This window comes from Simochromis diagramma, unplaced genomic scaffold, assembly GCF_900408965.1.
Source record: "Simochromis diagramma unplaced genomic scaffold, fSimDia1.1 OVJJ01000798.1, whole genome shotgun sequence".
NCBI classification, from domain to species: domain Eukaryota; kingdom Metazoa; phylum Chordata; class Actinopteri; order Cichliformes; family Cichlidae; genus Simochromis; species Simochromis diagramma.
Window position 1 is genome coordinate 337449 of NW_024386736.1, and position 71213 is coordinate 408661.

Here is a 71213-nt window from a genome sequence, read left to right on the forward strand (position 1 = left end):
GCAAAACACTACCTGGGCTGTGCTCTATCAAGGTAAACAGAGCTAACGGGTGCAACCGGCCAATATTTTCAAAATAAGTTTCTTGTTTAAAGAAATGCGTTGCCCTTCGCTTGAAATCGAAGCGTAGTTTGCCAACTTATAACACATTATTTCATAAACTACCATTAAATTAAGATAAGCATCACGCGTCACGTTTACTATCGCCTGTCACGCGTTTACGTTTTTATTTTGAAGACGTCCTCATACAGTTCCGGCACCGCTCGGATTTTTTCTTGGTAAATTGACATCGCTGGTTAACGGCAGCCTGGTTGCTAGACGACTCAATCTGCGACGCCGATGAGAAATCAGCAACCTCTGTACCGAAAGACAGCAGCATTTTAACAGTTTTAAGGAAGCTATGCTCGACAGCCCACGTTACCGTATGAACTGCTTATTATTAAGGAAAGTTAGCTGTCCCAAAACACGTAAATTCCCAGTTGTAGCATAGCTAGCGTCTCTTTTGTTGCCCCCTCTGTGTATTTCTTAGCAAGAGAGGAGGCGACGTGAAGTAAGATTTGGGAGTTGGGAAAAGATGACCGAATTAGAAGTGGGAAAAGTCGAGTTTTCCAACCTAACATAACATTTATTTACTAGCGATGTTCAGTGCCAATGCTAAGACGTCTCTTCAGGCGAGTGATGTCCAAACAGATGAAGACTACGAGGAGCTGGTGAGTGTTCTGATCTGGCTGGGTTAAAGATACAGCTGTTTACTTAAAACTGACTTTACAGTGGTTCTTGTTGGAATTGCTTATTAAAAGCCTATAAGGTTCTATAATTTAAAGTCATGGTAGTTTATGGCAGTTGTTTTCAGCACTTTTGACTTCTCAATCAGAGGGGATTTCTGTCTTAGTATGGGTGTCTTACGCCTCCTAGGTTGAGGATGGCTTCTCGCTCCCAGCTGATGTTCCAGTAAAGGTAAACAAATGGACTCGTGAATCTAATCTGTGCCACATGAACACATTGTTATGTCTTTGTTTTTATGTCTGGGACATTTCCTTTGCTTTCGACGTGCTCTTCCGCATGAAACCAGTTTCATAAATACTCCTGTCATCTGCTTTGCCCCCTTCGTGTTTGTCCTCTATCAGAAAACGAAAAAGAAAGTCTCTTCTGGCAAGCCTCCTCCTTCTCCAGGTGAGTCCTGTTCGGCTGCACTGTAGGTAGTATTTTCAGACTCTGTAGGAAAACCCACCTTGAAAGTTATGTTTGCTTTTGTATTTGTAGGGTCTCCATACCTCACCAGTCTGAATGTGAATCACAGGAGAGCAGCAGTGGGTGCTTGGAGACTACCAAGGGCCTCTCTGGGGGACACCAGATTGGACACTCCCGGGGAGACTGGCCCAGCTCGCCTTACTTCCCTCAGCAACGGTCTTGGTAGGTGTCATGAAGGCACAACAAGCTCTGTGAATGGTGCCTACATAAATACATTCACAGTGAATGGGTTTGTCTGCTTGCTTGAAATGAAACAGTTTATAGAAGGCTGTACAGCAAAAACAAGGAGGTAAAGGGAAATATAGGTTTGCAGTGATTTCGTCACATATCTGAACTTAAATGCATTATTCATGCTCTGCAGCGTGTCCTCGATAAGTGTGAAAAGGCATGAGTCAGATGCAGTATTGACTCGTGTTGGAACAGTTTGTGTAAGCCAAACTTCTTTTTAATGTTTATTAGCACATCATCTAGGCTTAAAAACAAGCATGGCACAGACATCTAACACAGACATCGTTATTAAAAACAATAGAAATCTGCCAAATGAATCAGGAAACCGGAGCATGTTGACAAGTAGCCTCTGTCTGTTTCTCTTTTTCAGATGTGTCTCAAACTCTGAGATCAGAGTGTGACGCCACACCAGAGCTCCTCATGCAGACCTTGAGCACGAGGAAATCCAAACATCTCCGCTCTGCTTCCAACGGTGAGAGAACGCGTTTGTGTATCAGACTTAGAAATGGAGCGAAGAGGGAGACAGAGCTGAAGGTCAGGTTTTTGTGCTGAACAGGAGACGCTTAAAAAAAAGGAAAAATACTGGCTGTGAAGGGAGTATGATGTGATATTAGTGCAGTCAGTGTTGTTTTTCATGACTTACAAAGCCAAGCATGTGTTATCTTCTTTGTGAAATCATTTACCTTCTCCCATCATTTGCAGGTTTGACTTTAGTTACAAGTGATTTCATGAAGAAGGAGGACATGTACGATGAGATCATTCACCTCAAGAAGGTAAGGAGTAGCACAATCACACGTTAAAACAAGACATGCATGCCTGCACATCGGTGTAGTGACTTTTCCATCTCGTTTTTGTTCTTCTTCTCAAAAATTCTTCTTCTTTAATTTAGTCAGGCTTCTTTAAAATGTAAATCCTTATGCACTTATTATATGTTTGAGTAGTCACTGGTGCTGTTCTCTGCAGAGCCTTCATGAGCAGAAATCTGACAACCAGCAAATGAAAGCCAAAATACGACGCCTGGAGGAAGACAATGCCAAGAGAGAGAAACAGATAGAATCACTGTTGGATCCCACTAAGGTAAGAACAGAAAATTATTTGTTTTTTATTTTTTCGTGTGTAGTTTTTTTGTCAAAGAAACTAAAATGATGGAAAAAAAAAAACCCCAACTGTGCAATGTTTTTCCTGTAGGGATCTGAATATACGCGTAGTTTGGTAGATAGGAAAAGAGAAGGGAGCGTGGTGAGTATACCCAGTGGGTTAGTGAACATGCCGGGAATAAATGTAATTTTTAGGATGTGTTTATAACAAGAAAAGCTGATCCTCTTTGTCAAGGTTATCAATGGACTGAGGCAGAGGATCCTAAAGCTGGAGCAGCAGTGCAGAGAGAAAGAAAACGCCCTGAGGTAATGCCGTCCTCCAACTTTGTCTCTGTATGTTTGGTTTCTGTGTAAAACAGAATGATGCTCATGTGATTTATTTATTTTTTTGCTTGTTCAGTAAACTGCAAAGTGAGCTGAGGGCCACCAACCTGGAAGAACTAAAGATTCGAGTCAAATCATACTTTGAGGAGGTAAAATCAGTCCCACTTTGCCCACTGTGAGCTTGGTGGTGTGTAAAGGAGTTCAGTAAAGTGGGTCTGTCTGCCTTTCCTTTTAGATCCAGAGACTGAGGATGCTTCTAAAAGCAGCTGAGAAAAGGTGACTGACACACACGTGTCTGAGTGTAGCCGAGTTCAGGAGAATCCCGGATCTCCGTCGTCATCATTATAAAAGGTTAACGAATAAACGAGTACGTTTCTGGCATTGAGACTTCCTTTCCTGCTCTGTTGCAGCTGTCGAGCCGAGAGCAAATGCTCCCAGAGGCAGCAAAAAGCTTTGAGCTCCACAGTTCACCGTCTGACTGAGAACCTGGAGCAGCTTCAACAAGAGAACGTGGCACTCAGAGAAGAACTCAACACCGACAGTCCTGCTGGAGGAGCCAAAGGTCTTTTCTCACACGCCACAACGTAGTGCTGAAAAAACCAGCAAGAGTCAGATATCAGTGTAAAACGTCTACAACTCACTGTATATTTTACATACAGTATGTACATATGTATAAAACCAGGAGGAGTAAAAAACCAATGATACTGGAACCAGTGTGTTCTATATGTTGATTTAGGGTCCCGTTAAAGGAGCTTGTACTAGAAACATGCCTTCCTGTCTCCTAGTAAAGCTCGCTGCTATAAAACAATTGTATTGTTTTTAAATCCTAATTGGTTAATACAGTTTTTCTTTATGATCTATGTAGGCTGCCATTACTGATTACATTCCAGCTAACATTAAGTGCAATGCAAAGACAAAGGAAACAAAGGAATTGGTATTAGTCTTTACATCTGTGCTGTTGGGCGAAAGGGGCAAAAAGTCCTTGTGGTCATGGATGCAGGCAGCTTCCAGAAGACTCAAAAGTTGTAGTTTTTAAGCCACAACTAAAACCAAATGCTGTGCCTCCAATTAAACACACAAGGAGACTAAATGCACTTTGGTCACAAGTGAAAATCCTGGAGATCAAGAGGATGGTCATAAAGTGGTTACAGTTTTCTGCTGTGTGCTGTAATGTTCCTGAAAATAGTGTAATGATGTGTCCCAGATTACAGAGAGTGGAGTAAACAGAGACTGTTGAGACGGCTGTTGGAGGTGGAGAAGGTGAGAGGAAGCCGTAACCAGTTGTTCATGTAAACACGAGCAGTTGCCTGCCTCTGTTTCTAAGCTCACAGCTCACAGACTCTCTCCTCCTGTCAGAGGCTGGAAGACAGCAAAAGACACGCCCAGTCACCAAAGAGCACCATCCTATTGGATAAGGAAGTCCAGACCACACTCACTGAGAGTCTGGCGTTTACCATGGCAACAGAGGCAGTGGTCTCCGGGGGAACGCTCACTGATGAAAGGGAGGAGGTTTCGGAGTTGAGGGAACGCTTGAGCCAATTGGAGGAGGAGAAAATGGCACTTGAAGAGTTGCTGTCAAGTAGAGAGTGAGTGACGAGCAGCCTGAGACTGCTCAGTTAAAAAACAAAACACCACTTCTAAATGTAAAAGTCTAATAAATGAATGATGTGAACCTACCACATTATTACATCCGTAACAGCAGCTGTTGTTCTCTATACTTAATCTGTGTTGTCTGTGGTTCCAGTGATGAACTGAAACAGCTGAAGAATGAAAGAGAAAAACTTGAGAAAGCGACAAAACAGTGGAAAGCTGAACAGAAAAAACTACACGATGAAGAGAGACAGCAGCACAAGTACACTTTCACTCCTGCATTTGGTGTTTGACATGGATGTGATTCAGTGTGTCCACACTTTTCTTCAATTTGCATTGTTCATAAAATTGATCATTGTAGTTTTAAGTTAAAAGCCAAGTGTAATTCCATTTCAAGTCTTAAGTAATAGATAAATATGTAATAATAATACTAATACTAATAATTAAGATGATTTGCAGGTGGAGTTTGCTTTTCATGCAAAGTTGTGTTTATTTATTGCTTTGCACGCGTGTGTTTTGTGTTTCCCAGACAGGAGTCGAAACAGTTGCGAACTCGGATCCAAACTCTGGAGGAGGAAAACAGTAAACTTGCACAGGCTGAGCTTTCCTCTCTTCCTCCCACATTGGCAGAGGAGACTCAGGGCAGCACAGGTGTGAGAGAGGGAGAGGAGAGGGACACGGGGAGCAAAGAGGAGGCAGAGGGAGGTGAGGAATCAGTCACAGATGACGGAGAGAAAGAAGAAATGGAGAAAGCAGCATTAGACATTCAGATATGCTGGAGGGAGCACAGAAACAGGGTATGTAACACGCTTATGCAAAGGAAGTTATTAATATCTGATAGAAATGTTATGTAAAAAAAAAAAAAATGTCTAGACACTGGCCCAGATTTCTCTTTCTGTCCATATCCGTCCTCTGCATTCTCTTTTAAGGACACGGTGATGCTGCAGTCAGCTTTAAGAGGCCACCTCTTCAGAGACTCACAGCTGAAGGAGCTACCGGAAGATGCGCTGAATCAGGTTTTACCCACACGCTTCCATGCGATGCACTCATATCAAGCCGTACTTGTAAAGCATCGAGAACAGTGTACTAATAAAAACAATAAATGCTACTTTTCATGGATACTTGAAGACTCTTGTCTCATGTTAAGGTTAATTTTAGCATAACGAGTGCTGATTTTGTTTTTCTAATGCTGGGTAATGATCAGCAGGTGTGTGAAGTATTTTCAGCAATGAAGGACTTAAATGTAATTTTGTTTTTCTTTCTTTTTTTCCCTTCAAACCCAAACAAAAGGTGAAAAAATTGATTAAACCAGAAATTACTTGTGTGCTGATGTCTTTACTTCCAACAATCCTACTAGAGATCATGATGTCCTTAATGAGCCAGAGTCAGCGTTGCAGCTAACACAAATAACCACTAGGTGGCTCTAAAAAACATTTTTTGGTGGGTTGGCTGTAAGCTTTTGTCCCTGCTGAAGCTTTCTTATCTCTTCCCCCTTTTTTGCTGTTTCCAGGTTGAAAAATCCTCAAACTTCAGCGATGAAGTTTCCTCCGTTGGTGACACGCTGGATGATGACGCCTTGACGATGATACAGTCGGCGTGCAGGGGACATCTGGCTCGATGTAGTCTTGCACAAGAAAGGTGACTCATTTATGCACTGAATTAAAAACCAAAACAACAAACAAACAGTCAAACCAAAGAAAAAAATCCACAATTGCTTGTTTGCGTTTGTGTGTTAGGTCTGTACCTTCTTTAATGGAAAACAATTTTCCCACGCTGGCACCAAGAGGAAGTGCATTGCCACACCCACCCAGCAAAAAAGGTGAGGTTCTCGCCATGTTTTAAAAATTGTTTCTATGCAAACACATCCACAGCAAACTATCAAAATATTCATCAGAACACAGCAAAAAACCAAACAAAGTCACAGCTCTCCATCCATCTTCAGTTCAGGGATAGGGGTTGATGCACCCCAACACGCTGTACAAATGTATTCAGTGCCTTCGTGCTACACTGTAACTGCTCAGTGCTCAGACTTCATATTCACTGATGTATGCACCTCCCTGCTCTCAGGTTCCAAATCACTTATGATTCCTTCCCCCCGGCACTGCTTTGAGTATTGATGGATTTCGCTGGAGCAGTAATGTAATTCTATTGTCCCTGTCTGCTCAGCACCAGCGAGGGCACCGTCTGCCTCAAATAAAATAAAGACTTAAGAGGGCACTCAGCAGACCTTCACACCACTACTGCCTCTACTTTACTAGGAGTAAAAAAGACTGTTTAGGAGCTTAAGAACTGTTTAAACAGAGGCGCAAATGACAAGAAGAAAAAAAGAGTTTGGAAAAATATCCCCCAAACTCTCTGCAAGTAATTCAATGTTAATTAAACTTTACAGAATTATATTTAATGCGCTCACGTCAAGCGATCGTAACATCCGCGATGACTCAGGTCTGTCGCAGCTTCCCATCAGCAGAGCCATCACACAAACGATTGCAGGGATTTGACTGTGTCATGCTGTGATGCAGTTCATTTCAGCGCCGAAGTAGAACCATTTTTTCCTGTTAAATGCCAAAATAGGAAATCAGATGATGACAGTGATTAATTATGAACAGATCGAATGAGCGTGAACTTTCCATGTGACTGAACCGCTCTGTGAATTATCCTCAATCCTTCCTAAGCAAGAAAGTTAGGAGTTCTCTGAGAACATTGTGCGAAGCTGTTTCTGTTTCAGGAGTCCTGCCTTCACATCTGTCTGCCCTAACTGACTCCCCCATTACTTTCCCCGCCATGTCCCAGAGTATTGAGCATGTCACAGCATGCTTGTGCATAGAGCAAAGCAGTGATGGCAGCATTTTCCCCCCCTATAATCTTACAAGGATGCCTCTGCATTTGATACCTTGCGGGCTTCACTGAGAGAGTTTAACCTGCATCGTTCCAGCTTCTTTTCGATCTGAGAACACGTGCTTTCTTATGGATCTTTACAGTGTGTCGTATTGTGTCATGCTTCACTGGGTACATTGTAGTTATATTTTATAAGTTGTAAAGGACAGCCTCCAGTGAAGTTGATGTTTTTTACCATCTTCATTTGATGTTTTTAATAATGTGGTGAAAGGCCTATCATGAGCAACATGAACTCCCTCGCTGAGCTGTTCTAGATTCCTACAGACAGGGTTTTATTTGTTGAAAAGTTTAGTCAATGCCACGAGAGAAGAAATGGTCCATATTTAAATGCATGCTGTTAGCACTATAGCATCTGTACATGTGTCTCTGAGGGTGTGGCTGAATGGCATTAATTACTCTTTGCTGTTCTGTTAATAAGATGCTGCATCTCTCAGTGATGATGGTGAAGAGGAAGGTGTAAAGAAAAATACCCGGCCTGCGTCTAACATCTCTGCCTCCAGGAAGACACTCACAAAAGGTCAGACAGAGGTCACAGCAAGTGTTTATTTGTTTCATGGCCTTTGTTCTTAAATGTAAGTGTTAAAGGTAATTATAGAGGAGTGCGTCCACACACCTATAAACATGCGTGCTGTATGTCTCCTGCAGCCCAGAGCGAGTCTCGTGACATCGATGAAGACGCCGCTTTCTATTCTGATGATTCTGATGACATCATCGTGTCTCCGTCACGCCCATCGAGAAGCTGAGTAGTCACTAAGTATAGTTACTGAGTGTAGTTACTAAGAAGTTTAACTTCTTACTGAAGCTGCAAATAAAAGCTGGGCTGTTCCAATAATGTTTGTAATATCAATAACAATATTCACTGTGTAACACGAGCTGCTCCCATGCCAATGCCAATAACAGGAATATTCTCAGAATGTGTCTCAGTGTTGATGTAAGGTTATGAGATGGGTTTTTTTTCTTTAATCAGACAAGAACATAAAACGAACAGCCCATTTTTGTTGAGTGTGTTATTCTTGAGCCAAATATCTCTTTTTAATTAGTCAGATTTATTTTTGTTTCTTTTTGCCTGCTGCATGGGAATTCAAATTGAAATTACAGTAATAAATGCATTCATTTCTGCTAACCTAGCAGGCATCGCTTTAAATTCATCTGGCTTCATCAGGCTGTAATAATCCATAAAATCACATTTGCACATGCCTTATTTGGTAATACATGCCTTATTTGGTAATACATGAAAGTCAGCACACTAATATATTTTGCATTCTTAGTTCGTTATAGCTGAGTCTGCGGTGTGGTTGAGGGACAGCTCTTAACTGATGCACTATTGAGCCAAACTGTGAATAAGTTATAGATCAGGCTGCTGCAATACTGAAACGGTGAGAGCAGGGGAGGATACACAGGGACTGTGTCTAATGCCAATAATACTTGTGCTTTAAAACAGACAAATGAGTCAATAAAATCAACGATCGAGTGCATTTGTCTCCACATGATCAGTGTAACTTAATTTCTGATACAGTAAATAAAATGTTTTTCTAATAAAATCTCCAGTCTCATGTGGTCCTTCCCAGAAACTATTACCTGTACTTACATTTTGTGCTTATTTTCCCAAACACTTCGGAGAGAAGTAGCATGTACCCCCTATTTTTTTTGTTTTGTTGTTACACCCTTTGTGTCCATACACTTCTTAATGTTTGAAGTCAGCTAATATCAGTTCCACTGTGTATAAAATCAAGCACATAGCCATGCCGTCTGTCTTTACAAAACTTTGTGAATAATGTGTAGTTTTAAAGAGATGGCTGAGTGTTGTGCTGTAATAGGAACCACAACAAAAGCTGGTTGAGGTGTAGTGTGAAAAAATCACCAACACTCTGCTGACTTTATAACTGCACAGCTCCAGACCTGCTCTGGCACTGAGGATTGTACAAAAACCTCCAACAGTATCATGATCAAGAGTTTTAGCTGAAACAAAAGAGAAACTCTTTACTAAAACTCAGAATAGTGACAGAGTTAAGTGTCATTACTCCATAATGTTGTTTATGGATCTCTTCTCATGTAGAGAATAAGTCTGAGAACAAAATGGGTGCCTCTGGGGAAAACACAGAGAACAACCAGTGAAATATAGGATTTTATTTCAAAATGTATGTATTTGAAATTAGCCCAGTGTTAAAAGTACAAGTGAAAATATAATTTCTATGTATTTATTATAATGTAATAAAAAATCACCCTCAACACTGAAGATGTTGTGCATCCCCTGAGTCTGCAACCCTCAACCTCTGATATCATATTTATTTATATTTATTATTGGTAGGAGACATTAATATTGTTTGGGACTGTTTTTCTGATTTTTTTTTTTTTCAAATTTGGAAATATTCCAGGAAAACATTTAAAACAATTTCTAGTGAAAGACCCATTGTGTCGCTTTCCACCTGTGTCGTAGTCATATAGGCTTTCTAAAATAATCTTCACCATTGTGGAGGATAAAACGTCCTGCTGTCTAATGTGTACTTCCACCACTTCAACACCAGGGGGAGGCTTTTTTGCGCATTTGCCCTGTCACATACACATCTACAAACTCAGGCGCGCGCGTGCAGAAACACACGCGCTCACACGCGCACGGAGCTGCCGCAAAGCCCCGTCCTTCAGGGCTTTTAAAGCACCGTGTTTGCTTCACGCTCCAACAATACCATCCAATTGAAGAGCCACAACGGCCACTGTGGGAAGACCGCCGACGAGCACGAACCGTGAGCAGGGGAGGACAGCAACTGTATTATTATTAAAAAAATAGATAGTGGTTTGCTGGTCAGATAATTTAACCCCTAATCTGCCGTTACGCTTTTGCGGAGGGTGAAGGCAGTCGAAACGGGAGGACGTCTCGGTGAAATGTGAGCGGACCGGGTCGGTGACCGTTATTCCGTTCTTTTCAATGTGGATGGGACTACAAGCGACTCGCTCGTTGCAGCTAGCTCGGTCCGGCCGCGTTGATGCAGCAACAGCGCACGGCTGTCGTGCTCAAATCTACCGCCGGATTCGGGAAGACAATAGGTGAACTATACGCCGGTCTGGACCTCCAAGACTATACCAAACGAGGGTCTGCATCCGCTTGGGCTTCACTAGGTAGGTCATAACACGGTTCCTACCCACCCCAGCACACGGACTTGGATGTCCACAGGCACGCAGACCTCAAAATGAATTCTTCCTTTTCTCCCTTCTCGTTGCCTTGACGACTCTGTGGTACTGCGGTAGATTTAATGGACAAAGCGGGATAGAGCTAGCTAATCTGGGTTTGCTAACATTTTATTGAGCGCTGCGATAGATAAATAAGGCTTGAATGCTGAATGTGTGAGGGTACCCGCGAAGGGGCTGACCTACATGTACCCATACAGTAAATTCAGTACAACGGCCACCCCCCCCGTTCAAGACACATTTATTTCACGAAGCCTGTGTTTTTGCAGTATGGGCGTAAATTGGGTGACGCTGTCATGGATGCTCTTGTCATGCCATAATTCATGTACAGGTTTAACGTTTGGGCGAAATGTACACTTACTGAATGTCTTGTCGGGCTTTAATTACATTTAATAGGTTATTGGTGATAATTGTTGTGCGGTAGTAATATAGTATAATATAGTTATTATAATGCATTGTGATACTGGCAATAAGCCAAACATACATCACTGTAAAGGAAGGCAACCCCCCAAATAGTAAAGTCATATGTCATATTGCAGTCTTTTTGCCTTTGTAACAAAACACACAGAAACCTGTAACCCCTGTGTTTTACAGCAGGGGTGTTTTATATTGGTCCAATGGGAAATGATCACGAAAGATTCAGCAGCTATAATCTTATTGAAATTAATAAATTGTGAAAATATATGCATAACTAATGAATAAAGAGGGTATCCATTATATTGGCATTTTTGACCCGCCCTGTTAGTGGGTATTGATTACTGTTAGGTCATCACATTAGCCTTATGATAACATGCGAATGCTGCGTCTTACTCTTCATCTAATGCGTTTGGTGACATTAAAAGTTGCTTCGTGTCCTCCTCAGATGCAGTGATTGGCTGTTTCTTTTACAGTGTCCCTGTGAGGAATCGGGCTATAGAGTGAAGTGAGAGCCGGCAGGCAGCTGCATCAGGATGGCGGCCGTGGTGAATTATTCTCCGCCTTGGTGGGTGAATCTGCTCCACCGGTTGCCTCATTTCAACATCGAGTTTCAGACAGTGAGCAGCGACTTCAGGCCAGAGGACTCTGAGTACCAGAAGGTAAGACAAGTGCGGGAGAATAATTACCTCCCACTCAGAAATTCATCATCTCCTTCATCGTGCAGCATTGCCTCATCATCGTACCTCCTGCCACATGCCCACACTGTAATTTCACAGCAGAGTGGCCAAGTGGTGACTGAAGCCGTCCTGCAGCCAGAGTTGTGGGGTCTCTCCCTGCATCGATCAGTGCGCTGTGTGAATGTGTGTGTGTGACTGTGAGAGAGAAAAAAAGAGAGAATAAAATCTGTGAGCCTATTCTTGTTCCACAGTCATAGACCGATGAATCTATATAGATACTGCATATGAATAGCCTGACTCTGTAGAAAAGCGAGAAGGTAAAGGAATCGTTCTGTCTTCCATTTATTTTCTCCCAAATACGTTTGTAGTCCACGTAGAGAGTAAATAAGGGAATAGAAATGCAATCTCAAACCCACTCGTGCTTGTCTGACAGTGGTTTAGCTTTCTATTAGCCTTTTTTAAAGACGTATTTACATTTGTAAACAGTGACTGGTTCATTGAACTGAAGTCTTGCAACAGATATCCGGATATTTGAATTGCACTGTAAGTCCCAGACCATGGAGAACCTGTAAATCAATGAATTTAGTAATCAGTTAAGACTTACTTTATTTTCAAACTTTAGTTTGCTGTAGAACTCCAAATCTGACACATAACAAGTGGAGAACCTATAAATCAATGAATTTAGTAATTAGTTAAGAGTTACTTTTTTGCAAATTAAATTTAGTTTGCTGTAGAACTCCAATTCTGACACATAACATATCCAACATAACACAACGTAGTACTAAGCACCGAAGGTACTTATAATTTCAAAAAATAAAATCAAACGAAGTAAGTAAACACTGTTTTACACTCTGAAACTATAAACCTGTTAACAGTGCTCCTGGTGTTTTTGTTTTTTCACCTTGTAAAGCGCGTGGCATGATGCAGTATTGGTAGGCTGGAGCAGCTACACAGAGCTGTGCAGGACCCCGTCTACGTGCTGCAACTGTACTGTCACCTGATGGCAGTGCCAAAAACACATGGAGCAGTCAGTAATGTGGGCTGTTTGTCCCATTGTTTGTGCTTTAACCCCTGTCATGATCAAACAGGAAAAAACAATGAAAAAAGCCATTGTCTGAGGTCTTGTGATTTTTATTTTTTTATATTTACATTTTTTTGCCCTTCTTCTTGTTCATCGAGAACTCTGCTGTTGTTCCCCTCAATCTCCAAGCCAACTAGTCAGCCAATTAGCAGTCAACCTATGAATAGCATGATCGACGTTGGTTAAATTCCCATAATTCTTCCCTCTGTTTAGCAAAAAAGGTACCAGTTGGACACCAGCACAGGCCATGAATCCATGTTAAGTCTGTGTAATCATCTGTGGACAGATTGGGTTTTTTTTTTTTACCTTTCAATGATAAAATGTGGTGGTTTGTGAAAGTATCATCACTCTTGATGAACTGCTTGCAGCTCATACATATATGCAATCTGTAATATGAGGTAGTGAGTAGGAATTGATTTCTTGGCTCTCTAGACACCATTAGAAGTGTAGGAACCAATGGCCACAAATAAATCACAGACTATTTTGAAAACCTATTAATATGTAAAGTCATTTATCACTGGCAGAAATCCCAATGCGATTGTCCTACTTGTATATCATTATCAGTGTAATATCTGCTGATTTGCGAGGGTTGGTTGGACAAAATATGCAGTCAGCACTTTGTGCTCTCCGATGGTCCGTTTTTCCACAAATTTTCAGCATTTTATTGGATTAAAATGAACCTGATACTTGGAAAAAACTAATGAGGAAAAATCCCAAATTAGATTTCTTTGAAAGCATAAAACTAATTGATATCATTCTTGGATTAAACACTGACTGAGTCAGGAACGGTGCATTGGAAAGCAGCTTCATCTTGAAAGGGGGGGGGGATTTGCCCCAGTTTTGCTGCATTTCATTAGAATCCTCAAACAAGGTGACTCCCAGGTCTCTGCAGCAGTAAACCCAGCCTCGCTAGGCCATATAAAGCAAAGGCACATCACTCAGGATCTCACATTTCATGCACTGCAGTCATCCCTCAATGCATTTGCTGACACTACGGGGAGAGAAGGGAGGGCGTACAAGTTCATGCGCTGAGCGTGGGAAGGCACCCACAGCCACGAACAAGAGGAGGGAGATGAGAACCGGAGAGAGAAGAAGGGAGAGAGGAGGAGGAGGAAGAGGAGTGAGAAAGATAAAAAAGGGACTGATTGGAGCCGAGAGGAGAGAGAGAAGGCTCCATGAGCCATGGGAGGTGCTTCCAAATTGCCAAATAGCCACTTCCTGCGAGCTATTCAGTGTTTAACTAAGGGCCTTTGTAGATGTGTGTGCCAATGTGTTTGCCCACTGGAATTTTAAGGACCCCCCTTTTAGACTAATTACATCCTGACATATTTTAGCAAACGAGGCGGTTTCTATGTCAGTGAGGGTTTTGTGCTACGACCATACGTTTGTTTGTACAGCTGTAGACGTTGCGTGCACTGTATTTATATATATATATATATATATATATATATATATATATATATATATATATATATATACATACATAAATATATATATATATATATATATATATATATATATACACACACACATACATATATGTCACGTACAGTATGTTCGCTTTCTGTGTCAGCGCGTATTTAGAGCTTGCTCGTTGAGATGAGGTCACACAGCTCCCTTGGGGGGGTTTCGTGTGTGTTATTTCGCAAGTGTGTGTGTGAGTGAGTGAATGTAGGGGTTCCATTCAGGGTGAAATCGTTAATTCTGGCTAGACGCAGAGGAGGGAGAGATAGAGGTTGAGAAGGACAAGGAGAAGGAGGGTGAGTTGGACTGGGGGGAGGGTGAAGGGGAGGGCTGGAGTCTGTTGTGGAAGAATGCTCTCTTTCTTTCTTTCACTCTTTCACTGAAGCCCGTCTTTAGATTGGCTCAGTATATCTGTCTCAAAGGCTTTCATGCATCTACTCATCCAGCTGAGAAGCACATAAACACTCGGGCGCACACATAACAAACAAGGTCTTACACAGTGTCTTTCAGCACACGGTGTTCGTCACCGCACCACGACATTTCTCACACACACACACACACACACACACACACACACACACACACACACACACACACACACACACACACACACACACACACACACACACACAATAGAGAGAGATTCTTCTGTGCAGTGTTTTTCTTTCTGATGTGATTTGGCTCGGGTTCATTTGCATTCAGCTTTTGAAGCTGGTCACAAAAAAAAGAAAAAAAGCTCTCCTCTCACACCATGTCTCACTCACTCACTCACTGGTCTGTGATGACTTTGACTGTAGTGGGGATGCTGACTCTGTGGCTTTGTGAAGAAAACCGTTTGCGTTTTTTTTCCTGGATAGCTGAAATAGGAGCTCTTATCCTGAGGTTCTGCATTTGTGTTCATCTGTTTGCGTTATGGTGGAATCGCAAAGTCAGCTCGCAGTTAAGCAGCTGCAGAACATTACAGAGGAATCATGTGACCTGTAATAACACACACTTTCATATTGCCAGCTGTGGAAAGTAAGTCAGTAATTGGTATTTTGGATGGTTTGCTACAGTTTGCACTGAAGAAGGCATTTCCTCGTAGCAGTTTAGAAAGATGATGCTAGCGTTGAATGTTTTTTGTGTGCGCTGTCCATGCCTTTATGCTTTGGTAGCTCTTTGACCCAGTGGCACAGGTGAATATTAACAGAATGAACTTGAGGTCAGTGAATGCCTCAGGAAAGAAGTTGAGAGGATAGTAGGCCAAATTACAGAGTAACACACAGGCAGGGAGAGTGCAAGGACAACTCAGTGAAGTGGAAGTGATTGATCCTGTCATCTCAAACACACACACACATGCACGCACACTTGTGGGAGTGCACGTACACACACTTAAATGGGCAAATTGAAAGTAGATCAGTGTGCCGGGGTGTTTAACGTTTAGTCCCTCCTCCAGCCTGCAAGCTGATCTCTAGTGTGGAGATGTGCACGCACGCACACACTAATGTACACCCAGGCTCACCATGCTTATTAGGGGCTAATTGATCCACGCCTAATCTGCACTGATGGTTTGTTAGCCTGATAGTTAATCTAACAGCCATCAAGCACACCAGGAGGAGTTCTATGAGTACTAGGTCAGTTGTTGTTGCTTTGTAAACATAACAGTCATGACTCGCTGATTTGCACTTTTCATTGGCAGGTGATCATTCAAATCATATTTCCTGCAAACCGTGAGATATCTTTCATTTCTAGCTGCTTAAACATAAACTTTCACTTCATTACGTCTCTTAACCACACTAAGCACTGAGTAATTTTGGGGTTTGATAATCTCCAAGACCCAATTTGTGATGGGTTAGGGTTTTCACTTTTTTCTGAATTTTTACTTGAATTAGAGTACTGAGCCAGCCCTTATCTCTTTACAGTTTGCTTCCAAGGTGCCAGAATTTGTTGAAACTTTTTAGTGGTCTTTGACATACATAAAAAAGTAATGCACCAAAGAGATGATTTCCATATCTCAGCATTTCAGTGCAGTGTCTCCTTAAAAGATCTGAGTGAAGTGGACAAGTGGAGGACACAAAACAGATGTATTAAGCAGATGAACAGTATCTGAAAGTCATGTCCTTAAGAAACAAAAAAATAAACAACGACACGACACAGGACCTGTAAAATGCATCTGGCCTTTTAGTTGATCCATCTATTGTTCTCCAAAGCCTTATCGGAAATGGTGTCGGTGGAAGGGTGACTGTGAAGAAGTAATTCTTTAGGAGGGGAAACAGGGAGAGAAAGCTGAGGTATGCCAAATTACACAAGAACTGCACTGAAAATCAGTGGCAGTGGGACTTACGGGGTGACGAATCCAAATTTGAAAGCTTTTGTCCAAAGTGTTGCTAGTCTGCACAGAAGAGGTAGAACAGTGAGTGTCTACAGCCATCTGTAAAACAGGGTGGAGACTGTCATTGTTTTGGGAGAATTATGAACAGAGAAAAATATCATCAGATTTTGATCCACCGTGCAATACCATCTGGAAAGCATCTCATTGGCAAATCCTTTATTTTTCAGCATGACAATGATCCCAAACAGTGCTACAAAGGCATACCTGGATAGAAAAACACTATCGGGCATGAATACTATCAGTGATAGCATTGGCCTTAGAGGAGGATCATCTTTATGGAACAAAACGCGGCCAGCATCCAAAGAAGAGCTTTGAATGTCCTTCAAGAAGCCTGGAATAAGAAATTAGAAGAAAGTTTGCCTAAAACGGTTTCGTCTGTGCTGAAGAATAAAAGGGGTTTAATATTCCAAATATTGACTTTCAAGCTCACTAAAATTGTACAAACTCTGTTTATGCCTTATATGGCGTATCTTATTAATTTTCATTTACATGTGTTTAGGTAAATTTCAATGGTGTTTTAAGACTTTTGCATTGGATTGTATATGTAATTCTTTATATGAACAGACTTAATAGTCTGTAGTATAGTTTATCTATAGATAGCTTTATTGTATGTAGTTGATTTTAGTTGCATTTGTTGGAACTACTTGCTTTTTTGATGATCTGTTTACGAGTTGTTTTTCAGACGCTCAGGTTTTCTGTGAAAATTGCTTTTTTTAAATCAAGAATGCACACTCTGAAAATGTGAGTTTATTGATGAAAAAAAATGACATTTAATTCGTTTTTAAATACTGTTTTGACTAATGCCAATTTTTAAGCTCTGCAGTTTGATTTCATGGCCTAGCCTACGTTTGTCATGAGTTTAAGCTGTGTTTGGAGGCTTGGGTTTTCACCTTTCAGCCCATCATTTGGGAACAGGAGATTTTCTCTGTGTTCACAGTGAGTTTCTTTCCAATGTTGTAGCAAAGCATGTCGCAGCCTTGCTGTCTCACTCATGCTCTGTGTTTAATTGGGTTAACCAAACAATTGTATTAACCCTGAAAGACATGCTATAAACAGTCCAAAAATATTTCCCTGCCTAGCAACAGTAAGGCTGTAAATAAGACTTGCAAACACAAAAACAAATCTGCAGAAAGAATTACCTAGTCCCCTGATATCTGATGATCTTCTCATTCATTCAGGCCAGTACAGTATTCTTTTTTTCTTTTCCATTTTGGCTTAGTCATTGCATGAAACTGTTTCAGTGCCGTGCCGAAGGCTGTCTTCAGACTGCAGGCAGAAGTCTAGTTATTTTTTCTGGTTTCTGAACTGAAATTTACATTCACAATTCTATTATGTAGTTAAAATAGCCTGTGACAACCTGAAAATTGTCTCTGTGAAGCAATTCATGGTACAATGCCACCACTCATGGCTCCGACTCTGCACCCACACACGCCACAAGAAATGCCATAATTAAAAAGCTGGCTGTCGTCTTTGTGCTCTTTGTCATCTGCTCACAAATTTTCCCACACAAACTTATGAAGTAGAAAATGTAAACACTAACTGTGACCTCCATGTTTATTTCTGTATCACATGTGACGTCTTTGCCATTGTTCTTTTGGGCATGCGAGTCACCACAGCATCGTGAGCAGTTTGCTCTGAAATCCGATCTCGGCCACTTGAAAAAAACATAATCCAACCAAAATTGAACTCTTATGAAAGGGGAAACCGTGAATTCATGTAAAAAATATTACTTTCTCTCCATGAATGTGTCCTACTAGTGACATGTATCATAATGTATATGTGCAGTTTCATTGCCAGTCTGTTACGGTTAATCTGTATCTCCATTTAGTTTAAATCCCTTTGTTGATTTTACATATACACATACCTATACATAATACCATAGACTAAGAATCAGGAAACTCATGTCATTTCCTCTCTCATCATCTTTAATCTGTTGGGAGGAGACAGTCAGGGATAGCTGGGTAATAACCAGATTTCTTCTCCTTGTCCTCCTCCTTCTTTCTGATGAGCAGGGCTCAACATTGCTAATAGCACATTTGCTGAGATGGACCCTCACTAATGAGTATTTTTTCTTACAGTCAGAATTTGCACAATAAAATACTTAATTTTTTTAAAATAAAACTACTGGAGGGGATAATTTAAGACAGACCTGTTTGTTTTGTACAGCACAGCTATTTTAGGAATAAGCGTGTGGTAGTGTAATAAGACAACTTTTAAAACTACACAAATGGCAGACAATGGCCAAGGCACGTAGTGTGTAAACGTCGCCAACACTGTGGACTCCATAACTGCAGAGCTCCAAACCTCCTCTGGCATTAACATCAGCAAAAAACTGCACCAGGAGCTTCGTTGGCTAGATTTTCAATGCTAAGCAGCTCCTGTAGGTATAAAGTATAGCTAGCTCAGTACTTTTGTCCATATACTATAGTTGTAACTTATCTTGTAATGAGGTACATCACATTTAAACATTGCAGCAGGTCATAGCCACAACTGTAGGATCTCACACAGTAGACTGATGCGTTTAGTAAATAATGATGCCTGGCATGTTTCACTACACATATACTGTATGAAAAATTCTGCTGTAGTATTCTAATGAACCCATACCTGATTAGATTGGCTCTAGCCCCCTATGTGTTGGTATGGTGCTATAGTGCTGTTACATGTGCCTCAGCTCACACACCAAGAAGCACTGACATTATTAGGGTGCATAGTTTTTCTTAATGTGAAAAGAGATTTGTGCCTTCAAAGACAAGTTATCACTTATATGCTTTTGTGAGTAGCTAGCGTGAATTGTACTGCTTACTGAAAAAGTCCAATTTAAAGAGACAGTGAAAGTAGAAATAGAAGTGAGAACATTGCAGTTTTAGCTGGCCCCTCATGCTAACATTTTAGACTAAGATGCTGAACACGCAAACTTGGCACAGTCTCTTACTAACAGTTTAGCACTGTTTTTTGTGCTCATGCTAGCATGCTAACATTGGCGTCTAGCTCAGTTGGATTTCCAGCTCAGAAAGTCCTTTACTTCAAAAGTAGTGCCACGCCTAGTGGTTTTGACATCGTATTGAATATAGGTGCTTAGCAACTCGTTTAGACCCATATTTACACATAGCTGGTTCAATCCTTAGGAGGATGTTCATGTTTCTCCATTATTTTTTCATTGGAACCATTCTAAGAGGCTCAAGGAAGAAGACCTTTAAAACTGCAGTGATTGTCTGTTTTTCTTTGTGTGTGTGTTCTTTTTTTTGCTCTTCTAATCCTTGCACGAATCCTGTTGGGTTGAGAGACACAGTCCCAGAGATTGCTTTTCCTGATATATTTTAATAAGCTTAAAGATGTAAGGGCATTGCCGTCTGGAAATCAGCAAAAATATGAGGTCAGTAGCAAAAAAGCAGCAGTTTAAAATCTTGGGAAGTCAGGAAGTGTTTGTGGAGGTGGAGTCCCATTGTGTTTATCATCAAGGGTCCCCAGAGTTGCACTGTTGCAGTTTGTCACCATGTAGCTCCGTGGCAGGATTCCTTTGTCTGCCTTAAGTAGTCTAGCAGGTGGAGATTTTTGGTTTTCCAGAAACGTGTAATTGTCCCTCATGGTCCTCCAGTACAATGACTTTTCCAGACAGTCCCAGAGGGGAAAGAAAAATCAACATTTCAGCGTGTGTAAGATAAAAAAAGATTTCATCAGTCCCAGCCAAACTGCTGTAACAGCTCTCGTGTCTGTCTTTACCGGCTTCTTCCTTTTTTAGAGTTCACTTCAGTCATTTTTCACATCTGCTTCCTTGTACGTCTCTCCAGCGTGTCTTTTTTTGTTTCAAATTTACTCCCCCTACTTCTCCTTCTGTCTACCCCCATCACCCCCACCCTCTTTTACACTTCAAAGCTTTTAGAGGGTATGTGATCTGTGTGGTGGGTCTCTGGCGCATACAGCTCCCCAGCAGCAGCGCTTCCTCTCACTCGTGGAGGTGTGTGTGTGCATGTGCTTGATGGTGTGCAAATACAGTACAAGGTAAAAATTTTATGGTGTCTATCAAAAGCCCATTTAACAGTCACTATTTTGGGGGCCTCAAGTAGCAGGAGACAGGAACACAGTTTTGCAAATACATTCACATGTCTGGCAAATCATGTGGTCTGTCGGTGTGTCTGGTTTCTCTTCATATCAGCTAATTTGCTTCCTTAACCCACATCCTAAATGGCCCACTTCCTTGTGATAAAGGAAACCTCTCAAACACGATGCATCTGAATGAATCAAGACAAAGTTTAATGGAAAACGTGTAACACAAACTGTACAAAAATCACAAATGTCTTGTTTTTGCTAATTGGTTTTTTGTTTTTTCTCTCACTCTTTCCTCAGTCTGTTTTGCTCCTCGGTGCTGTGGCGTTGCTGTGTTTGGGCCTGGACCTTATTTTCCTCCTTTTCTACTCTTTCTGGCTTTGCTGCCGGCGGCGCAAGAGTGATGAGTCCTCACACTCCCATATGCACTCCCAGCAGCCTAGCGCTGACTGCTGCTGCACCGCTTGGTGCGTCATCATTGCCACACTCGTCTGCAGGTGAGACGTTATTCCTATGAGATCGACTCTTCTGTACAATGTGATGAAGCTGTTTGTGCTTGAGTGCGTTTAGCAACATCCACCTTTGCATCACAGTCTGTAAGATGAGTAAGGGAGGATTGTGTCTCACTGACTTTGAGTGAAGTAATGTCGTGTGTTGCTGAACTGAATTGTGGATCTGCTGCTTCACTTTACTTATGCTGAAAAGTTGATGAAAGTTCAGAATGTCGAGCACCATATCAGCCACGTTTATTCAAATGGTCCAGCACTAGCTAGCTCTCGTTAATGTAAAGGTATCCAAAGCAACTTGGTTGGCTTGCCTTAAGAGTGCCAGTGTTGCTAATACTTTATTTAAAGTTAGAAGTTGGAAATGTTGACTTCCAAGACTGAATTTATAACTGGAACGCCCCCTCAAGTTGGATTTCCAGCTCAGAAAGTCCTTTACTTCAAAATCCATGTTGGCGGAAGTGCACATAAAAACTGTAAAACCTCTCATCTGTGCTACTACTGTTTTGTATTTGTGACTTACTAAATAAGTCACACACAGAGACCCAACCAGGCTCCATCTTTGTGTTTAAGGGCAGAAAAACAGACATTATACTATATTGCTAGATGGATGATTCTACATTGCTAGTGGCAAAACAAATCCTCTTCCTTCCTTTCTTTTCCGGCTTGAACGCAGTCAAGTCGGGAGTGATGTCATTCCCTGCTTTGACATCTGACTTCGGAGGTAAATGAAGCGCAGCATTAGACCATCAATCCTGCAAAGAAACAAAACAAAACAAAAGTCAGGGATGCCTTTGTTTGGCAGTGCTTAAGTGTGAATGCTCCCATAGGGCTGAGCCAGCATAATTAGCTATTCACTTGGAAGAGTTGCCCTCTAGCCCTGGACTCAAATTTTCTCAGGGGGTTGCTAAGAAAAGCGTTATACAGCCAGTTAGTGTACAGCGTGCAGCTGAAAAGGGATAGCAGGCTTGTAGTGCTTGACTAACAGGCTGAGCAATGATGACTTAAGGTAAACGTTTTAATTTTCTTCAATCAGAACAAGTTTCTCTCGTCATTACTTTGGTGCAGTGAGTAGCATGAGCAGAATGACTTTTTTATTTGACTCTTACTTGTATTATATGTGTACAACAAACACATGCAGTCAACATGTAAATAATTTTTGAATTAGTTATCATTAATAACTAGTTTTGTCTTAGCACACATTGCATCCAAGGTATACAGAAGAGCATTTCTGAAGCAGCCTTGAAGCAAAAGGTCTACAGCAGCGGAAAACCACACCAAGTGACACTACAGTCAGCAAAGAGCAGGAAACTGAGGCTACAATTCACTCAGGCTCGCTGGCCTCAAGCCCTGTATTAACGGTTCAGGCTGCTGCTGCTGCTGGTGTAATGGTGTGGGAGATTGTTTTCTTGGCACACTTTGGGCCCCTTAGTATCAACTGATCATCATTTAAATACTATGACCATAGTATACCCATCTTCTGATGGGTATACTATGGTATACTATGGTATACTGGTTTCTTTACATATTACAGTGACTTCCCTATACTCAGGTGCAGCATTTTGTAGTTATTTAAGATCGTGATCGTTTCCCCTGCTCCACTGCTCTGTTTCAACATGTGTGTGTGAGTGTGTTTATCTGCTTTGCCATGTGTATGTTAGTGTGTTTATCTGTTTCACCATATGTGTGTATTTGGGGCTAGCCAAGTAGAACATATAAAGTAAAGATAACAAAAGTGTGCAGATCAATGATAACTCGTCATGACACTGTAAGCACTATAAAATCTTTCCAGAAAGTGTTAATGCCTGAAATGGTACGCCTCATGGTGGGTTAGCTAGTCCTGATGAGAGAATTAGCAGGTCTATTAGAGCTGCACGCCCTGACAGGACAATAGATAAATAAAAAGAGGCCGAGGGTAAGAAGCTGACAGTGAAATGCAGAATAGATGGCAATGGTGGCAAGTCACCATTCCAGCTGCTGTATCACATGCATGAAGCCCATGTGGCATATGTGGGAGCCAGCCAGGTGGTGACACTTCAGTGTTTGTGTTTATCTGACTCTGAAGGCTTTGTACACTCTGGGTTCTTTAACCCAAGTGACCCAGCGGTAGGATATTTTGACCACAGATACCAGAGTGTGTGTGGGCTCTGCTCTTACTTGGACACAAAGACACAGACGAGCACATTTCTGCCTGCTTAGAGACACACAGACTGTTCCTCTTTCAGTTACCCTCTCATCAATTTTATGCCTCTCCTCTGCTGACTTTTTCCTTCCTCTCTTTCCATTTCTACATCTCTGCTAGTCCTCCTCCTTTATTTATTATTTCTCTCTGTTCGGCCTTCTTCCTGGCCTAGAAAGGTTGCCATGGAGACAGAAGCAGATTTGATGCAGAGACGAGAAATGAATTATACAGTCGGGGAAGCTGTCTTTGTGTATAAGTGTGTGTGTGTGCATGTACGCACATTAGCGTGATTCAGAGCTGAAGATCGTTGTTTTGGAGGTTTTCATATGTTATGATTAGCTGTAATATTTCTTATTGAATATGGATCTGAGTATATGTGAACGCATTTGCGTGTGATTTTGTGTGCGTGCGGTTCCATGCGTTTTTTTTTTTTTGTTTTTTTTTGTTTGGTCCACAATTTAATATGACATCATGTGTTATTTTTGGCTCAGCTCCAGCTACATGTGGGCTTCCTTCATTTGTGTGCAGCTGTAGTGTGTTTATACAGGAGACTCTGTAGCTTGCTTTAGGTTTTTTTTTGCTGTTGTTGTGAAAAGATCAGCCAAAAAACAAAAAGATCGACATATTTGATTATTAGTTAGCTGAGACATTTTCTCAAATAACAAACTGGCTGCCAAGAATGAACTGAACACTGTATCTGAGAAACTGATTGTAAAATGCATATCCAAAAACACTTAGAGAACAGGTAAGGTAACATGAACTGCTGAACTGTGGATCAATGTAAATGGCTGGATTCCTGTGAAATTTGAATCTAGTAGAATGATCAAAACAATTACATAGAGAGATCATTGGATCAAAAAATATGCATAGCTCAAATGGCTGTTGCTGAAAAAAAAAGTCAGCCATGTGTCTCATTTTCTCATATAATATTAGTGAGAATATCCAAAAGCAGAACACAGAGGGAGGCAGGGAAAGCAATAGAAAATGAGCATTTATTGTCAGATCAAACCCAGTCCAGAGTCCAGTCTGAAAAGGTAAACAAGAATCCATAAAGAAGCACCAAAAGAACAAGGAGCAAGGGAACAAACGGGAGAACAACAGGGAACAAACAGACGAGCCGACACACATTGATCGGTGTCTAGATGCAGGTGAAAACAGTGAACAGCGGACCGTCTCGAAGGAGGGAAACAAAAGCAGGAAGTAAAACCAAAACAAGGCACACGAGAAAACTAACCTTCAAAGTAAAAATGGTAGAGGCAAATAACTAATGACGAGACATGAAGACAGCAACGCTGAACAAGGTGACAGAATCTTTGGGACTCACACAGAGTGAGAAAACAGTAAAACTAATAAAAACCACGGGCACTATGACACTCACCCTGTATGTATCATACACTTTGTATCAATTTTGATTAATCAAAGTGTTTTTGATGACATTATTGCGGATAATGTATGAAATTAGAGCCAGAAAGGAGGCCTGGCCAGCACGAATTGGATTGGTGAATCCCCCAGAATAGTCTTAATAGTCATCAGCTGCTTTGTTAGTAGCGGTTTTAATCATCAGAATGCTGTCTGCTAACTGAATGCATTTATTTTGGACTACAGTGAATCTGTTTGCACTGGAATTGATCATAACCCAGCGTTGTATTCAGCGTTTACTTTCTTATCTGCTGAGCTCCGTCTGACTGCACTTAAGTGTGCTCATTTAGGTAGAACAAAGCATTTTTAGCTCATGAAGTCAGTTCATTTCAGTTGAAAGTGGACTGAAGCAGAAACTAAACAGAGCGCAGTTTCTTTGAGGTGACCTCGTTAAGAACAGCTTGCTGTTCCTAAAAGGCAAAAAGATGTTCTAGTAACGTATTTGTATTCTCCCGTTTGGAGGTTGTTTGTGTTATCAGAACTAAGCTGGATAGTGTTTGCTGTCTCTTATTTGATTTCTCAACTTTTGCCTTAAAGGAGGAGCTCTGTCTGTTTCATATCCTAAGCTTATGCAATCTCCTGATAGGAGCAGCTGGTATTAAAACCAGGGAGATAAAACTCATGGAGAGAGGAAAGGAGGGATAAAAGGGAACTAAGGGACAGAATGGGTGTTGGGTGAGAAGAAGAGGATGTGTAAACAGGAGCTGAGGGAGGTGGTTGACTGTTTAAGCTGAGATCACATGGAGGATGGAGTGAGATGATGGGAGGCAGGGATGGGTGGGGAAATGATAACTGATGAAGTAGACAGTGGGTACATCAACGCACAAAGCACATTAAAGGGCCACTGTGCTTGTTTTTATCACCACTCTGTTTTTCTTCTGTGTTTGCGGTTTTATGTCATGTATGTCATAAAGCTCTGAAACACACACGCAGACACACACACAGCGCAGACCCTGTTGTAAGAGGGGCTACTCAAAATCTAATGGGCTAGAATGAATTGCTGTAATAAGGGCCATAAATTTCTCTCTACAAATCTGTCTGGTGTTATTGTGCAGACAGCATCATCAATACAAAAGCATACAGTCGGGCACACGCATACAAGGGGAGGGCAGGAGCTTTTACAGGCTGAGTGAGGCTATAAAACCATGGTGAGGAGGGGGGATGTCGGGGAAAAGGGGTCGGGAGTGACAAAACACAGAGTGGAGAAGATTTCTGTAACGGTGGTGGTGTTGGGTGGGCGATGGGTTAGTCGTAGCATGAACATGGTTAAGGAGGACGTGGGCTTGAAATAAAGGAAAGTTGGGGGCCAGTAACCCCAGATATTGCAGCATATGTAATGTGTGAACGTGGGTGCAGAGCTGCAGAAGGATCATATTATTTGCGGTCTGGTGACCCAATTATTGTTTGGGCTCCGTGTGTGTGTGTGTGAGTGTGTGTGAATCATTCCTGGTAGTCCTGTGCTTGCCCGAGGCTTTAGGGTGACACCAAAGCCGAAAAGCCAAAGTGCTCAATGTCGCCTGTTGCTGGTTGAAAGAGCAACTGCACTCAGCAGTTCAACTGTCAGTGGGTAGTTCTGTATGATATGAATTTAAAGGTTAAATTATGTGCTGTGTTTACATGTGGGATGTCTTGTTTTCTGCCTCCTAGCGCTGGCATAGCCGTAGGATTCTATGGAAACGGAGAGTCGAGTGATGGAGCCGCACGTTTAGCGTACTCCTTCCGTCATGCCAACCGCACCGTGTCTGGAGTGGAGAAACTGGTGAGTTGTCCACTGATTGCAAAAAATTTATTTATTTATTTATGGAAAACCTTCCTGATGACAGTTTTTTCTTTCTAGGTTTCAGACAGCGCCCTAGCCTTAAACCAGACTGTGGAGGAGAACTTGGTCCAGTTAGAGACAGCCTTCCAGGATCAGACAGATTATGTGTCCATCGTCCAGAAGCTCCAGGGACAGCTGGATGAGCTGGTGAGGCTGATGGTTGATGTTCCCTTCTGGTCCAATACTGAGATCTCCCTGGAGGACTTGGCCCGTAAAACAGAGGCCTTTGACTTTTACAGGTAACTACTGACCAGCATGGATTTTGTTTCTTGCTCAGACTCAAGACTACTCTTACATTCTCTCATACACAAAGTGTTATACTGTAAGGTTAAACTATTAAAACCACAGATGATGGGCCATATGTTCTGGTCATATCCCCAATCAAATCAAATCAAATCAGAATTTAAATATTTTAGGTGCACAACAGCAGAATTCAACAAATGTTAGCAAGAAAAGGCAAAATAACCAGTTCTAGTTCTAACCAGAATGAAGGCTACTCGCTTCCTCTGACAGACACATTGGATCAACGATGTCATGATGCACCTTTAAAGGGAGAGGCTGAGATACATGCTAAAAGGAGCTCTTAAAAGATATTCATGGATTATGTGGAGATTGTATCCTTCGCAGTAGTTTGTGAATGAATGGGTACTCTGATCTCATTCTTTAAGTGTGAATGGCTTTCATTCCCTCTTTTTCTGTTCATGTTAACCTGCTTTGTTGTTTTTGGGGCAATGACAGAAAAAGTGGTTGATAAAAAAAACAGATTGTGATGCTGTTACGTGTCGAGTCTTCTAGTAAAGCTTTAATTAGCTTGTCCTTTGCATTGCATATGTATCTGTTTGACTTGGTGTTGTATGTTTGTATGAAACACTGTGATAATTATTTTTATTTACAGGTGGTTGGGGTACCTTGGCCTGTTGCTCTTTGATGTTCTCATTTGTCTTCTGGTGCTGTTTGGACTGATACGCAACTCTAGAGGCACTCTTATTGGGTATGCTACCTTACATCACACACCAAAGCCTGCTCCTATTGGACAGATCAAATTGTGTCCTGCCTCTGTGTGTGCTGAGACTGCCTCCTGTATAACGTGTTGGTAAGCTGAATCTTGCTTTAAAACGATATTTTTTCTGGGGGGGGGGTTGTTCTTCAGAGTGTGTCTGCTGGGTGTTCTGACTTTGATCATCAGCTGGGGATCGCTGGGCCTGGAGCTGGCTGTCGCTGCTGTAAGTGTAACCATGGCAACACTGCTGAGCTCTCCGGCTCTGCAGTGATGTAATCTTTACCCACTGCTCGAGTGAGTTTGTTCAGCGCGTTACTGTAGCCTGATGTGTCATGTGCACTCGCCCCCCACAGTCAGCCAGCGACTTCTGCGTTTCCCCTGATACCTACATCACCAGGGTGACCAAGGAAAACGATGTCATTAACCAAGGTATGGAGACGAGAAAATAAATCATTGGCCTTTTTTCAAAACCTTTTGTGCTTCTTTCACATAATCATAAAATGAATATAACAAATTGTATTGCGGGGTTGTTGGCTTTGAAATGATGGCTTTTAAGATGGGGACCAGGTCTGTGACCACTTGCAGTCAGTTGCCCTCTGTAAAGCAACTTTGGTGCATGAAACAGCAAGAAGACAGAGTCTATGTGCCATCAGGAATCAAGTTGGAAATGAGGTCAAATCTGTTAACAGCAATTAACTGATATATATCGACGCTAATTGGATATCTGTTGTTGTCTACATGCACAGAAATTTACTTACAGTCAGAGTCCAGCCAGAACCTCACAGATGTGATGTAGTTTCTTCAGGACAGTGAATTAACTGAAAAATGACAGGTTGTCTGTAACCTTGCTTTTATATAGAAATACAACCAGTGCAGTCGAATCTTCTGTTGGACAGAGATAATCACACACGAGTTACACTCATTGGCGCAGACTGACTCAGACTGTGAGCGTGTCTGTGTTTATGAATTATATTAATTTCACAGCTTTGCCAATCTGTCTGAGAGGGATTGCAGTCAGTCCAAGTTGGGTCACAATTCTTTGGAGACACACGACCTGTCGAGACCCATTGTGGTTGAAAGTAGTGCTGAGACACTTAGGATGTCGCATGCTTGACCTGTGGCAGGAAAAAACAAAAGAAAAAAAACTAAATTAAAAGCAATCATAAGGCAAGGAGGTTATTATCCTATTTCTGTTGTTGTGTGACTGATCCATAATCCACCTGTATTGACATTGGCTGTAGTGTGTCTAAACGGTGCTGGTAAGATAGGCATGAAGTGCTACAGGGCTAAAACAGCCTTTTCCAGTCTTGCAGACCACTGCCATCTATTTCAAAGTCTGTAAATCTGTGTGCAGTCCAAACCTTAAACCACAACTGTGGTCATAAGACGAGCTCATGAAGTGTTTCTGTGTTTTCATTTACTCGTTTTTATCTTCTAACGATTTACTTGTTGAAGCTGATTCTCATTTAACACTTTTAGTTGCAGCATGCGATAGCCACATCTCCATTATGGTTTTTACATCATTAATGAAGTCTAAGGGAAGTTAACAATCAAAATATGTCAGATTTTTACCCCCAAAAAATTAAAATCTGTTGGCTTTGTGCAAATAGTGATATTTCTTTTTTCAAATTTATATTATTTATATATCACACATAATTATAGTTTATATTATAATTTTTCCCATTTGTTTATCATATGCAAATTTTTCCTGTCTACTTGCAGTTTCTTCACAGCCCCACCAGGGGTCTGTGGCCTACCATTTGGGAATCCCTGGATAAAAGAATATTTACAGTTATTTATGCTGCTTGAAGACAAAAGCATCCCACATTTTGTTTTGGTTTTCACTAAATAAAATATCAGAATTTAAAGAAAGAGTGCGACACTTTTGGATCCAGAAGTCCTGGAGAGGGGATTGTCATGTTTAGAAATTCTCTGTTAATTATAAATCCTGAACATTTTATGGTAAAGGGATGTAGGGTACGACCCTTTATATGCAAATGCAGCATATTGACAAATAGTGTGAGCAGAAATGTCTCAAACAGAGTCCATTTTCCTCACTGACAGTTGAATCTCACCCTGACATGTTGGTGCTATTTAAAGAAACAAGTGTGTGTGTTTGTGTGTGTGTGTGTGTGTATCCAGCAGGATTGTGTTTGATTGGCACTCTGGTATCTAAAAGCTCTCACTCTCTCTCTGTGCTCACTGCAATGCATCAGCAACCCTGTACTCCCTGCTCGCTCTGCCCTTGCTTGTCTCAGATTCAGAAAAAAAAACCAACCTGACTACATTTCGTTTTTCATTTAATTGCATTTGTTCTCTCTTTCCATCCTGTTATATCCCTCTTTATTTCTCAGTTGCTCCGTTTCTTTGTCTCCATTTCTCTCCCTCGCTCGCCTCCTTTCACTCATCTAATGACTTCTGTTTGTCTGTCAGTTGTTTCCGCTTTGTCTGTTTGCTGTAGCGCACAGATGTTGCCTCTTTAACACACACACTGAATTATGCCTGAGTGGAATTGCAATCATGGCTCAATAGAGTCATACTGGATATTATTTTACACGTGAGGTTTTTAAATGGAACTGTGCAGTCCAAACGTTCCCATCGTCATAGTGATCTGTATTTACTGGCATGTTCGCAGATATCCTGCAGTATTACCTGACCTGCAGCTCTGGACAGATTAACCCCTTTCAGCAGGTGAGGTCTTTGTCATTGCTGTTGCATCGTTGGAACACATTTTTCTGCAATTTCTTCCTTTCACGGGGCTGTTTTGCTTTGTTTTTTTGTTTTTTGCAGAGGCTGTCGGGGAGCCACAAAGCATTGGTGGAGATGCAGGATGATGTGGCAGAGTTACTGAGATCAGCAGCACGTGACTTTGCCAGCACCAAGGTGTGTCTGTGTGTCTAGATGTACATAAGAGCAGATATTTACAGTATATTTGAGCATACATGTGTAACCTTCGCTCTGCGTGTGCAGGGGAATCTCGAGCAAATCCAGTCTGTGCTGAATTCCACCGAGGTGGGCCTGCACCAGCTGACTGCTCTCGTCGACTGTCGCAGCCTGCACATGGTGAGTTACAGGGTGTGTTGTGGTAAAGATAACGTCCGTAATTGAAGCTTAAAGTAGACGTGTGCGGTGACTCTACGGCACGGCTGACACCGTTTTACGCTGTGCAGTTACATTTCTGTTGAGATGCACACCAGATCATGACGCAGGCTTTCAGAGGTTATGGTGAAGTAGAAATCCCCTGCGACTTCTCTCCTCTCCTCGTGTGGTGGAAACATGCACAGTAGCTTTATTTTTTTTTCCTTTGTGTGACTGTAAATAAGGAATTGATTCATTAAAGGACTACTTTAGGGCCAAAGCTCTCCTCTACTCACCTTTCCTCGTAGGACTACGTCCAAGCACTGACTGGCTTGTGTTATGATGGCGTGGAGGGTCTCATCTACCTGGTTCTCTTCTCCTTTGTCACTGCTCTGATGTTCTCCTCTATTGTGTGCAGTGTGCCGCACACCTGGCCTGGCAAGAGGTAACATACACCCACCCTCACATTCTCTCATTCACACACACACACACACACACACACACACACACACACACACACACACACACACACACACACACACACACACACACACAAGCCTTTACGTCCTTAAATCCATCTCTTCAGTTAACTAATGACTGACACATCACTAGCTCGTTAACATCTTACTGTAACTGTCTAACTGATCTCAGCTGGTGGACTCGATAACAGTGGGAAGACCCATAAAGAATCGACTCGGTGCCCATGCATGTCATTCTTTTTTAAGTGTACCTGCCCCCCAGACTGTCGTATCACTCTGTACTCTGTACTATCTACTTGCCATCTTTGCATCTATACAGTTTATTTTATCGTTTGCCGGTGTGGCTGAACATTGTTTGTATGTTTGTACATACTTCTCATTTTTCTTTTCTCCTCTTTGGACTTGGAGCACCAGTGTCGTGTTAGACTTTATATCACCACAGTTTTTTTTTGTTTGTTTGTTTCCGTGCCCCACTTCCTCCTTATGTTCTTTCCCTTCCTCCTCTCCCCTGTGTCCTGATTTGGAAATGCTTTGGGCTTCAACGAATGGTGATGCATATGACCCCCACGGTCAGATTAACCACCGCTACCATTCATACAAATATTCGAACGAGCAAATAATTCTGCGATAAAATCAGAGAAAGAGACAGGTAGACTTTGCTCGCAGTGACCGTGTCACTCCGGTGAAGGATTTGAATATTGAAACAGCTGTGCCATGATAGTTTTTTTTCTTTTGCTTCCTTTTACACTTGCTGTTTGCGGGCATAAATCGCCATGAATCGCAGTGTATGACCCAACAGGTATGAAAAATAATCAATCTCTCAGAACAAGTGCTCACTGGGTCTCTTGCCTGTAAAGACTGACTGTGTCGCAAACTCCATTTTGGTTTAATGAGTAACACGTCTCCATCTGGTGGCCAGTTGGGGCAACAACACCTGTCGCTTATTGTCTCTGTTAACACAGGGCTTAGGCTAATTTATTCATCATACAGCTTCCTGCCTCTTTACCTTAATTGAAACTCTTTCAGTCTGATGATATATTCTTAGCATATGGACAGCTGATATAGAGTTGCAAAAAAAAATCACTGGAAAAAAAAGAACCTTATAAATAATAAAGCCTACACGTACACATGCATTACTGTGACTGACCTTACTTAACAGAATCCAGTGCTTTTCTGCAGCTGCATCCAACTTCCAAATCAGCACGTATCTTATCTGATGCCTCATTTTGTTACGTTGCTGGCTGTTTTACATTTTTGACCATTTTTTTTGTTTTTTTGTCTGAAAATGGTTTGCCCAAACCAGCCATATTATCTTTTTTTTCCTGATGTTTTTGCTTTAATTTCATGGAGCACACAGAGATGCATGAATTATATAAAAGGACATTCTTGAAATCGGACACTGAACAATGCGACCTGTTAATAAAAGGAGCAAACTCTCTCAGCCAACAGTGGATGACTGCATGAAGAAAATGACATGCATGTTTCTACCAATGACATGGAATACAGAAGGGTTTGCTACTTTATTACAGTTGATGATTACTTAACAACACATAGCAATAAAGGGAAATAAAAGTGTCCACTCTGGACCTCACTGCACTTGTGGTGGGTCTGTTTAGTAGATGAATGCTGCCCAATGTTCCTTTTCTTCTTGTCCAGCTGCTTTGGGGCCGGAGGGCGTAGCCTTACCCAGATTTTAATATCGGGGAACTCCTGATAGTACAAGTACACCTTCCCCCTTCTCCTAACCTCCTCTTCAACCACTTGTTTACACTCTGTTGTCTCTCTCGGATCTCCCTCTCCCTGTACCTTTCCCTCCCTCCCCCCTTCTTATTCATCATGCCCTTTCGTGCCTGGCCCTTACCCCGACCAATTGAAGGATGGATGAGGAAGACGGAGAGGACGAGTCGGGCGCCTCACGTGGCGGGGTGCACGATAACCTGTACCGCGTTCACATGCCCAGTCTCTACAGCTGTGGCTCCAGCTACGGTAGCGAAGCTAGCCTGCCCGCTACAGCCCACACTGTCAGCAATGCCCCCGTCACTGAATACATGTGAGTTAGCACCCACCGCTAGCTAGAGGCTAGCAGGACCATACACTGCCTGCCAATAGGTAGCTGATGCTTGCCCCCCCCCCCACACCATGTGATCTAGGCTAGAAGTGCAGCAGTGCTTACTGCTTGTGGTAATGATAAGTTAGAAAAGCTGTTAAATAGTTTTTTAAAATATGTATGGCTTGCATGTCGACTGCAACACACTGTCAGCGATATTTGTTACTCAGTGAGTTAGTACTTATCATCTTTGAGATGCTAAAAGAAAAACAGCTGCTTGCTGTATAAAAAAAATTCAGCTTTGCACTCGCATAGTTTAAGTTAATAGTTGCACCATGCTTGCTGTTGGCACAGGACTGAATTGCTTGTTCATAATAGGAAGTAGAGACGATAAGTAAGCATATATCTCTCCACAATTAATAAACACAATGCAGTGTTTGCTGCAAAGGGAAGAATGATGGTTTTCAAGCCACAAAGAAACCAGAAAGTAAGACGTGCTAATTTGAGGTTTTTGGACCATCGAAGGACCACATTCACCAACCCTGTATGAGTCTATATTCCAAAGCATACCACAGGGTTTGGTTTGAGCTTTTCCTGAAAGTTAGATGGGAAGTCTCATCCAGTCATTACTTTCCTTTTTGCCATAGCTAAGCTGTCATTGCATAGGTACACAGTCTCATATGGTAGTTGAATCTGTTGAATATGACAAGCTCCAGATTGTCATCAATCCTGGAAAATAAGTTTCATAACATAGTTACAAGGTTTAGGAGCTGGTTTGGCAGTAATGCAAATCATATGTTTACAGTTAGATGAACAAAGCATGCAAATCCATCGTTATTAAACCACAGTACACTAAAAAACCCTAAAAACTGAGTGTCGCATGAGCGCTGGCTGGCTTTGATTATATTGAGCTAAATAGAAATAAAGTGCAGCTTATCCATGCCGGGGTTGTTGGTTTCTGTACCCACAGTGTCCGCTTGCAGTAATAGAATAAACAGCCTCCTCAGCATTTAGCTCCCTAATAAATTTTGCTTGCACAGGACATTTACAGACTGTTATTAAGTTAAAAAATATCTTGTTGAATCCTTTAATAGTTGAAATGTTGGCCTGAAAAAACGATTGCTGCAGAGTTCTTTTAAATGTGGGCCTGAGGCTAATCTCCAGTGGCTATCCATGATGATAACAGTCCTATTTCACTGAGTCCCATTGTGAGATTCAATATTTTGCCTTTGTTCTGAAAGTATGTTAATTATGTTAGACTGTGGCCGAGGTGTTTTAAGCCCCTGTAGTACCAAGCTTACGTCCTACGTTGGCAATAATTATTGAGGTAATTTTTCAGAGGCCATATGTCAGAGTCATTGTGTTTCAGCGATGAGCAGATCCGCACATCATGAGCTCAGCGGCAGGGTGACGACATGCAGTAACCTCTTATTCTATAATGCAGGAGCCAGAACGCAAACTTTCAGAACCCTCGGTGTGAGAACACCCCCCTGATTGGCAGGGAGTCCCCTCCACCCTCTGTAAGTGCACACTTTCTAGAACACATTCTCCCACAGCTATCTTCCAATAGCCACAGTGCTGCTGGGACACATTTCAAATCCCACACAGTTGGCATATTATTCATTTAAGCGTAACGAGCAAAGAACGGTGTAAATTATTCACTATTTCAGATGTTTCATAGCGCGCTATGTGTGGATATTGGAAGGTAGCGCCACCCACCCACCCCAAATCCCTAAAACACTGCAAGTGTCCTCCGTGCTCACGCTAGACCGTGATCACAGATCGCCTTCATGTAGGTCATTTTGGCAGCCTGGGAAAACTGGAAGCTTGAAAAAGAAGCCTGTCGTTATAGTAAGATCTGCACTTGCATCAAAAGAAGGGGGCAGACTGTTTCGATAAGCGCAACTGCCGGGTCATGTTTGGCTAAAGTTGTCTTCTATTTCTGATGTAAAACGTCTGGTTGGCGCTGGGTGATGTGCAGACCACATAGATTTTTTTTTTCTCCTCAAAGACTTTTTTTTTCAACCTCGAACCTTTTTTTTTGTAAGAAATGAAATGCTGACTGTTATGGCTTTTAAAAAAGTGCTGCTGGGCCTGTAGTTGTGGATTTCGTTCCATGCAGTATCACCTGTACACTTCTACATTACAATACTGTGGAGTGACAGCATTTATTGAACAAATCTGGTGTTATTACTTCAGGGCTCGGGTTGCATTCCTCGCTCGGTGCAACCTGACCCCGAACCCTTGCGGGTCAGAGCTCATATAGCTTATATTGCAATTCTAGCAAAACTTGAGCCCAAGCCTCTTAAAAGTTCCCGCTCCTCCTTCCCTCCCTTGTTCCCACACCGTGTCTATGTGTGCATCTTCTGGTCGAGGTGTATGTGTCCTGTGTTTCCCCCTCACCCTTCACCATTGCACAGCCACAGGAGCACTTATTCCCCCACCTCCACTGTTGAAACGTAGCAGCCAGCAAAACGGCCCGCCGCTCGCCACTCTTAAGACAGGGCCGATGGCTGGGCCGCCGTCCTGTGCACAGCTGCTCTTCTGTCTTCTGCAGCGATGTGGAAACCGCAGACCTCCGACTGTAACTACCTCGGTGCTCCCGAGAGACCACTAACTCATACCAGGCTAACCTACTACATCAGAAGTAGAGCAACTAACTACGAATGAACCACATCTGCTAATTTACAATAACATCATCCTGACCTAATCAGCTGTTACACAATGAATAACTGTTGTAATCAAACCCCGGCTGTCCAAATGACTGGTCACAGTATTTCAGCTGTACGTGTGTGTTTGTGTTTGCCTTTCATATCGATCTATCTACAAGCATTAATCTTTGTTTGTCCGTGGTTTCCTTGTCTTCTTTTCATCCTTTTCTCCTTTCTCGTCATTTCCCACTCTCGTCCCTTTCTGCTTCTTCTTCTCTTCTTTTTTTGTATCCCCCGTCTCTTCAGTACACCTCCAGTATGAGAGCGAAATACCTGGCGACCAACCGACCAGACCAGAACCGACGCTCCGTTCCTAACGACCAACTGGATCCCGCTAGCCGGCCTCACCCCGCTGCCAGACCACAGTCCTCAGTCCACTAAGAAAGCACTTCAGCCACAACACTGCCTGAATCCAGTTCTCACAGCCAACAGCAAGATCCAACACGGCCCACAGCACCAGAGCTGGGTGCTTTTTTTTTCCAGTTCTTTTTCCAGGTCCACTGAATTTAACCAACACTGACCGGTTCATCAGCAGAACTCATCAACCAGATACCACAGCACATGACTGCACTTTTAAAGCTCAACTTCTACTTCTTTCCTACATAAAACCAACATAACTGAAAAGGCAGAAGAGCACATTGTAGAAGATCTATGCTTCTGCTTCTCTTCTTTATGGACACACACACACGCCCAAGCTGCTTGATCCACCACTGCTGCGATGGCTCAGCCCTCATAACCACAATGCACGGACCACAAAAGCCACAGTTTCTTCCTCCCAACTTGCATCTGTCCACTGCCGTCCAGTGAAGGCATCCACCCTGCTCTCACTGCTCAACCGCCCCTGACACACTCACACACAGGCAAGCACACAAACACACACACACACACTGTACAGAGCTGTAAATAGTGACCATGTGCTTTATTCTGAGTTCATGAAAAGTAGACTGTTGAATCCTTTACTGGTAACGTGGTGTGCTGTGTGTTTATCATGGAAATGTTTGCTGTATCTCTCATACAAACACACACACACATGCACACACAAGTAGGAAGATAGTCTAACCAAACACTCATTTGTGTAAATAATAAGCCAGTGAATCAGAAAGCCATGCTTAGATGAACTGTACCACCAGATCCCCATTCTCTCTTTAGCTTAACATTGTCGTCTAAGACTTGAATTGTAAGCTCAAAAAAAAGAAAGAAAAAAAAGTGTGCCCGCGTGTCTTTTCCATACTTGTTAACGTGCGCATACGTTTCAGTTACGAGCCAGTAACCCTGTTGTGAAATGACTGCTTTTGAACTTTGGGAAAACGGAGTCTGAGACAACGGACATACGGAGGCTCAAACCTGTGCCAAAAAACTGAATAATTCAATGAGGGATGCCTGATTCTGCCCTCATTTCCTACTGCCTCCAGATATCTCGAGAAAGGACGGGGAAAAAAGAAACCTCACACGGAATCTTTTCCCTCCGTCTGTCAACGATAAGGGAAAGAGGAGAGACATTTGGAAAAGGGAAGGAGTGGACCGATAGTTGCAACTACACATTTGCCAGGTGCTATGTAAAGCGGTCGAGGATCCGGACTGAGGAGGGACAGAAATGTTTTTGTTACTTTTAATGCTTTTTTTCCTTTTCTTTTTTTTTAAATTCAGGGATTTGTTAAAGAAAAGCAGAGCGGCTTTCCGTGATTACTAAATGTAAATTGTGTCCCGAAGCCAGAAAAACTCCATTCCTGATTGAAAAAGATGTTACATCAAAGTTTGTTTTTATCATAAGCTGACATTGATGCTGTGATACTGTGACCAACTGTAGTATTCTGTTTCTTCCTGTGCTTTTATTTTGGTGACCTCAGATTTAACCTTTTAGCGCAGATATTGAATCTTTTATTTTCTTTCTTTCTTTTTCTACCCACAAGCACAAATTCTCTTCAAGGTGACTTTGTGAGATGGAGAAGTAAAACTCACTGCCTGGGTCACTGCCAGTGGCTTTTTTCCCTCCCACTCTGTGTACAGTGTATAAAAAAAATCCAAACACAGTAGTCGTGAACCCGCGTGTGTGTGACATCACTGCGACGTGATTGGCCGTTGCTCTATGTCACTGTTACTCTGTGTGAGTAGTGATTAAGTGACTGGCAAAGCAAGCAAAGGCTGGCCTATCTAGCCTGAGTCATTCCTACACTGACGTTGCACACACGTTAACGGACACACACATACACACTTTGTGCTTTACTGACACACACCTTCCATACATACTGCAGTATTCTTTAAAGCCCATCTTTCCCTACTTTTATCCTGTTTACATTCATATCTAGAGCGATAGTAGCAGCACGTCCCCCTCCACCATGCTGATAACCCCGTGCATTATGGGTGATGTAGTAGGTAGTAACCGAATTAAAGAGAAACCCCCAATTCTGTAGTCGACCACCCTGAACTCCCGTACGCTGTTGCACCACCCGATCCTGTACAGCATTTTAATACTGTCTTATTAATCGATGACCACTTCTCGTATTAGCGAGACAATCTTACATGTGTGATTTTACTAGGAAGGAAACGTCCATGTTATGGTAACAATGCTACCTATGGTCTAGTACTTTTACAATGTTTTATTGCACCATGGATGCAAACAGTGTTAAGATCTGTGGGACTAGTCACTGATTAATGGCCTTTCATAATGTTTTTAAACTCTTACAGCACTCTTCATATCACGACATGTCTTCTTCTTCTTTTTTCTTTTTTTAAGTGTTTCGCTGTCTTGTAAAAATCAGACTTTAAAGATAAAATAATAGCTAGCTGTTTTGTAGGAGAATAAAGGCAAGAGCAGCGTTTTTCCTCTCTTATTAATGGTGAATGACTCTCTGTCTTGCAACTGTTTTAATAAGACTATTACAGTGTCGTCCGCGCACCTGACGCAGTGCTGCGTTTGAAGTTCTGTGCCAGCGCTGTCTGTGATTTGACTGCTCTAGTACAGTATGTCGTGACGGGTGGGAAGAGCCCAGTAAGAGTCAGTAACGAGTGGGCGCTTCTCCGTGTGGTAATTACAGGACTTCAAATGCACGACTGTTCAGATGTGACAGACAAACAATGTTTTCTATGGCTGTTTTTATTTTCTGATGGTTTAACTAAGATATTAATGATATACATGTCAAAACTGTGGTAATGATATCATTCAGCCTGGAATAAATGTTTTAAAAAAAGAAATTAAAGCAACTTTAACGTACTGATGAAGACTGTTGCGTCTGTTTGTTTTTTTTCTTATCACCCTGTTCCCTGAAGGTTTTACCAGGTTTAACACAGATTTAACAAGCTGCTGCAAACATTGACATGACAACATTACACAGTTGCTGCAAATTTCTCTGCTGCACATCCAGGATGGAAATCTCCTGTTCCACCACATCGTAAAGCTGCTCTACTGGACTGAGACTGCTGACTGCGGAGGCCATTTGAGTGCAGTGAACTTGTCGTTATGTGCGAGAAACCATTTTGAGATCATGTGAGCTTTGTGACGTGGGTTGCTTTCATGTTTTTTTCACACTAAATGTCTCAACTTCCTGTTCTCATCTGACAGGAGTGGTGTGGTCTTCTGCTGATGCAGTGATGCTCTTCTGCATACCTGGTTATTTGCGTTACTGTTGCTATTATCAGCTCAAAGCTTTAGCCATTCTCCTCTGCCCTCTGGCATTAACAAGGCGTTTCCACCCAGAGAAATACCACCCACTGAATATTTTCTCTCTTTAGGACCATTCTTAATAAATCCTACAGATGGTTGTTTGGGAAAATTCAAGTCGATCATCAGTTTCTGAAATTCTCAAAGCAGTCCATCTGCTACATTCAAAGTCACTTAAATCACCTTTCTTCCCCATCCCAAGTTTGAACAATCTTAGTGCCTTAATGGATTGATTTGCTGTCATTTCCTTGACTCATTAGACGTTTGCACTGACACCAGCTGAACAAGTTTATCTAATAAAGTGGCGGATGAGCGTCTTTACTGTAAGCTGATATTGCAAATGTTTTAAAAGTGCTGGAATCTCTTCAGTGACACTGAAATATTGGTTTTATAGCCATTTAATTTGGCAGACTCCATCATTTCATTATTGATGTGATGCTATTTACCAGCATCTTCTCCTGCATCATCAAAATGAATGCCAGTACAAATCACATCAAGAGGAAAATAAAAGCGACTGGACTGATGTCAATGAACAGAGAGAGCTACTTCCATTAATCTTGACAGTGTAGATATTACAATAATGAGTGCAGCTGATGTGAAGCTTTAATCTGTATAGAGCTACATTTGCATGGGGGATGATTTGTTTGGTCGCTCTATGACCTCTAGATTCTTACAGATTAAGAGCAGCAGTTTTTACTGATGATTAATGAAACCTAGGAGAATAGTATAAGATACATTTAGCCTAGTATATTAATAAACAGCAAGTTTACACCTCAATAAGAGGACTGTCATGGCCACGTCTCCACCTAGTGGTTGATAGAGCGTTTTCAGACTTGTGCGCAGAAGTAGCAGCAAGCACGATTCATGCATTCATGAGACTCCAGACGATGCAGATTACTTTGAGCAAGAAGCAGAGACTCTAACAATATCATTGCTACATTTACAAGTTCAGTGTTTTGAGAGAAGTGGCACTGAGAATCTACCATCCATAATAAAATATGCCATGTACAGTTTAGACTTGCATACCAAACACGCCGCACATTTAATGCTTAGACAAAATTCATGAGAGGACAAAACTTTCGGCTTACTTTTTATTTTGCAATAATGTCGGAATTCTGGATTAAATAAGGGGAATGATTACTTAATAAGCAGCGCAATTTAATCTGTAATTGCGTTGTTTAAAATGTAATCTTGAGAAAAACAAATTTTGGATCTCACAGGCTTGATGGTGGAGCTAAAACCTACAGTGTTAGGCGGATAAAAAGACGTCTGACCATACAGCCAGCAGGTGTCGCTGTCCACTCAGATGAGTGTGAAAGGCCAAAGTGATTTTTATTCACTGGCTAAGTTTTCCTCACGGTCAACACAGCCTGACACCGGTGGGTTCACAGCGGGAGAGAGGTCACACACACACGGCCTGCTAATCTTTAGGTTCTGCCTTTATCTCTTGCAGGCCCTTCTGCATGGCTTGATCAGATAAGAGGACTGTTAGTGTGAATGTGTGAGGGAAATGTCAGAGGGTTATGAGTGCGGAGGAGAGGTCCCGCCAGACGGAAACCCATAGATTCATGAACAAATAAAAAAGGTGAAAGGTCAAAGTGCATTTTTCTTCATAGCTCAAAGACTTCTTCAAACAAACGGCAGATTTCTTTTCATGTAAGAAGTGTGAGTGTATTTGCATGTGTAATTTTTATCACGCCAACTTGTTTGTGATTGGAGAATTCGACAATAAGCAATTGAGTAAAGAGAACAAACAGCTGATTGATAAAACACTTTAATTATAACCATACAGTCCAGATACTGGAGAGAGCCTTTCTGCTTCAGGAGCAACAGTTATCATATATACACATTCACGTGGGGAGGGGCAGGGGTGGACTTTTAATTGCACAAACTTCCTTCAACACACAGAAAGACATCAAGACGACTCAACATGAGTCAATGCTCAAAAACAAAAACATTTTAGAAGCAGTGCAGTCATGTTCCTTCCATTTGCATCAATAACAACCTTTACAAAGAAGTTTTTGTAAAGGACAGTTTGACATTTTGGGGAATCTGATTGTTTTCTTGGAGAATTAAATGAGAAGACTGACATTACGTCATACGACAGAGTAGCCAGGCACAAACAAGAGAAGAAAGTCATTTCCCCAAAATGTCAGACTGTTCCTTTTAGTCTTTTAATCAAATGACAAACCGCAAACAGCAAAAATAAGAGAAAAACGTGAAGTCCTAAAATATATACACCCAAGAATGGGGTTTATATTGAACACTGATGGGGGGAGAGAAAAAAAAAAAAAAAAAAACCCACATTGTTTTAACACTATGGACATGTGGGTTTTTTTCCCCTTCATGATGGGGAAAATACAGTGATATACATTCTCTGCTGTGGGGAAAAAAAAAAAAAAAAAAAAAAAAAAAAATTATTCCTCTTGAAAGAAGAGAGAGGATGCTCAAAGGAAAGCAGGACAGGCTGCACTATGCTGCAGTTTAGATCTAAGTGGGGGCAATTCTATAAAAGTTCTAATGGAGCGGCGCTACTGGTACTGAGCATCTCTCTACTTTCAGACTGTGTCATATTTTGCACAACAAACTCCAGATAACACTGGTGAAATCAGATCGACACATAGGGCACATTTGCCCTTTCTCGTGTAGCACGCAGCAGGAGAAAATCCACCTCAGAGCGTGCAGGAGGCAGCACGCATGACTCATCGTGACTTCAATAGACTAATACCTGCTCGGCATTCTTCCACAGGCGCAATCACACATCACCCAGACTCTCGTGTTCGTGAACCGGCATGCTAAGGATCAGCCGATCTGACTGCAGCTTCCCTGGGTTATGTCGGCAAAAGTTCAGGCCTTGAGGTGCGTGCCTGAATCATCGCTCCAGGCCTGATAAACTTGAAACTAAAATATCTGAGAGTTTTCTATAAGTAAGCTGGCCTTGGCATTCCCTGTTCTCAGAGGATGAATGCGATGTTATGATCATAAAATGTGTTATAAATCCATGTAGTCAGACCAACATACAGACTTTAAAAAGCCCTGCTTGAAGGAGAAAAGCATCTTTGACTTTGACATTTTGAAGGCCTTTTGCATTATTGCAGAGTCAGATAAATAAAATTCATACTGTCGGGGTCAGCATTGCGAGTATGAAGGCACAATAAGCCGTCAGTTAGCACAGCTTAGAAAAAAAAAAAAAAAAAAAAAAGTAACAGATTAAATCTGTCCAAAGACAGCAACACTTTCCTCTCAGCGCCTCAAAAAACTGGAAATAACAGTCTACATTTGATCATGCAAGTTTATATTAATAAAAAAAAAAAAAAAAAGTCAATCTCCATCAGTTTTCCACGTAAAAGACACGTGACTTTTACACACTGGGTCAGAGTTCAAGTGTCCTAAAAAGCCTGTCTTCTAGTTGAGTTGTAGAGAGGCAAACACAAATCTCCCAACTGCCACGAGACATTCTCCGGAGCCGGGAGCGGCGGGACTGGGCAGATATTTACGTTTTCTCCCCATCGGTCCATCCCTTCCTCCCTCTTTTGTCTCTAGATGGGTGTTAAAGTCGCCAGGGGCCGGGGCACCAAGGAGTGTCTGGGTACAGCAGACAATGGACAGACCTAAATCTGAGAGAGAGGGGGGAAATGAGTGTGACAATGCCTGGAAGCTGCCAACTGGGGATTTCAAAATAAGGCCGTGGATACAATCAGTCACACACACACGCACGCACACACACACACAGGACAAAGCCAGGAAACCTGTAGTAGTAAAACATGCACCACAAGTGCTTACATAAAGCTTACTACACATGTATGAAAACTATATTTGAAAGCAGACTGCCAAAGCAGCTGTGGAACTACGATGAATAGATTTAAAAAATATAAATGAATAAAATAAAGAATAAAATAAACTACTGCAGGCTTTACTGATTTTCTATTCCCCTCCATTAGCCGCCAGTGGCTCACAGCGAGCTTATCTCATTACCTCCCACCATCTAGGCACACTGCCATCAGCGCCTGCTAACAAAGTAGATAAATAAGGAGAATTACCTCAATTCAATACACAACAATATAATTACTGGCCAAAGAGCCAAGGGAGAGGGGAAAGAAGGGAAAGAATCCCCTTAATGTTAGGAAGCATGTTCTCCAGCCTTTTGTTTTGCTTTGCTTGGATGTGCTATGGTCCTTGAACTGTAAATAATCACAGTGAAGGTGACCTTTTGTTTTTTTTTACTGACTGTTTTAGAGATCAAACAATTACACCGTTGTGTCCTGTGCTCAACATTACATAAGGAAACAAACTAAACTACCAACGCCGTTGTCAATCACTTCCAGGGCCAAGTGTAAAGTATGGTAGAGGGGGATTATGGTGTGGGGTTGGTTTTCCGGAGTTGGGCTTGGCCAAGCCTTTCCAGTGAAAGGAACTCTTAATGCTTTAACATACCAAGAGATTTTTGGATAATTTCGTGCTCCCAACTTTGTGGGAACCGTTTGGGGGTGACCCCTAACATGAATGCGCACCAGTATACAAAACGAGATGTGGATGAGTGAGGTTGGTGTGGAAGAACTTGACTGGCCTGCACAGAGTTCTGACCTTAACCTGATAAAACACTTCTGGGATAAAATGGATGCGAGCCAGGCCTCATCCAACATCAGGATCTGACCTCACAAATGAGATTGTGGAAGAATGATCAAAGATTCCCATAAACGCACTCTTATGCTTTGCGGAAAGTTTTCCCAGAAGAGTTGAAGCTGTTAATATGACGTGCTGACATAATAATCCCTCATGTACATGTGTGAGAAGGCAGACAAGCGAATGTTTTTGACAACATACGGTCACACGTTGACACAGAAAATTTACCTGGTGGGATCTTCTTCTATAGTAAACGGGCCTTTCACGTTAACAGTGTTCCTGCTGTTGTCCACTGTGCCATAGCTGAGAGTGACCTGATGGGAGGGCGACATATATGAGACTTGTTAGTTTCTTGTCTGTGAGCAAAAGCCACCAAGGCAAAGTTTGTGAAACTCTGAGCAAAAGGGAGAGATCCTCAAATTCTGATGCAGATCTTAATCACGCTCTTTAAAACTGATTGGTCTTTGTGCAAGCTGTCTCCTCATCTGCCCTTTTCGTTTCTTTGGCGTCACAATGAGTCTTTGTGTGGACGTGTGTACCTGGTTGTGTATGTCTGACACCAGTCCCAGATTCTCCAGGTGGGAGTGAAACAGCCCTGAGCGGATGAGGCTCACGCCGAGCAGCGCCTCCACGATGTAACCAACCGTGCAGTCATCGGGGAGGCGGATGTGCTCAGCTGTGGTCATGAAAGTGCCATCGCTGGAACAGAGAAGGAAAGAATCAGTAGATGAGACCTGCAGCTGAAACGGTGCCAAGAAAATAAATTAAAAAAAAAAAAATTCATTCATCTTAAGTGAGGGCTTACCTTGCCCAAGGTTTCATCTTCAGGGAGAGGCCACGGCTCAGACAGAACCCTGCTCCTCCGGTGGCAAACCAGAAACGCACTTGCTTCCACACACACACACACACACACACACACACACACACACAGCATGAATATAAATGGACTGTCCACTTCCTCTCTTATCAATTTATTCATTTTCCACTTTGTTTTGTTGTGCAGCGTCCACAAATCTCTTTTGCAAATTTCTGCATGTCGATAAACAATCTTAGGACCATTGTGTGATAATTGTTTCAGCTTCATGTTTTTATTCTAGAGTAGCTTTGCGTGTCCCAGTGTCTGAAACAAGCTGTTGTCGCTGCCTTCCAACTAACTTTAAACCAGCTTTATTCTTATTGGTTGCCCCTCTCAAACAGCTAGTGGAAGGGGCTGCTGTACGGTGGCCCTGATCAGTCAAACACTTACAACAGCAGCAAATAGGCAAGATAAACGCTAACAAACCCCCACAGAACACAACTGAAGTGTTTTTGGGGAGACGATAACATGAGAACAGCTGGGGAAGTGACAAGCTAACAGTATCCGGCTAATTACAAACATATTGACACTATTATATGAATCATGCAATTTAAAAAAAAAAAAAAAAAAAAAAAAAAAAAAAAACCCCACCCCCACACACAGTATCTTTTTCTCCCTGAAAACACTGAATCCTCCACCTTAAGCGTGTCTCAGTGTGACCCTTCCCATGTTTTGGTTTCTGTCACTTCCGCAGCTGTTCCATCACGTTACTGTGAGATCGTTTTTTCTACTTCTTTTCATTCAACTCCTGCTGTGTTTAGTGCGCTTTTGCAGCATTTTTCTATTTGGTGGGGTTTTCTTATGTTACGGTCTGTTTGACCTCTCGGGGCCACCGTACTCCCGTCCGTCTGTGACGTCAAAGAGAGCCACGAGTAGAAAGAAAGAAAAAATGAGAGAGAAGGAGGAACAAAAAGGTGCAAGCCTGCATAGTTATCAATCAATCAAAGCTTTATTCGTCACATGCAGGTTGCCCTGCAGTGAAATGGGACCCCCCCCCCGACCATACAAAGTTACAAACCTAAAACATTCAATATTTCAATTTTAAGGTAAAACTGTTCTACGAAATCATGCCAAATTACCATTTCGTCAGTGCCGGGCCTCTCCGTGGCCTCTATCGGTCGCTCGAGGCTGGGCCGCCCAATGTAAACGTCCTGTGTGTGGCTGTACTGAGATAAGAGTTTCAGCAGGGAGCCTGTGTTCAGGTAGTTATCATCATCAACGTGACAGAACCACCTGCGACATAACAATGCTGTGGGTTAGTAAACTGTGTATGTGGGTGTGTGGTGCAGTGTGGTGTGGGTTGCGCCTTACTTCTTCCCAGAGCTGATAAAAGCGTCATACTCCAGAGACATTTTACAGGACAACGCCTGACGATTGTGTGCCTGCGAGCAGTTTGTGTTGATCAGGTGAGCTCCTGATGATCAATAAGAAGCAGAAATCAATGATCAAGGCAACCTTGACTTAAGCAGTGGAGCTGTTTAAGTATTGGATTTCATTATATCCTGACTGCTTCAAAACACCCTTATAAAAACACCCCAATTACACATTTCTGCACTGTGTAATACAATGAGAAGAATAACTGATTGAAAGTTGAACAATTCCATGAGTAAGAGGAGGAAAGGCCTGTTGATTAAACTGAAGTGACTTCCTGCACTTTGTGGAAACATTACTGCCCAGTCAGCAGCCTGGTCCCTGATTTCCTGCCTCGCACACTGTAGATAAGACTGCAGCTACTCAGCAAAACTGCTGTGTGTGTTTGTGTGCGTGTGCGCATATGTGTGTGTGTGTCTCTCACCTATTCTTTTCCTCAGCTTCTCATCCTCCCCATCAGTGAACACGTATGTCTGTGGAACAAAGAAAGAAAAAACAAAACAAAAAACCCCCAACAAAACGGCGGTCATATTATTTCAGTAATCTTTTCCCGAGTAGCACAGAAAGAAAAACAGCAACCACGCAGGTGATGACTGCATCAGCATTTCACAGATCACATCTGTGATTTCAGGTGAGACTCATCCCGTTTCCACGAAGCAGCAGTAAGCAGCGCCGACGCTGTGCTGACTGAGCGCCAGGCCAAAGGTAAGCCTCCCGTCTATCAGCAGCGCAGCAGCTGGCTTCGACCCCCTCGCTGCGCGTCTGTGTGAGCGTTAATGTGGTGAGTGACAGGGTTGAGGGTCACTGTGCACTCAGGAAGCTGTGCAGACCTCGTAACCCTCCACAGGAAGTAAAAAAACAAAAAAAACATACACGTCTCTAAATAGTCTGTTGTTTTGGCTTTTTTTGTTCCAGGACAATGTGTTTGAAATGAAACAATCGCAGGTATAATGTGCTCACTGTTGGGAGTAATTCTGAATCCGTTTATAGGTCCTGGGGGGGGGTAAAAAGTTGTCATATTTAGTCCCCGCAAATGTTCAGGGGTAGAAGTAATGATGTGATCCCCTGCTGAATTTTTAAGTGAGCAAACTTACTAATTCAGCAGGGTATCACATCATTAGTTCCCCCATTGTAGGATGATGCAGCCAGCTGTTTACACAAGGTATCTGATAATTTTACATCCTGTCAGCTCAGTCCAGCATAAAAGCAGTTAAAGTGTTAAAGAGCCAACTGATGGAAAAAACTGAAACCCCCCCAAAAAGAAAAACAAGGGCGTATAGAGCTAAACGCTAACACCTAAATGTTAAATTGCTTGTTGTGCTAATATGTTAAAGCTAAATACAGACTGTGGATCTGAAACATTGACTGTAAATGTTTTCTACAGTCAATGGTCTGAAAAGGGACATTCTTTCTCATGGCCAGCAGGGGGCGACTATTGAATGGAAGTCCATGAAAATCACCCAATTTCTCAATATCAAATTTAGGGTAAACAAGTGTGGCAAGTGCAAGTATCTAATACATAAGGTCATCACTGTACTTGGCAGACAGTTTGTTTCAGGAATCTCCGATTGAGTGGATTTAATCTGTCTCTCCGTTTTCCTTTCATTGTTGTTCATAAAGAGAATTCTTCATGGTTCGTTTATGACTTTGTCTATGTTCGAGTGAGGCATTAGAAACTTAACATCTGAAGTCCCCAAAACTCCTACATAGAACAAAAAGATTCTACTGCATTTCGATGGTAAGAGGACAAAGAGCTGCAACGAAATCATTTAGCAGCTAAAGATCATTTAAATGCCGTTACAGCTTTCCTTGAAGTCTACAGAACTTCTCCACAAAAGTTGCCAAGAAGTTTCTTGCTCTGCCAGCGGACAGATGAATACTTGATGCGAGAGGATGCTGCGGTCCAGACCTGGCAGCAGGGCAGATATACAACCTCCAGCCACAAACTGAATGCAAAGGACTTCCTAGGACACTAAATAGCAAAACCCATCATAGCACTGTGTTGTGTCCCCTCCAAAAATCTATCATGTACTGCACACTTTTTTCATTTGACAAAATAAATTCAAGTCTTTGCATCTTATAGGCTCTTTGTTTCCAGGCTCTTTCCTTGTTCTTGAGTCAGTTTATTCCCTCCTGACATGCAGCATGAATATATCAATAAATCTTTGCTTTAAGTACTACGTGATCAAGAGAGTAAACGTGACTGACCCCAAAAAAAACAAAAACACAGCACTCCAGCCAGCTGTGAGATTCTGTCAGTCTTTTTTCCACTGAGCCTCTTAAGCCCCCAGAGCAGAGTCAGCTTCTGCATCAGAACGCCTGCGTAAGAGTGTGTTCTATGACAAACCAGTGCACGCCTGAGCCAGTCTAAGAAGGCAGCAGCGCAGGGGGAGGAGGAGAAAATGTGGACCTTTTTTGCTTTTTGGGAGGTGGGGGTAGGTTGCCAGGAGTTGGGCTAGCAACCCAGGGGAAAAAAAAAAAAAAAAAAAAAAAGAAGCAGCAAAAGCCAGTCAGTGTGTGTGGTGGAGTGTGCGCGTGTTTTTCCTCGTGATCAGACACGTTTGTAACTTCCCATGAGAAATCCTTCGAGTTCCCAGGGCATGTGTGCGTTTGTGAAGGTCTGACTGTGCGTGTGCGCGTTTCCATTACTCAGCAACCTTACAGTACAGAGGTGTGTCTGGGAAACAGGCAGGGTTACAAACACCTGACTGTGAGAGCTAATGCACGATTATGCCCCACATGCACACGCCGAATTCCACAGAAACTGTATTTACATGTCAACAGTCTGGGTGTAGCACTGAACTCGAATGAGCTTCATCCCCTCAAACACTGAGGAAATCAGAATGACCGCTGCACGATCCGCAGTCACGTCTGCCTTTGATTACGAGCTTTGAAGCTGCTGGGTGCACTCAACCGCTGGCCCATGTGTTTTATAGCAACGGATTCATCCTTGACTCACTCACCACTGCGCCTCAGACCAAAAAGCTGTCTGCTCGTCCTGTTTGATCTTAAATATTTATCTGTGAGGCACTGAAACTCCTCCTGTACCAGCCTCTCCCTAAAACTCCAGCACTTCTAAATCCTCATCACAGGACTAACGTTTAGAAAGGAAACTGTAGTGATCGGCCAATTCATTAATGACTCATTTGGGAGAAAGTTGAAAAATATTTTGTAGTTGTTTTCTTTTCTTTTTTTCCCCTTTTTAATTAAAAAAAATAGACACAATTACAAAAAATCTGAAGACTTATTTTTTTCAGAACATGAAAATGATTAGTTGATGATTAGTCCTGTGCACACAGTCTGAGTGAAAACATTTATAGCACAAGAGACAAAAACATCTTGTTTGGGTAGCTTGAGGTTAAAATTCAGCTGCAAGCACAGTTTCATGTTGAATCCTGATGATAATTTGAAATAATTCATCTCAAAAGACTTTTTTTAAAAAAAAATAAATAAATAAAAAAATCTGCAAAGTAAGTTGTCTTCCTCCCCTTAAGCCCCGACCATCAAGGCAGAATGTGGAGGTTTCTTCCTGTTAAAAAAATGAGTTTTTCCTTCCCAAGGTCGCCAAAGTACTTGCTTATAGGGGATCATCTCACTGTTGGTGTTTATTCTGTTTTCTCTCTATTACTGTAAGATAGTTACCTTACAAAGTAAGGCGAGGCAGCTGTTGTTGTGATTTGGTGCTATATAAATAAAATCGATAAGATTAATACCATGCGCAGCTCTTTCATGTTAATGTTATCGCAGAGACAAAGAAAAAAAATGATCTGAATTGGCTCATGTCATTAGGCCTGCCTGTAGCTGTATCGTGTCAACACATCAGCAACAGTGTGATCAGCCTGTTTGCCCTCCGATCTCCATCTCATACATTACAGAAGGACCCATCTCCGTTTTACAGCTCCCTGCCTGGAGCATCAAAGAGCCGTGAGTGCGGTTCAGGGCAGGACTGATAATATGGGTTACAGGGGCATTTTCCCGGTGGGCCGAATATAAAGGATTCATGTAAAATGAATGGCTACTTTGACCATGAGCAACTACTAATAACTAAAACTTGGCTTTTAATTGTCACGTGCTGTGTGGCCGCCTAGACCCACATTTCCAGGGCCGTGTTATTTTGTCCCAGTCCAGCCTGTCCCGGACTCACACAAAGACTTGGGGATGTAAATGGCAATCGCAGCCTTCGGTGTATGAAACCTTTAGGACACGCCTTCCCCAATTGTGCCTTTAGTGAGTTGACCTGAAACTAAAGGGTGCTAGAAACACAAGTATACAGACTACCGAAGGGCTGAAACCGAAGTGCTTAAAAACCAAATCCTGTCGTCATGATGTGAAGAGAAGCTGGCCCGTTTCTGAGTAACAGGTGGGCCATCAAACTTACCTGTGGCATGTTCCTGGATATCCAGGTGTCCAAAAGAAGCTCCAGTCTCTGCCGGTGATACCTGCCGGTGGTTTTTACCGCTATGAACAGATCAGCCGGGGAGAGACGCTCCACCGGACCGGTTGGATCGCTGCTCCGCGGGGGGCCGCTCACCGCTCTTCTCTCCCGGGTCAGTTTGCTGAAATACGCTGAGAAAACTTTTCCGCTCGTACCCGCGGCTGAAAGCTCCTCCGGGACTCTGCAGTTTGGGTGTCCGCCAGTCACTACCAGCATCCCGGTCACCAGCAGACAGGTGACCGCGGCGGCAGCAGCGCGAGGTCCCGCGGAGCCGAGGAGGCCTTTTGATACCCACACAGGTTTCCACATCGTGGACGCTTTTAGAGTGAGAAAGTTTCTGAGAGCGCTTGTCTCCGGATTACAGCATTTCCACTGTAGTACACAAATCACGGCCGTCCCGCGTGTCTCCTTCAGTGGATGACCTCCCACTGAGTGGCTTGCAGCTGTGTTTAACACAGAAGTTATCCACCAGTGGGCGGGACTGTTTTAGGTCCGGTTTGCATCCAGTGGCAGATTTGAGCGTTTAGTGTGGGCGGAGATCCAGCAAAGAAGCAGGGAAAGTCCGCTGCTGAATACACTTTAAAGGGACAGCTCACCCCAGCGTCCAATATACATAGTTTTCTATTGGCCTGTACGTATGTGTATACAGGGGTGAACTGTCTCTTTAAAAGACAAACTTTCTCAAGTTCCCTTTTTGGGACTTTTTCTTGAAAAAAGATGCGACCAGTGTGATCAGCTGCAGAAGAAAAACAACTCATGTAACCCCCCCCCAATCATTTAGAGCAGGGGTAGGCAACTCCAGGCCTCGAGTGCCGGTGTCCTGCAGGTTTTAGATCGCACCCTGGGTTAACACACCTGAATCAAATGATTAGTTCATTACCAGGCCTCTGGAGAACTTCAAGAAATGCCGAGGAGTCATTTAGCCCTTTAAATCAGCTGTGATGGATCATGGACACATCTAAAACCTCCAGGACACCGGCGCCTGGAGTTGCCTACCCCTGATTTAGAAGAACAATATCCCTGCTCCAAATATTTCATTAAATTTATTTTTTAATTTTATTGGCCATTTGCTGTGTTCCATTTTAAATTTCATACTTGTCCTTTTACAGCCTATTTGGTATTTCTCCAATTTCTGAGCAGAGGGGCAGAGTATCACTTACTGTTCCTACACAAAGCAGTGTTTTTGTGTTGCTTATCTGCTTAGCCAATTTAATTTCAAACTTATATATAACTTCTTATTTCATAGTGTAATCTTCACATGCTTTGTCAAAAGTACAGTCTGTTGATTCAGCCGCTAATTATTTTCACAGTATTTATGTCTTTAGGGAATCGCTAAGCTTAGCTTAGCTCATAGCTGACTCGCTAGCAACATGGCCTCTCCGAGAATCTTGGAGTCGTTTTTGACCAGGAAATGTGCTTCAATGCGCATATTAAACAAATATGTACTGCTTTCTTCCATTTGTGCAATATCTCCAAAATGAGAAACATCCTTCTCAGAGTGATGCTGAAAAACTAGTTCATGCATTTATTACTTCTATGCTGGACTACTGTAATTTGTTATTATCAACATCACCTAAAAACTCCCTGAAAGAGTACTGACAGGGACTAGAAAGACAGAGCATATTTCTCCTATATTGGTTTCTCTTCACTGGGTCGCTGCCAAATCCAGAATCTAATATAAAATCCTACTCCTCACATACAAGGAATATCAGGCCCCATCTTATCTTGATTATAGTATTGTATCACTATTGTATCAGTCATCAGAGCTCTAGGTTCTCAGACTGCAGGCTTACTTATTGTTCCTAGAGTATTTAAAAGTAGAATGAGAGGCAGAGCCTTCGGCTTTCAGGACCCTCTTTTGTGGAACCAGCTTCCAATTTGGATTCGAGAGACAGACAATGTCTCTACTTATGCTGCAATAGTTCTAGGCTGCTGGGGGATTCCCATGATACACTGAGTGTTACTTCTTCAGTGATCCTTTTTGCTCACTATTTAACTATTTGTTATAATTAATCTCTGGCTCTCTTCCACAGCATGTCTTTGTCCTGTCTTCTTCCATTCACCTCCTGTAGGTCACGGCAGATGCCAGCATATGACCCCTATAATCAAGCGCTTTGGCAGTAGTGGAAAGGAAAAACTCCCTTTTAACTGGAAGAAAGCTTCACCAGAACCAGGCTCAGGGAGTGGGCTCAGGGACAACTAGCAAAAGCAAAGCCATCTGTGCTTCTAGAACCAACCAGTCCCAATTAACAGGTTTCTTCCTGTTAATTGGGAGTTTTCCTTCTCACTGTCTCCAAGCATTTTCTCGTAGGGGGTCATCCGACTGTTGGGGCTTTCTCTGTATTATTGTAGGGTCTGCCGTGAGGCAATTGTTGTTGTTGATTGTTGTTTATTTAACATTTAATAATTATAATAATTTAATAATGAATTATTAGAAACTGAGCTCTTTGGAGTTTCCTTTGATTTTTTTTAGGATACATTTTCCAAATGAAATTCATAATTCCTAATTTGGCGAAGAGTACTGTCTCAAAATATCCCATGAGTGTTAAAGCAAGGTTTGGAATCCAATGATCAAAAAGGACGGTGCCCGAATTACTTATTCACACATTCCTTGTGTTGCGTATGGATGATCCATAAAAGTTTATTCAGCCATTTCATTTTATTTTGCATCTGTCTCATCTGTTTCAGCGGTCTAGTTTTCATTACTCTGACCAATGTTAAATAAAATCAGTACCTGAAAAAATGAGGTTCTCCAATGGGACACAATTAATGACCTCCCCTGTGATGCTTGGAAGGAAATATGGCAGGTGTTTCAAATGCAGCATAACACACATGATAAATCAGCACAGCCGTTTCAGTTGTTGGACATAAAAGTGGCAGTTCTCCTCTCTGGAGAGTGTATTGAATTCCTCTGTGTGGAAGCCTGGTGGGTCATTCTCCAAGAGGACAGATGTTGAAAGAGAGCGTGACAGAGGAGCGTGTGTAGTGCTGCCAACTCTGTGCACTCTCACACACAGAACACAAGACGTGCCAAGCAGACAGGTTGCCAGATCCACCAACCATCTGAGGAATGTTTCCCCTCTAATAGTGTGCAGTTTGTTTGTGCTGGTCCCTCAAGCAAATTGGTGTAATGTTGCATTTTTCACAACACAGAAGCCTGTCTCAGACACTGATAAAAGACCACTGCATGCTGTCATACTGTCTTTAGGCACTGTAGATAATAATTATATTCAGCTGGCATCTCAGTTGTATGACATGTACTATTGATTTGATTGAATTTGTTCAGTTACAACGGAGATGGCCCAAAAAAGTTAGTAAAGGAAGATAACATTTAAGTTTTGAGTTTGGTGGTCACACTTCTGTTCACTTCTGTGGTCCAAGGAACTGATTAACTTATCTTTGAAGCTACTTTAACCCTTTACAGGAAACATTTAAAAATACATAGAAATGCATCCCTGTTCAGTCACAAACAGAAGCAGAAGTGGTAATAATATCCAATATGGCTAAAAACTGATACTTTTCTTCAAAGATTTAACTTAATTTAAGTTCATTCACTGACAACTGAGCGTGTGTATTCTGTGATATGGTGTTGGATGGGGTGCCTTCCATAAAAGAGCCAAGTGGACAGCTGCAAAAGAAAAGCAAGTACATTTTTGAGTCAATATCCAGCAGGCTGTGGAAGGAAAACAGTCAAAGGAAAGTGTAGATCTACTAAAAAGCAAAACAAATTGACATAAAAACTTTGAATACTTAACAGTAGGTTAAAAAAGGATTGTAACTACTAGTGGTACCTCCTCTTTGTTTTCTCATATATGATTCAGTCAAAACTAAACAAGTATTGATTTGCTAAATGAATTTTAGCAGTAACAGGAATGACAGTAAAAATAAACACTAATGTATGTAATTTTAATACAAAAAAACCTGCTTTAAGGTCGTAACACAAATAAAATCACATATTTCTCAGTTGAAACTGTCTATAAATTGGTTAAATTTCTCACTGGATCACTGTCTGCTGATATACAAAGTTGTTGCAACATCCAACCCTATTGACTACTACTGTTCTGTTTATAATAAGGCATCTTTTAGAAATAAGTATGGCTCACTAGATGCACCTGGTGCATGCCTAAAAAGAGACTTCCCATCTCTTACATATGATGGTGTCACTATTTTTGTGCCACAGAGTTCTAGAATCCAACGCAAACAACACCGATCTCAAATTTTAGAACAGGCTTCAAATGTGTAATTCTTAACATTCGTCAGCTTACCGCTGTTAGTTCTGATGTTATGACCTGATGTGTAGGAGCAGGTAGGGGCAACAAACTTCCTGATTTTACGAACAACACTGAAGTTTGAAATCCTCCAATATGTCACATGACCAGATCTTTCATGTGTGGCTGGTAGAAACCAATGGGCTTCTACAATCTCACAGTGAGTCATGCGAAGTCCAATTTGGATGTTTATTTAAGTTAGAAAGGAAACAGAGCTAGAAGAGAATAAATATTAAGCTGACATATATGACATATGTGTGTATCTTGCTTCTATAGCTTGTTGTTGAAGTCCATTTTAAGACAAGCACTAGTTCCATCTAGTGAGCCATACTTAAGTTATTTTTTTAAATGTGATAACACAAATGTTTATCAAACAGGTCAAAAATGCTCTTTCTCAGAAAGTTCCCTCTCTGTCACACACGATGCTAGTTTGTGACATGTCTCAGAATGATTTGCGTAGGTGCTATGATGTGTGATCAGTATCTTGCATCCTGTGGTTTAATACTATTATGATAAGCGTCATGTTAGCAGGAAATCCTTTAGCCGATTAAGTAGGAAAGTGACATTAAATTTGGGGAACCAAATGGAAATGTTTTGTGGGTGCCACCCCTCCCCACACACTGCTATCATTTTGGATAATAATCACTTTTTATATTTTTCACCTTGGTAACTTTATGCACAAGTCTGAAATAGGCCTCTGGGATCTGAATGAGGTAAATATTGTCACTACAGGGTACGTGTTAGACTTTATCAGCACAGTTACAGTCACATGACCACCGTGCTGAATGAATTGCGCCTGCAGTGGAAAACCAGACTCGATTCTAACTTTGAACAGAGGTTGTGTGAATGGTTGTGAATGTGCTTTTCCTTCTGATACATCAATATGTTGATATATTGCCTATGTCCATTCATAGCAGACCAAACTAATTAAGTAACAGATAAACGACTGAATGGAAATGTTCTGTGAATTAACAGACGTTTTCTTTTATACTTCAAGGACAATCTGGGCAATAAGCTGCCAGAACTGTGATTTTACTAATTTATGTATTACAGTTGAAGTCCAATTTTATCTGCGCTGACATGACTGCAGGAGCATTACTTTATCAAGTGGAAAAACTGCCGGCAGGACTTGAGATCAAAGTGGCCCGTGATGTAAAATGAGTTTGACATTCCTGCTCAAAGGACTTTCTGAATTTTGTTGTGGTCACTTTGGTTTGTCTGTGTTTTCTTTTGGGCTTGGTATCATTGCTTGTTAGCCACACTGTTTCAATTTTCTAAAAGTAACTTAAAGTGTGTTTGTCTGAGACTTGTGTGAAACAAAGTAAAAGTTTAGTATGCTCAACTTGTTGTATGCACTCAAGATACGAGTGCACCAGTGCGTCTGTTTTCAAGCATTTCTGCAACTTTGTGAAACCAGTGACCCCACATTCACACCCACTTCTCACTGTGATTGCTCTGTGAAGGTGTTAAAGGCTGGGTTTAAACTTCTCTGGCTCCTTTTATTTCACATACAGAACTTTAAATGAATGTAAACTCTTTTCGTGCCTCCTTCCACTGTGCTGGTTTGGATCATATATAAAGGCTTTTGCTTTTCGACACATCTGTTCGACATGTTGTACGAATCCCTTCTTTTGTTGTCTGAAACAGCCCGTGGGCATACTTTTACATTGGGGTTACATGCCCACAAAGACAGTTATGCTGACATGCTGATGTTTTGCAGGTTGTTCTGTATAAGCATCTTAAGCCCTTTTCAGAGATGGGAACCGTAATACCGCTGCCTTCACCAGTCTGTTGGAGTGATGATATTCTGTCTTTAAGACACGGATCTCTTTTCTCTTTCTTTATCTAAAGGCTTCATTCAGACATACCCATGACAGTGATGGAGAGGAAAATGGCACAAATGAAATTGGACAGTTCATCAAAGTGGCATCTAATGTGGTGGTATAGTGTTGGCTTGGAGCTGTGGGAGAAACAATACTTTGTTTTATTGGTCTGTAGAGATGCTGCTGTTGGTGGTGGAGGAGATCAGAATTAGGCTACTCTGACGAAGTAGTCTTCGTGTGCCCTCTGCTACTAGATCTGTATAGTCTCTCTCTTTCAGGTCTCTGCCTCTGTAATCCACCTGGACTTTCGACTTGTGCCAGACTTTATGCAAATGATGTCATGGTGTTTATTTGGACGTGAAGCTGGCAGGTTCAGGTGGGAAAAAACACGTGTCTGAAAGAGCCACCAGTTTAGAGTCGTGCAGTCCAACACTGGCTAATTAGCAGTCAACACAAAGCACAGCTGAGGCCTATTTGAATTTCATGAAGGCTATAAATGTCCAGTCTAAGAAGGAGACTCTTTTAAACCAGATTTTACTTTCAACACATTGTTGAAATATGTCATACAAATTCTAAATGTTGACTCTAGTTGCTGCATTAAAATAATAGAACAGGATTTATTGAAAGCCTTGATTACACCCTGTTCTGAACACAGAGAGTTGGAGACCCCCAGCTGAGTAGTCATTCCTGTGCATGCATAGTTGGTGCATTGTAATATAAATTCTCCACTGACGAGGCAACACATCAAGCAGTCATTCAGATGTCTGCACAGGCCCTTGTGCTCACCATCTGATGATGACCATAGTGAAACTTGTCAGACTTGTGGATGAACTTCAACTTTCAGACAGAGGAGTGAGAGGAGTTCTTACCCATGCGAAACGCATTCCTGTGCAGTCCTCCAAGATCCTGACTGGAAGCAGATGACGTATGCGGCTGCCGAATGTTGATTGGTTGATGAGTGGGCTGGAATAGAGCAGGGAATGATACCAGGAATGGGAGAACTGTTAAACTAAACTTCAAATATCAAAAACTAATGCTTGAAAAGCACAGACAGTGGTTTTCATTGATACTTTTCTTTGTTTTCAACATTCGGTTTCACTTCAGCTTTTTGCATGTCATAATTTTGCTCTCCTTCTCAGCTGGCTCATGAACTAATAACAACACAGGCAAGAGTGGCCCACAGACCGGTTGTAACACATACTTTGTACACTGCCTTCATCTGACAAGCTCACTGCAGGCAGTCAGGCAGGTCCTGGAGTGAAGCGGACAGCCAACGACCACCCTCTGCTCACCCATAAATTCTGTTTTAATGCCACCGATCAGAAATAAAGTGTAGTTCAATAATGGAAACACTGTAACTACAACATGTAGTGAATCATGTCCACGCAAGTTTTCAAAGTAACAGCAGATACATTTTTAAGTTCATGAGATGGAGGCAAACTGAACATTTTTTTAATGTCTTACTTCTCAGCTGAAAGACTTCTTTAGCTCTAACAGCTAATGAGCTCCAAGCCTACAACACCAACTATCAGCCACCTATAATGCATCCCTGAGATCCCCTTCCCAGTCAATTCAACCCACCGTTCACGACTTAAACCACGACACCTTAATACCTGCATGATGGCAGGGTGGGGCAACATCTCACAAAGACTTCACACCTTGGGCTCATGTGCCGCTAACAACTTGCATTGTGAATGTGTCTCAGGACCACCTCCAAGGTGACAACCCCACCGGGGGCTTCTCACCACCTTTTAGAAATTCAGAAGCCTTTTAGATGAGAGGAAAACACCTTCAAAAAATGATTCTTCACCCACAAAAGTTTTGAGAAAAAACAAAAAAACAAAAAACAAAAACCACCTGAAATGTGTAAAATCAAAGTTTTATTTATTCAAATAATTAATCGTTAAGGAGAATGTGCTTGATATAAACTGAATGCATACCAATCAAGTGCATTTCATTTGACCAGATTACAGTGCATTAAATGCAACATTTGAACTCATGTAACAAAATTATATAGTGAATCTGAGTACGTTTGCTCCGGGCGGCAGACTTCAAAGAAGTATAACAGGAAGCACGTGCCCACAACAGAATATAATCAAAACATGAGATCCTACACAGACAACAGCAGATAAAACAGTTTCACATTACTCCAAAAAATGCTCTAGATTTACGTTTTCTTCTTGAATATAATGCGACCATAAACAAGAAACAGTTCAAATCTCTGAGTTGTGTTTGCGTGTTTTTCTTTTTGGTGATATGAGAAGCAGATTTTCTGCCGTGCATAACATACAGAACAAACACAGCTGATGCTCCGAAGAGACACATATTGAGAGAATCAGTGGAGAAAAGAGAAAAAGCAGACCGCTCATTATTTCCCTCTCTCTGTGTCCCCTTCTGCCTGTCTTCATCATGAAATCCCTGTTTATTACTTCCCTTCAAAGATAAGGGACAGTTTATTGCCTTTACTTTCATCCTACCAGGATCATTAAGAGCACAGTATCTGAAACACATACACACTCTTTGTGGTAGCTTTAATTTCTTTTTCTCAAACTGTATCTGTGCAGCCACCATGTGAGCTGAAGCTGTGTTTGTGTGCACGAAGTCTCCAGAGCATGCTGTGGTTGTTGAATGGACTCAAGAAGTCATATCTATAGTCCTGACAGAAGATGTTTTATCGGTGTGCTTCTGCAGCACTGTCTTCTGCAGCACTGTGTGCGTTTTCTATGTTAAACACTTACAAAGACTGTAAAGCATCTTTTTGTTCCTCCCTGTCTGTCTCTCATCTTTCAAAACGTACATTTTTACTATTTTTATTATTTTTATTTTACTTCACCTATCTGAATGCTTTTTTCTTTCATTTCTTTTTCTCAAATCTCCCCCTTCTGCCTCCCTCTTTTTGTGTTTTTCCTTTCTGCCCCTTCTCTCCTCTCTTGTTTCAACTTGTCATCCACACGCTGCAGAATTCAGAGTCACAGGTCATAGTTTTCCAAGCCTCAACTTGGGACTTTTCCTCCGGTTTCCTCTCACTCTACAAACTCTATGCACGCACATAAACAGAAAGAAGCCCACACATTCTCGAGCCTTCAAAGTCTATTTCATCTCCAAGTTTGAATTGATAAGTTCAACGATTTCCTAATTGTGCTTATTTATGAGAGGGGAGAAAAAAAAGAAACAGTGGGGATTGGGTGATTGGAAGCGGGAATAAGAATAAACAATGAGGATGTTTTCCTCGTTCCTTTTTTCCAGAGTGACGATTGCTCTCAGACCACATCTAATGGAGAGAAGTCTGGCGTGTGGTGGGCTGTGGGTGGGGGTGGGCGGTAGGGTTAGATGTATCCCAGGTGTCAGTTTGGGATGAAGAATTGGGGTTGCCATGGCGTCACTTGTGGTTTCCAGGGATTCTGATTCACAGTGTGATATTGATTAAAGGTTTGGGCTTCCCTGAAGAAAACAGGAAGTATTTCATTTGGTGTGTATTTGTGAGTCCGCAGAAGCTTCTTAAACTGCTTCAGCTGCTCCTCACTTCATCCCGACTGATAAAACCATCAGATAGACATACAGTAATCCTCAGAGAGCAAATATACGTGTTGTTGCTGTTGTGTAAACCAATGGTGTGCGACCTATTATGTTTATTTGGTATAAGTCAAGCCACCAAAGTGCATTGAAAGTAAGAGTAATATAATCTGACCACTCTTACTTTAGAAGCACAGCTCAGGACTGAAAGCAGTACAATCTCTGTGTCAGATGCTTGTTGAGAATGGATTCATTTAAACTGTGTTACGAAATCGGCAAAAATGTAATCAAGTAATGTAGCTCAGTATTTAAAGGAATGCATTTTTTTATGACGCATATAAGTATGTAGACTACATGAAAGACAGATTTCACCATTTGGTTTGTGGACCACTTGTTGAAAGTTTGGCTTATTTTGGAAATCTTGTGTAGCGCTAGTCAGTTAGCAGCTAAAGGTAGCACTTGTTAGCTAGTGTTAGATGGAGGGACTTTTCTGTAAGAAGGTTGCCTGATGGGTAATGTATTTTTGGCATAGGTCCGGTGTTGGAGGGGAAAAGAGGGACAGTTCATTAAGAGGGGCTTTTCACCCACCACAAATGTGCTACCATGCAGTACGAACTGCATGTTGCTTGATAGGGATGACCTATCTGTCTGTCGGTCGAATGCTGATTGGTTGACAAGTGAGCCAGTATAAGGAAGTTCACTAGAAATGCGAGAAATTCAAGAAAACCAGACAGGTTTTCCATGATTGCCCACCAGCTGCCTTGGCGATACCCAGTCAAGCATAAAACAGAAGTAAATTAGAAGTAGCCACAGCAGCCCCAAATATGTCTATGCGGCCCAGTTCTGAGTGAACTGTTAGTAGCCACTGGGGACCAAAGTCCTGTTGGTTCAACATCTCTGTGTATTTATCCACTTTACTGAGTTAACCCAGAGTTAACCCAGTTAGGTTCCAGGTTAGAGATTAACATGTGTGAAATCACTGCATACTGACCAATCCATTCTCTCGGAAGTAGTGGGATTATTCCTGGAAGATTCCTCAGACATCTGTGCATAGAGTTTAAAGTTCTGTAATACCAACCAAAATCTTTGGGTTTCCCTGAAAAACATCAGTATTGAGTATTGATTCTTGTATATGTAACTTTATGCCTTAATTTTTTCCTATTGGCTGCAAACATTTTAAAACAATTTTGTTGCTCTATAAGCGTTAATATATGAGAGCACTTACTTACATAGTTTATGCCATCATGTCAGTTATATCATTGTCTTCATTCTTTGCTCTTAGACTGATAAACATAAAAGCAGCTGAAAGAATAAAAAAACCTTCTAAATATTAATTTTACTTACTTAATCTAAAGCGATGTCCATCTTTCATATACAGCTTATGATATAATTGAAAGCTCATGTCATGATGACATGTCGTGACAGACCCTTACTTTAATTCAATTTCAACTTTTGAAATTTAAAGTTCACCAGTCTGTGAACTTTATACATAGTTTATACAAACATACACATATGCTGTAACACTGTTATTTCCCAGTTTCTGGGTATTGGAGAGTAGATTGGCACTTTCTCACACTGGGCTCCAGAGCAGGTTACCCCGGCCATATTGAGAATGAGTGCCGATGCATCCAGTAACTTGGGAAGGCAATCAAATGAGCTAGGACTCGTGTATTTGGCTGTAATAGAAAACACAGAATGCCTGGAGAGCATCATATGTCTTGGATTATTATTCAGGATTGGATGGTTTGTTGGTTTTGCCTTTTTTAGAAAGAGAGAGTTTGTATAATGTCGAGGAGAGAAGACAATGAGAAACAGATCTTTAAGAGTTTGCATGGAACTTACAGTGCTTCAGCTGGCTCATCACAACATGTTGTTTTCTGTCTTTATTCTATTTTTATCTTCAGTGTTTTTTCCCCGAAATGCTCACCCTTTTGTTCGCTGCCTTCATTACCTCAGTTTGTTTCTGCCACCATATGGTTAATTCTGTGCCATGATAGGTACTTTCCACTGCAAATCACCACACAGAGGAGCGATACCGAGCACTGTGTACTCATGCCAAAACTTCCCTGGCCATTGCTTGTGTTTCATATCATCTGTCCGTTTTCATAGTGTAATGCAATTAAAATCACACTAACAGTGAAAAATATGTGTGTGTTTTTAGACTATCTGAGACCTTTTGTTTCTTTTCCTGAATGAATAAAACCACATTTCCTTCTGCATGTTATCCAGTTTCCAGAATGTGTGTGGGTGTCTCTGCATGCTCTCGCTGTGTGTATATATATGTGTGTATATACGTGTGTGTGTGTCCAGCTACAAAAAGAGGTCCTGTCATCTTAACCAGGATTGTAAAGTCATGTGCTTCTCATTAAAATACTTCCCTCAGTTATGGATAAAAGGACTGATAGTTTTCAACGTCAATGAAAAATCTATTTGCATACATGTTTATTATTATTATTTTATTTACAGGGAGTTTGTGTTTGTTTATGTGTGTTGTGGGGACATAAATATATTAAGTCAACAGTGTGAGGACCTATCTTTTTGGGGGACAAAAAAGTTTCACGATATAAATCTTTTTAAGCTGAAGATTTGGTCAAACGTTATTACAGCCAGGAGAAAGCTGGGTTAAATAAGTAGAGCTTTATGGTTTTGTTTTACTTGATTTGTTTTTGCTGAAGTTGGTGTTGATAGTTGGGATGATAACGAGGCTGCGAGCCATGAAAGAAAAACGCGAGTGATGATCATATGATTAATAAAAGCACGAATAAATCTTCACAGATGACTTGGCAGCTATTTGCCAAAAGCTGATTAAGACCATGTGAGTCCATTAAACGATATCACAACCGCACATAACACCCAGGATGTGTGTGTAATTTTGTGCATGTGTGTGTGCTTATGGGTTAAAAGTGTCTCCTGTGGGTATTTGGAGACAGTGTGTGACCTGCAGGGATTTGAAAACCACAATCTTTGATCACAGGAATTCACAGAAGTCACCCTAACGAGTGCTCTGTGTACATTCTCTGTGCATTATTTGTCGATTACATTGTATTTGAGGTTGTCTCATGCACAAAGTAAAATGAGGACAAGCAGATGCTGTAAAAGAGTGACAGATGCGACTTTAACAAGCTTGCTGAAATGTGAGGACATACAATGAGATTGGATTATTACAGCTATTAAATGCAGTGGAGCACACTTGCTGCTTCAAGACTACAAGACTACTAAATCCTTCTTTTTACTTGTCTAACTTTAGATATAACCATTTCTGAGAAATCTCTAAACACAAGAAAACAGAGGGGATGGAAAATTAAAATCAAAGCAGAACTTGACTGCTACCATGTTATGTGCATGTAATCTATATTATTGCTAGGTGTCTCAGGTGAATTGAAGGTAACATAGTGATTACATTCTGTAAAAGATACTAATTCCCCTTTAAACCGAGCTTTGTGGTGAAGAGTTGGAGTTAGAGTTAAAGTTAACATTGGGATAGTGTCACAGTCTCATTGTTTATGTTTTTGATTATTAATATTCTTTGATTCAGTTAGTTTCTGGTTATATTTTCACGTCGAGTCAGTTATGTTTTCTTGTCTGTTCTTTCCTGGTCTCTATGTCCCGTGTCTCCCCAGTCAGTCGTGTCTCCATGTCACAGTTTGCTACTCTTGTCTCTGTGCTCCATGTTCGCTCTGTCTTTGCTATCACCTTGGACAGTCTCGTGTCCTGCGTTCAGTGTTTTCGGTTTTGCTTACGCCCTGTTTCGATTTGTCAAATTAGTCCCAGCTGTGTCTCCCTCCTGTTTCCCATTCCCTCGTTACTCCCCAGAGGTGGGACCAAGTCATTGTTTTGCAAGTCTCAAGTAAGTCTCAAGTCTTTACCCTCAAGTCCCAAGTCGAGTCTCAAGTCACTGGTGTAAAAGTCAGAGTAAAGTCACAAGTCTGAAACTTTGAATTTCAAGTCCTTTCGAGTCTTTAAAAAAAAAAAAAACGAAAAAAAAGAATGTTGCAGTTATATGCTAAATGTAAATATTAGACCATGTAATTTTTAAATCTCTGTTTTTCTCAACATATGACGAAATAGTGATCTTAGAAAATATACACAAATTGTGAAATTGCACCTTTATAAAATGCAGCTCAATTACACTTAGCTCCAAGAATAATTTTCACCAACAATTCTGAGATAAGCTGCATGTTTTTCTTGGATGCGCTTGTAGGACTGGCTTTAAAATAGCATGACAAATATATATATATATATTCTCTACTTACATGTTTTGCATATTGCATTTCATTTTTTTGTTGACTACTTCATAGTTTATGTACTTGAAAAAAATAACTCCTTGCAGCATTTTTGAGCGTTTTTCTTTTTTTCTTAAAAAAAATCTGGTTAATTTGATTGGCTTGCTACAGCTCCCGCACACATACGTACGGAGTGTGGTTTGAATAAATGAATGAATGAATTGAATTAATGGTGCACACTTTCTATATAATATGCAGTGTTAAATTTTAGATTTGGGGTGAAATATCAAGTCTTTTCAAGTAAACCGGTTCAAGTCCAATTCAAGTCCCAGGTCATTGGTGTAAAAGTCAAGTCACAAGTCTTAGAACATTTTTTCAAGTCAAATCTAAAGTCATAAAATTAATGACTCGAGTCTGACTCGAGTCCAAGTCATGTGACTCGAGTCCACACCTCTGTTAGTCCCCGGTGTATTGGAGCCCTGTGGTTACTGCATGTCGCTGTGTGTCTTTTGCCTTCTTGCTCCCATAGCTAAGTGTTTCCTCCTAGTTCCCAGTTTTAGTTTCTAGTTCTAGTTTCCAGTTTCAGTTTCTAGCTTTGGTTAAGTTTTCTTGTATCGAGTTTTGCACAGCTATTAAAGCTGCTTCCTTCAGTTAAACCTTTTGTTTTGAGGCCTACCACAGCACAAGTCATGACAGGTTCTGGCTCGGATAAACATTTGATGGTTACTTCTTAACTTATTCCTCATTTCCACAACGACCCACAAGGTTTGACTCGACTCAACTCGGTTTCAGTTATTTTTCCATTATAGTACCACCTCAGTGTGTGTGGGGTTGTTATAAGAACGCGGCTGAAGTCTTGTGACATCATTTATATATGACACAAACAACACAACAATGGAAGACACTGAGATGATGGTAAGTGTATGCACTTTGTCATTGGACCATGGTGTTGGTTTTTTTGTAGCCATTTCCCTCGAACTTGCCTGCTCGTGTCCCCGACAATCCACTCGCCAGGTTTCAAGTTTAAATAGTTGTTGGGACTGTGTCCTACTTATGCCAGGTTAAGCTGTCAAACTATACTGAAATGGGCAATAAGGTTTTTGACCACTCGAGGGGAAAACACTACCATATTTTCTCTCGTCAAGCGATCCAGACATTTTAGTGAGTTGGTAATGTATAAGTGGTATGAAGAACTTTCCAGAACCACATTTCAATATCCTGTTACCTCAGAACAACTAGTGTTATAGGCCATTATGTCTGCGATCTTGTCAGTCTTTTACCTTTGACAAAAGTCAAAATAGACAAAGAGCTTTTTTGCAGTGATGTTAAATTAAGTGTTAAAAGCAGTGAAAGCTGCAGCCGTGGTTTGCTCTTCTCATCTTTGTGACGGGGGGAAGTGCATCTCTGAATGAGTGAATGGGAGTTTAGTAGAACCATCTGTGTGATATAATGAAAAAAACAAACCTTAATAGAGACTTGGGAATTATGGAAATGGGTGAATAGGAGGGTGAGAAAGTCAATAAAGAAGTTGGAAAAGACGCTAGGCGTGTCATCCAGCCTCATTCTCAGATGGCGAGTCATTCAGTGGTACAGTCACAGTGAGTGAGACTTACGACCTTGTCTGCAGAGTACATGACACAAGATCGAGTCGTCACCTCTCCCACGATTGAGCTGCAAGCTGCACTCCACATTCTCACTTACATCAAAGAGAGCAGCGCGATGATAAAATCCACAGTGTGCATGTGTCTGAGTGTCACACTGAGGGCAAGAGACACAAATAAGATTGAAGAAGACAAACAATGTAGGAAAGACGGAGGGAAATGAACTGTTGTTTAATCTGACTCAGAGCCAAAACATGTCTAATCAGTCTGACCTGATACTGGCGCGCGCACACACACACACACACACACACACACACACACACACACAAAGAGAAAATGAAAAGAAAACATGAATACGGAGACGAGTGAGAGAGATGTTTGGTTACCGACAGCTTTCTCAGGACTGTTAATCTCAGGATTAACAGTAAGAGGCAAATGATCACGACATTAGAAGACTTACCACAACATTATGTTAAATATGAAACCAAAGTACTGTAACAAAGGAAAACAGCTAGCATGGGTCTGAAATCAACCTCCCACTTTCCCTGAAGTTCACTTTTTATCAGTATGTCTTGTTTGTTTGAAATTGGAAAATGACAAATTATGATTTTTTGGATGGTTTTATCCTCTTCTGTTTCTCTGGAAATCCCCCCTGGCATCGCAGACCTGATGAAATAACTGAAACTGGAAGTCTTCTTTTCTTGTTTTGCTAAGCAAAGATAATTGTCACTGTGTGGGAGTGAGAAAATATTGCAAGATCTTTGCCAATATCAGTGACTCCTCATTGCACAACTGATAAAAAACTACTCTGCAATGTACTCTTCGGGATATTAAAATGGCCTGTAGTGTGGTCTTCTGCTGTCATAGCACATCTGCTTCAAGGTTTGATGTACTGTGCGTTCAGACTGGTTACCTGTTGCATTCCTATCAGCTCCGGCCAATCTCCTCTAACCTTTGACATCAGCAATACAGTTTTGCCCAGAGGACTGGATACTTCCTGTTTTTGGGCCATCCTATCTAAACCCTTGAGATGGTTCTGTGGGAAACCCCAGTAGAACAGCAGTTTCTGAACTACTCAGACCATTTTGCACCTATGTCACCTTAAAAAGTCTCCTTACTCTCCTTACTTCATCATTTCTTGGTTTGAACTTCAGCAAGACTTCACAGTGTCTCTGTACAGTCAATTGAACAGAGCCTAATAAAGTGTGAATGTGTATTTAAACTAGAGATGGCACGATACCACTTTTTTATGTCCGATACCGATACCGATATCATAAATTTGGATATCTGCCGATACCGATATGAATCCGATATAGTGTGTTTTAATCAACAAAACTGTTTTTTAAATATCTTGCTGCATTTTGTATAAGTTCATACTCAAGTTTAAAACAACAAGTACACTAAAGCTATTCTGTTATACCTGTATGCAAAAAAAAATATTTCATAGTTCAGCAATACTGATCAATCTAATAAACTTAAACCTACACCATCCTCCCTATTCTGGTATTTTAAAGAGTACTTAGCGTAAATATTAAGCAACCTAACTAATAGGGTTCCAACTCCCAGCAACAACAAAAATAAAAAAATAAAAAAATAGGGAACCACCCCTCACGCTCCACCTCATGATGCTTAATCGACGTAATCAACCTTAATTTGATGCAGTGTGAAAAAAAAATGCACAGAAATCAATTATTTTTCAAGAAATATTAAATAGATTCAACATCTTTCTTCAACAAAATTGCAGACTGCACAGATGGTACCTTCCCAAAGGAAAAAGTACTATAGCTTACTAGGGTATATATATTAGACTTAAGTTACTATATACAGTAATGGACTTCTATTCATTTTGCATCAAATTAAAACTTTGGGTGTCAGATAATTATTTATTAAAAGCTAGACATTTTAAATGAGAATAAGAAAGAAAAGTATGTCTTTGTGCCCCCTTTTCCCTGTTCATGCCCTGTTGGCCCCCCTGGCTAAACTTTGCTAGATCCGCCCCTGCACAGTTACCAGCCGTCAGCTGCGTAGAAAAAGATCCTGGAGTAGAAAGTAATATTAAATACATTCTAACAACAGCTGATCAAGCTTAAACGTGCTGCTGTTGTTCAGCCGCTGGTTTCCTCTTTCTGGTGCAAAGTGGGCCAAAAACAAAGAAGAGAGACGGACTTGCGACAGAAAAGCCGATCAGCTGATCGTTAAGCAGTTTCATGATTGAAGTAGCAGCAAGAAGAGGCAGTCGCTTGTTAAGCTTAACGCAGGAATGCTTTACAAACATTCAGAGATGGACTTACACACTTGCTTTACTTCTCTCGGGGATAACTTTGTCGGAGATGAAATGCTGGGTTGCTAGCGAAGCTCCAAATGCTATCCAGACCACCGACAGGTCCCGCATGCTGCAGCCGCTCTATCACCTGATGCATACTGCTCCGAGTGCTAACGTTCTGAGGTGAGTTACGGCGTGTTGCAAGTTTTGTGAGGTGCTTTCGTGATATTTAATGGATCGGATTACATTTTTTATTTTTCTCCGATATCCGATCCAGTAATTTAAGTCAGTATCGGGCCGATACCGATACGTAATATCGGATCGGTCCATCTCTAATTTAAACCCAGTATCAGCACTAATTTGTGTACATGGAAAGATTCTGGATGACTTGTGTATCCTAAATTCTGTGACAGTGAACAATCGCTGTTGGAATGGCCCTCCAGTTAGGCAGGGCTTTTTAAGAGATTGATTCCCTTCACCTTCAACTCCAGCCTGTTACCTTTGCCTCAGTCGCCTGCTGTCCTCAGTATGATCCCTTCATCCCCTGAAATCTAATGGCTGATTATGTTCCCCTGGTGATTCACTCTTAACCCAGCTCCTAAAATGTACACTGTCTGCCCAGACACACATTTTCTAAGCTCAACCCCTCCTCAGGCTCCGCACAAATTCAGGGGAGCCTCCGATCTCCCCGTCAGTCCTCGGCCTCGTCACGGTGTCACAGTCAAGAAACTATAACTGAATCTGCAAAACTGACATGATCTTAAAACAGATAAAAGTAAAATATTAAAACAGCCAATGTCGATGCTTTTCCTTCTTTGATCGGCACAGAGAAACAAACTAAATAGAGCAAATTGCAAAGCACTGCTTTACTGAGTTCGATTGGTTTTTTCGTACTGTTTGCATTTCAAGTTGCATCTTAATGCTGGACTGAGCAAAAAAGAAAAAAAGATGATGATGACGGGAAAAGGGAAAATAAATCAACAGATCAGGTTCTGTTTGTCTCACACAGAGTGATAAATCTACAGCTGTTATTCAATCTTAAACATGCGTGTCTTGTTAAACTGTCTGCTGGCCCTGAGTGTGTGAGAACTGCATTTTACTTGCTAAAAGAGACTTTTCATTTTACAGCACATGACACTTATGGCAGCTGGTGACCTCCCTGTGAGAGAGCGAGTGTGTGTGTGTGTGTGTGTCTTTCAATGTGGAATCCATATACATGTCTAGTATTTCATGCTATAAAAATGTAATCCTTTAAAAACTTTCTCCAGAAATAACATCACCCAATATGTAAAACAGAGACATCACATAAAACTAAACTTTCTATCATAATTCTAGATTATGACAGGTCTGACATCTGTATGCTGCCAAGATACTTATACTCACGGGCCGCTTTGTTAGATACACCTTGCTAGTACCATGTTGGAACCACTTTTGCCTCCAGAACTGCCTTCATTCTTCATGTCACAGATTAAACAAGGTCCTGGACTCATTCCTCAGAGATTTTCGTCCAAATTTTAACATCAAACAGTTTCTGCAGATTTGTTGGCTGCACATGATTTGGATTTTCTTCCCTACCACATCCCAGAGGTGCTCTGCTGGACTGAGATCTGGTGACTGCGGAGGCCATTTAAGTACAGTGAACTCATTCCCATGATCAAGAATCATCCGACCTTTTTGACATGGAGCGTTATCCTGCTGGAAGACGTCATAAACGCCAAGGAAGGATGGATTCATGCTCTCTACCATCCATGATTTGCAGTAGAATTAATTTCCAATCCAGCTTTGGTGAGCCTGTGTAAATTGCAGCCTCAGTTTACTGTTCTGGGTTGACAAAGAGGGCACTTTGATTTGAGATGTTCAGAGATTCTCTTCTACATACGTTGGTTGTATTGGGTGGTTATTGGCTTCCTAATAGCTCAAGTCCCACCATTCTCCTCTGAAGCCACCCAGAGTACTACCTCTCCCTTGATATTTTGTCAGACCACTGTCTGTAATCCCTGGAGATGGTTGTAGGTTGTAGATCAGCAGTTTCAGAAATACTCAAACCAGCCCATCTATGACTGACAACCATGCCAGATTTAAAGTCCCTTAAGTTACCTTTATTCTCAGGAAACTCGGCTCGAACTTTTCCATTACAATTGAGTATCACCTAATGTACGTGGGGTTGTTATAGCAACGACCCCAAGCACCCACCTTGTGACTTTGTTTGTATGCGAACGAATGCTATGCTATTGTTTCTGTGTAGTCCTTTTGCTTGTTGAGGGGTTTTGACTTTGGTGAAGGAGATGGTCTCACGACTCATCGACTGACATTACTGACTAGCCAGTCGGTCGCATGCAGTCTTTTGATGTCATATTTTCACCTTGGATCACCTTTGAACCCAGATCGAGGATGTACTAAAAAGCACCTGGTACAGGGTAAAATCACCTAAATTAAAACTCTAAAAACTGTGTCGAGCCATGTCAGGCCGACCTGAGTAGGTACTAATGGAAAAGGTCAATATATGCATTCTATTTCCTAACTTTTATCAAATCTTTAGCGTCAATCTGACCTTTGCACAGACATGAAAAACAAATTCGTCAGACCATTTTTGAAATTTTGCATCTATTTTATAAAAGCCATATTAGCAAAATTGCTCCCAGATTATGAACCCTCCAGTGTTTAAATATAAATGATTGTCAGTCGCTTTAGATTATATGGCCTGGTCACAACCTTTTGTGAT

At 41.6% G+C, this 71213-nt stretch overlaps 3 protein-coding genes across 6 annotated transcripts; 2 read left to right on the forward strand and 1 right to left on the reverse strand.

The window, feature by feature from the left end:
- The first annotated feature begins 251 nt into the window (after nt 1-251).
- Nucleotides 252-8273, forward strand: iqce (IQ motif containing E). 2 transcript variants are annotated; one of them, XM_040045293.1, is made up of 22 exons: nt 252-547; nt 634-707; nt 913-954; nt 1125-1170; nt 1261-1410; nt 1847-1948; nt 2179-2249; nt 2440-2553; nt 2665-2715; nt 2809-2879; nt 2974-3046; nt 3133-3173; nt 3308-3459; nt 4102-4157; nt 4254-4483; nt 4642-4749; nt 5017-5284; nt 5417-5503; nt 5998-6125; nt 6224-6306; nt 7801-7899; nt 8028-8273. In XM_040045293.1, exons 2-22 carry the CDS (start codon nt 636-638, stop codon nt 8123-8125), a joined length of 2142 nt encoding a protein of 713 aa, XP_039901227.1. In that variant the 5' UTR covers nt 252-547; nt 634-635; the 3' UTR covers nt 8126-8273. The 2 variants fall into 2 exon arrangements, with proteins under 2 accessions (XP_039901227.1, XP_039901181.1); XM_040045247.1 differs by having other exon boundaries at nt 253-707.
- A 1704-nt stretch (nt 8274-9977) lies between these two features.
- ttyh3b (tweety family member 3b) lies at nt 9978-39076 on the forward strand. Of its 2 annotated transcripts, XM_040045407.1 has the most exons (15): nt 9978-10496; nt 11456-11641; nt 20920-21116; nt 26371-26482; nt 26561-26781; nt 27438-27533; nt 27693-27765; nt 27896-27971; nt 30178-30233; nt 30333-30425; nt 30513-30605; nt 30929-31065; nt 32976-33149; nt 34591-34666; nt 36104-39076. In XM_040045407.1, the coding sequence occupies exons 2-15, from the start codon at nt 11516-11518 to the stop codon at nt 36236-36238; spliced, it is 1665 nt and encodes a 554-aa protein (XP_039901341.1). In that variant the 5' UTR covers nt 9978-10496; nt 11456-11515; the 3' UTR covers nt 36239-39076. The 2 variants fall into 2 exon arrangements, with proteins under 2 accessions (XP_039901341.1, XP_039901429.1); XM_040045495.1 differs by lacking the exon at nt 32976-33149.
- A 2197-nt stretch (nt 39077-41273) lies between these two features.
- Nucleotides 41274-51517, reverse strand: LOC120742312 (beta-1,3-N-acetylglucosaminyltransferase lunatic fringe-like). Of its 2 annotated transcripts, none has more exons than XM_040045688.1 (8): nt 50744-51517; nt 46790-46838; nt 46306-46408; nt 46074-46227; nt 44944-45026; nt 44678-44837; nt 44367-44452; nt 41274-43132 (listed from the first exon to the last, which is right to left on the reverse strand). In XM_040045688.1, the coding sequence occupies exons 1-8, from the start codon at nt 51107-51109 to the stop codon at nt 43066-43068; spliced, it is 1068 nt and encodes a 355-aa protein (XP_039901622.1). In that variant the 5' UTR covers nt 51110-51517; the 3' UTR covers nt 41274-43065. The 2 variants fall into 2 exon arrangements, with proteins under 2 accessions (XP_039901622.1, XP_039901548.1); XM_040045614.1 differs by having other exon boundaries at nt 44944-45029; nt 50744-51300.
- Nucleotides 51518-71213: the final 19696 nt, after the last annotated feature.

Bases quoted from the DNA above. Each gene is read 5' to 3' on its own strand.
- iqce (XM_040045293.1), top strand. From the start codon at position 636: ATGTTCAGTGCCAATGCTAAGACGTCTCTTCAGGCGAGTGATGTCCAA. The intron at 955-1,124 runs GTAAACAAATGG...GTCCTCTATCAG, and splicing joins CAGCTGATGTTCCAGTAAAG to AAAACGAAAAAGAAAGTCTC. The intron at 1,411-1,846 runs GTAGGTGTCATG...TCTCTTTTTCAG, and splicing joins TTCCCTCAGCAACGGTCTTG to ATGTGTCTCAAACTCTGAGA.
- ttyh3b (XM_040045407.1), top strand. From the start codon at position 11,516: ATGGCGGCCGTGGTGAATTATTCTCCGCCTTGGTGGGTGAATCTGCTC. The intron at 26,483-26,560 runs GTGAGTTGTCCA...TTTTCTTTCTAG, and splicing joins TGTCTGGAGTGGAGAAACTG to GTTTCAGACAGCGCCCTAGC. The intron at 27,972-30,177 runs GTATGGAGACGA...GCATGTTCGCAG, and splicing joins AAACGATGTCATTAACCAAG to ATATCCTGCAGTATTACCTG.
- LOC120742312 (XM_040045614.1), bottom strand. From the start codon at position 51,109: ATGTGGAAACCTGTGTGGGTATCAAAAGGCCTCCTCGGCTCCGCGGGA. The intron at 46,228-46,305 runs GTAAGGCGCAAC...GTTATGTCGCAG, and splicing joins TTTATCAGCTCTGGGAAGAA to GTGGTTCTGTCACGTTGATG. The intron at 44,838-44,943 runs GTAAGCCCTCAC...TCTCTGTTCCAG, and splicing joins AAGATGAAACCTTGGGCAAG to CGATGGCACTTTCATGACCA.